This window comes from Rana temporaria, chromosome 9 (assembly GCF_905171775.1).
Source record: "Rana temporaria chromosome 9, aRanTem1.1, whole genome shotgun sequence".
NCBI classification, from domain to species: Eukaryota; Metazoa; Chordata; class Amphibia; order Anura; family Ranidae; genus Rana; species Rana temporaria.
In genome coordinates, this window is record NC_053497.1 from 169,675,053 (window position 1) to 169,747,141 (window position 72,089).

At 47.0% G+C, this 72,089-nt stretch overlaps 1 protein-coding gene across 2 annotated transcripts; it reads left to right on the plus strand.

Moving 5' to 3' along the window:
* Positions 1 to 22,630: 22,630 nt before the first annotated feature.
* On the plus strand, positions 22,631 to 44,775 carry ZBTB9 (zinc finger and BTB domain containing 9). Of its 2 annotated transcripts, none has more exons than XM_040324986.1 (2): positions 22,631 to 22,991; positions 42,800 to 44,775. In XM_040324986.1, the coding sequence occupies exon 2, from the start codon at positions 42,809 to 42,811 to the stop codon at positions 44,015 to 44,017; it is 1,209 nt and encodes a 402-aa protein (XP_040180920.1). In that variant the 5' UTR covers positions 22,631 to 22,991; positions 42,800 to 42,808; the 3' UTR covers positions 44,018 to 44,775. The 2 variants fall into 2 exon arrangements, with proteins under 2 accessions (XP_040180920.1, XP_040180919.1); XM_040324985.1 differs by having other exon boundaries at positions 22,632 to 22,965.
* The last annotated feature ends 27,314 nt before the right edge of the window (positions 44,776 to 72,089 follow it).

Consider the following 72,089-nt stretch of genomic DNA (forward strand, 5'->3'; position numbering starts at 1 on the left):
CATGCTCCAGTTATCGGCGGAAAACGTCAATGACGCCGACGTGTGTGTCATTGACGTAAAGTCGTATTCAAGAACGACTTAGTAAAACGACGTACCCGACGGGAAAAGACGACGCGGACCCGACGCCATACTTAACATGGCGTACGTGGGACTGGCGTAAGGTTACCCCTCATATAGCAGGGGTAACCTTACGCTCACGCAAACGACGTAAGCGACGGTTACGCGACGCGATTTCGTTCGGGAATCGGCGTATCAGGCTCATTTGCATAAACAAATGAGACCTGAACGTAAACGCCACCTAGCGGCCAGCGGCGAATTACATTTAAGATCCGACAGTGTAAGTGACTTACACATGTCGGATCCTAGCCTAAATCCCGCGTATCTTGTTTTGTGAATACAAAACAATGATACGCCGGCAGGAAATTCGATTTACGCCGGTGTATCAGTAGATACACCGGCGTAACTTGTTTGAGAATATGGCCCCCTGTGTGGAAGCAGTGGCCTCTGCAGAGGTCCAACATGTCCTCTACTGAGTCAGAACTATAGCGGATTGGACAGCTTGAGCTCTGACATCATAGAGGCCGCCTGACCTCGGCAGGGAGGGCTGCTAAATCCGCTGCTGACAAGGCCTGTGCTTGCAGTCACACTGGAAAAAATATCTTGTTCTTGTTCAGTTACGGCTTATTCACATTGTCATCAGTCGAGCCCTGATGAAGAGGGCGCTCTTAGACGGCTGAAACATGTTGGCTACTCTTTGGATTATCTCCCTGACTTTTATTGGAATAAAGTAGTATCTGGACCTCTTCTCAGTGGTGTGGCGCTTCAATTTCCATTTTTGTTACAGAAACAAAGATCCAAAGCTGATCTCTCCTGCATATGGATAACCTGGGTGGCCCGGCCGTCTCCAAGTAGAAATCAGCCCCACTCCAGCTAGCTCTTCTTGCAGTCATTTTAATAAGCAGTTAATAGAGTGCCTATAGTGATGTCTCCTACCAAAAATCAACCTTTCTTGACGTTCTTCGCCACTCTCGGCTTGCTCACAGCCAGGGGTGGTTAAACGCATCAAGGAAGGTTGGGTTTAGGGTGACCATGTGTCCCGGGCGCATTTTTCAGGTCTGTCCCGGGCACCTTCATTCCAGGACAATACAGTGTCCCGGAATAAAACTGACACAGCCACCCCCCGGGCCAATCTGATGACCCCAAAAAAGGCCGTCACATCACCGCTTTACTCACTGACAGTACTTGTCCTGGCCGGAAATGCCTGGAGGAGCACAGTCCCCGCCCCCTGCCTGTGATTGGAGAAATCATAAATCCCGCCTCTTGTGTCCGATCACTGTGCTGTGATTCGTTACACCACAAAATGATTTTTTGGAAGGGGGGTGTCCCTGAATGGTAGTTTGGAAATGTGGTCACCCTAGTTGGGTTTGGGTTGAAGACATCACTGCATGCACTCTACATACTGATTATTAAAGTGACTGCAAGAAGAGCTAATTGGAGTGTGGCTGTTTTTTTCTATTTTTTTTACATTACTCTGCAGAGAGACCACTGCTTCTAACCCGAAAGCAATGGTCCTTATCTGTAGAATACTGGCATTAGACAGGCTTTTGTACTCAAGCTGTGGCTGCTTTAAAAAACAAAACAAATTATAAGCACACCTTTTTTTTTTAATGCACCTAAAATGTATTTAGCTGATTTGAATAGTAAGGTTAGTTGTGTTTTAAGTGCAGGCACCTTTTGATGTGTTTTTGTACTTGTTTTTCTCTTCAAATATTCCCTCTGTGCCTGGGAAGGATAAAGATTTCATAACCACCATGTGTCAGGTCAGCCATAAGCCTTTTTTCCCTGTCACCTTATGCCACGTACACACGGTTGGGCTTTCCAACGGGAAAAGCTCAGTCGGAATTTCTAATGGAAAAATAGAGAACCTGCTCTCTACCCAAGTCCGTCGGAAAATCCGACAGGAGAAGTCCAATGTGGCATACACATATCCGACCAAAAGCTCCCATCTGACTTTTTCTGTTGGGAATTCTGACCGTGTGTACGCGGCATAACATCAAAACCTGTACTGACCCATGAAGTTCTGACATTGGACAGTTCAATGGCAGGATGGAGCTTAGCGCTGATTGGAAGATCAAAGACTTACTTAAAACCTTGAATCCAAGTTCCTCTCCAGGAACCCAGGACTGGATTTAAGGATAAACATTTTACCATTAAATTTTGTTTACATACTTTGCGTTTACTTTAAGGGCCAACTCCAGAATCAAAAATGATGTTGCTGGCCAGCTGAATCACATGTTGCCATCTTATATTATTTGGGAAGTCTATTGGTAAGTTGCCTGTACCAGAGTTCCCATTGTCACCCAATAGCCAAGGCAAATGATAGTGCCAAGTTCCCCTGGTGGATTCTCCAATCAACAAATACCTGGGCAATACCGATGTGAGAAAGTGACACTTTATTTATGGCCTTGTGAGTGGGGTGAAGATACAACTGCAGCAGAGAACTTTTGCCTTTGGAGTCCCCCGGAGATATTATAAACATTGTGTGATTTAACCCAATGGAGACCATCCAATACAAAGTTGAGTTGGCCTTTAAAGAGGAACTTTGTTAAAGGGTTTCTAAAGTTGTCAATGTCAACTAGCGAAAGAGTAGTCATTTTTTTCATTTTTAAACTTTGATTTTTAAAGGGGAAAAAGTTCTGCACCTTAAATTGGGGAAACATCCTGTTTTTTTTTTTTTACCATGCTTTGGGCTGTTCAAGACGACTCTGGCTACCTACCAACCACAAAGCAAGAATTTTATTTTCTAAAACAATGGAGAAAAAAAAAAACTTCCCTTGCTTGTTGAGCATTGCCGAATGCTGAAAACTTTAAAACAACAGGACTCAATAGAGGCTAACCTGTTGAGAGTCAAGAGGGCTAGCTACAGAGATTGCCAACGCTTTAGACATGGGCCATCACCAGTTGGCCCTTCAGAATCCTCAGCATTGGTAAACAACATTAATAACATTTATAACCCTGAGAACATAAATCTAGGGTTGGTGCTGCCAACAAATCCAGCTTGTTTAAGGCCTAGAGTCTAATCTGGCAAATCTTTACTTTTTCCAGTGGAAAGATACCCATGGGAAATAGGGTTTGCCAGGTTGGAGTAGATGAACGCTAGTCAGTGAAACCCATCAAAATTCTATGGCAGGGAAGTCTATGGAATGGTGACCCAAAATAGAAGCTATAAACTTGGTGGCTAGTTTCTTGGAAAGGTTGCTGGTTTCTTGGAATGGGGGGGAGTTTGAATGAATCTGCCATTGTATTAATAGGTAAATATATTTATATAGAAGATTACAGATCCTTTTTAACAACAATAAATCATACGGGCTTTTGAATTTATTTGCTGCTTGTTGTGTAGATTATTTATACCCCAAGAATTCCTCAATATTTGCCCAATAATTGACAGTTTACTAGCACTAAAGCACTAAATGTTAATATCAGTGGCCCTCAATGTGTTTTCTAAACTGTGATGGCAACCGGTGTCCCTGTCCACCTAAATCCGGGTCCCTTTGATGAGATCTGCAGCCAGTCAAAATTCCTGTCCTTCTTGTACTCCGCCGATCAGTATAAGAGGGATGCACAACACACACACACACTGCAGACAGGAGGATACAACATATTATCTAAAGGTGACTAAGCCTAACTTATTTTTTGGGTGTATACTTTTTAAAACAATAAATAAAAAGTTAAATATGTAAATGAATTGTGAACTTGTTATTAAGCTCTTTCGTGCTGATGAGAGACCCGATGCCCGGATTCAACAGCAGAGATGGCCAGATCAGCGTGGCTACACTCAGGGAACTGGGACCAGATTGTGTATGTATTAAGAGATGTATTTACAGTAAAACAAAATCCATCCAAACACCAGCACATAGTGACAGAGTACCTGACTAATAACTGATAAACAATTAGGCCCAGATTCACAAAGCACTTGCGCCGACGTATCTCAAGATACGCCGCGTAAGTGCAAATGTGCGCCGTCGTATCTGTGCGCCGGACCCACTAACCAAGATGCGCCTAAAAATAGGCTTCACCCCGCCAACGTAACTTGCCTACGCCGGTGTAGCGTGGGCACATATTTAGGCTGGACGCATGTGGCGCTCCCATTGATTTTCTATTCAAATATGCAAATGAGCGAAATACGGCGATTCACGAACGTACGTGCGCCCGACGCAGGCTAAGCGATGTGCGCGTAAGTTGTACGTCTGGCGTAAAGTTGTGCCGTCGTATCTGTGCGCCGGACCCACTAACCAAGATGCGCCTAAAAATAGGCTTCACCCCGCCGACGTAACTTGCCTACGCCGGCGTAGCGTGGGCGTATATTTAGGCTGGACGCATGTGGCGCTCCCATTGATTTTCTATTCAAATATACAAATGAGGGAAATACGGCGATTCACGAACGTACGTGCGCCCGACAGCAGGCTACGCGATGTGCGCGTAAGTTGTACGTCCGGCGTAAAGTTGAGCCCCATAAAGGAGGTGTAACCCAGCAGCAGACATGCCAAGGTCTGCACCAGGGAACACAAGCCGGCATATTTTACGGAGATAACGTTGGACGTGTGTGTGGCTGGGTGTAGGTTACGTTCACGCCGTAGGCATTGATCCGGCGTAGTTTAGGCAGTTGTTTCGATGTGGTTGTGAGCATGTGCAGAGGGATGCGTCCCGGCGCATGCACACTTCATGATACGTATCTGTCTGGCGCTCGGCCCATCATTTGCATGGGGTCACACCTCATTTGCATGGCTCACGCCCACTTCCACCTACGCCGACTTACGCCTTCGAAACCCAGCGCAGTTTTGGCAGCACTGGCTTTGTGAATTCCATGCTTGCCTCTCTGCGTCGGCGTAGCGTATATTATTTGCGCTACGGTGGCGTAATGTGAATCTGGGCCAAACTGTATACAAAATAGGGAATACAAAAAGCAGGGGAAATTGAGGAGGTACAGAGAGCAGATGGGAAGTGGGAACCAAAACTGGGATCAAGGGAGAGCAGGTACAGGGCAGCAGGATACAGGTACAACCAACAGGACAGGAATAGGATAACAAGCAAAACAGTAGAGTGAGATGCACGTAGTAGGTTAGGGCCTAAATACCCTTCCATTAGCCAGCATCAGGTGAAGACTGATTACTGCTGGGAGACACCCGCTGGTGGACACTGAAATTACAACCCTCCACCCAGGAAACCACAGTGCCATCAGCAGGCGATCCAGGTCCTGACACTTGATGTCAAAGGTAGTGCAGCCATACACAATAACCCAAGACAGCAGTTAAATGGCAGGCATCATAAGGTGCCACAAAAAAAGCACTTTTTCAGGAACCCCACCCTACATCACTCCTTGATGTCAATATTCCAAGTACCGACTGGGCATGATACCCTGCCCTCCCACATTATAAGCCTGGGGAGAGGTCGCTCAAGACACCTAATCAAGCCTTGGGGGAAGCAGTGAGAGCTGTAGTGACTGGGGAGCTGACCAATACAGGTATTCATTATTATTTGGGCTGCCATCCATACCAGTATAAGACGGTCAACCAAGGTGTGGAGTCTCTAAATGACCAAATAGATATAGCTGTTCAATATCCAGTGATCATGCAAAGGTCACCATCACTCCAAGAAAGTATGCTTTAAGTGACCTTTGCCATATCAGTCCCCATCTAGAAACATGTACAGGGCTTAGAGATCTATTACAGACAATTTATTTGTGTTACATGTGGCATCCCTAATGATGGCTTCAGGTTTACTGTGCTAGGAGTTTAATGTTTGCTGATCTACTAACAGAGCGCATTTGTGTATTATGGGTTCTCAAGGGTGCAGTATTTCTTAGAACAACACTTGGACTAATTAGGTGATGACATTTCCACTCAGCACTCACCTTGGGTAAGTTTACCTACTCATATGCAAAACAAAAGCAGGTATGGACATGATATAAAGATTACAAAAAATCTTGAAATGTATAACCTAAAACTAAAAGGGATTGCTTCTTTTAAAATAATTGGAACATTGCTTAAAAGCCCAACTACAGGCTTCATTTGACGCCTAGCCCTGCCCCCAAAGGCTCCTCTAGTTTGTACAATACGTTTTTATTTTGTTTTAATAAACATTTTTCAAATGTTTTCTAGCTGGTCACTAGGGATGAGCCGAACACCGCCTCCCCCCCCCCCGGTTCGGTTCGCATGAGAACCGTCGAATGGACCGAACGTTCGCGCGAACATTAGAACCCCATTGAAGTCTATGGGACTCGAACGTTCGAAATCACAACTGCTAATTTTAAAGGCTAATATGCAAGTTATTGTCCTAAAAAGAGTTTTGGGACCCGGGTCCTGCCCCAGGAAACATGCATCAATGCAAAAAAATATATAAAAATTGCCATTTTTTCAGGAGCAGTGATTTTAATGATTTTTAAGTGAAAAAAAAGTGAAATATTCCTTTAAATATCGTACTTGCTGGGTGTCTATAGTATGCCTGTGAAGTGGCACGTGTTTAGAACTGTCCCTGCACAAAATGACATTTCTATAGGAAAAAAGTCATTTAAACTGCTTGCGGCTTTAATGTAATGTCGGGTCCCAGCAATATGGATGAAAATCATTGAGGCCCTTTGGGTCTTGTATGGATATTAAGGGGAACACTGCACCCAACTTAAAAAAAGGAAAGGTGTTTTCTTGTGAAAAAAAAAAGGCCCCCAGGAGACAGGGACTGTAGGTTTGTTGTTAAGTAGAATCAGTTTGTAATTTTGAAATGGTACATTTTTAAAGTGTAGCTCCAGCCCAAAAAAATCCATTTTTAAGCTTTTTGGAAAACATAGGGAAGGGTTATCACCCCTGTGACATTTGTATTGCTGTCTGTGCATCTGTTGATATGATTTCACCTCACTTTCTGTCCCAATGACAAATGTGTTTTTGAAAATTTGTGGTTTTTAGTGAAACAAGGATTGGTGATAAAGCAGCAGTGGAGAGGAGACACCTCTTACAGGAGATAATTTTCCTTCCTAGGGGTAGAATTCCTCTCACTTCCTGTTGTCTCCTTCCGTTTGCAAGTAGGAGTCGTTTGTAAGTTGGATATTTGAAAGTGGGGCCTGCCGTATATACTGTGCAGAAATTTGGGCCTTAGATGTTGGTGTTGCCACAACACTGTAAGCCCTCACAGTTAGTCTTGGTGGGCGCTGGAACGCCCTGCTGTGAACTATTATATCAAACATTTTAATTACATGCCATTGTTGAACAGTGGTAGAAAAATTGGGCCTTTGGTGGTGGTGGCGGTGCTGGTGTCACAACACTGTCAGTCCTCACAGTTACGCTTGGTGGGCACAGTAATGGGCCCTGCTGTTAAATATTAGATCAAGAATTGTAATTACATGCCCCTGTTAAACAGGGGCAGAAAAATTGGGCTTTTGTTGGTGGTGGTGGGGGTGCTGGTGCCACAACACTGTAAGTCCTCACAGTTACTCTTGGTGGGCGCTGGAACGGGCCCTGCTGTGAAATATTAGATCAAGAATTGTAATTCACATGCCCCTGTTAAACAGGGGCAGACAAATTGGGCCTCTGGTGCTGGTGCTACAACACAGCAACCCCTCACAGATACTCTAGTTGGAGCGCAGGAATGAACCCTGCTGCAAAGTATTGCATCAAAAATTGTAATTACACGCCCCTGTTAAACAGGGGCAGAAAAATTGGGCCTTAGCCACTGGTGGCGGTGCCCAGAACCAAAAATGTTCTTACAAGCTATCAGCATGATCATTGAGGAGGAAGATGATGGTCACTCGGCATAACAGGATAGTCACTCAGCATCAGCATAGGCAGTCTTGAAGGGATCTGACATTTCAAAAAAAAATATTCGGTTACATCAGCATCAGGTGCTTGGTAGCTGGTGGTGATCCAAGACTGATTCATTTTTATGAAGGTCAGTCGATCGACCAAGTCGGTGGACAGGCGCACCCTGTGATCGGTTACAAAGCCTCCAGCAGCACTGAATGTGGATGCAGGACAGGCCAGTAGCTCAATTGCGTACTGTGCAAGCTCTGGCCAGTAATCCAGAGGATTTTCAATGGGAAAGGTGTCCAAGTCTGATCTTGCCCCCAGGTATTCTCGCACCATGAAAAACAGATGCTAGCGATGGTTACTGGAATCGGTCATACCTTGGGGCTGCGGACTAAAAAATTGTCTGAACGCATCGGTCAGGCGCCCACCTTCTCCACCACTCCTTCTTTGACTGACCGAAGCCTCAGCAACACGTTGTCCAGGACCATGATTTTGTAACCTCCCAGTATCTGGGAACGCGTTGCACAGAACTTTCTGCAAGGCCTCCTGAAGATATTTCATCCTCTGTGACGGCAAGATAAGATCCTCAACCTTACCCTTGTAACGTGCATCAAGGAGGGTTGCCAGCCAGTAATGATCCCTCTCCTTGATACCACGAATACCAGGATCCTTCTGCAGGCTTTGCAGGATCAGGGAGGCCATGCAGCGTAGGTTTGCCTAGGCATTAGGTGTGGAGTCCTCTGGGTCACTGAGGACAACATGATCCACAGCCACCTCCTCCCAGCCACGTACAAGTCCATGGGTTTCTTGGGACTGTAATTGATCCCTTGAAGTCTGCTGCTGATGATGAGTGCCAGGCTCCACCTCCATGCTGACACAATCCTCCTCCTCCTCGTCCTCTTCCTGTGTGATAGGCGGGCAAGCAGGAACACCGTCTGGATAAAGGGGGGCCTTGAGAGGTAAGGAAGTCCTCTTCTTCCTCCCTCTGTTCTGCCTCAAGGGCCCTGTCCATTATTCCACGCAGAGTGTGCTCCAACAGGTGGATAAGAGGGACAGTGTCACTAAGGCATGCACTGTCACTGCTCACCATCCTCGTGGCCTGGCGTGGGGAAAAAAAACAAGCTCCCCTGACCCTGTCCTGGTGCCATATTGGCACAGATATTAATTGATGGTCCTCTGCTGCGTGTGCAGCATGGCCAACGTAGAGTTCCACCTGGTGGGCATGTCACAGATTAGGCGGTTCTTGGGCAGGTTGTATTCCTTTTGGAGGTCAGCCAGCTGAGCACTGGCATTATGACCGTAGGAAATGCACACAGTTTCCTTGCCTGCATATTACCGCTGACTCATGGTCCAGCATTTCATCTGTATTTGCATCGTGCGATTTCCCCCAACCAAAAACACGTTGTGGTTTCAGATGTGTGGGGTGCCATTTGGAATGAATTGCAGCCCCTCAAGTCAGCAAAAGAAGCAGTGCGGTTTGGCTGTGGGTGGTTGCAGGTTCGAAAACAGGTGCCATTTACACCACATAAGGGTGAACCTATGAGGTACTATTCCTTTCACTGACACCAATTATGGGGCACTATTCCTCCCACTGACACCAATGATGGGACACTATTCCTCCCACTGACACCAAAGACGGGACACTATTCCTCCCACTGGCACCAATGATGGGTGCTATTCCTCCCACTGACACCAATGATGGGACACTATTCCTCCCACTGACACCAATGATGGGCCACTATTCTTCCCACTGACACCAATGATGGGCGCTATTCCTCCCACTGACACCAATGATGGGGCACTATTCCTCCCACTGACACCAATGACGGGACACTATTCCTCCCACTGGCACCAATGATGGGACACTATTCCTCCCACTGACACCAATGATGGGACACTATTCCTCCCACTGACACTAATGATGAGACACTATTCCTCCCACTGACACCAATGATGGGACCCTATTCCTCCCACTGACACCAATTATGGGCACTATTCCTCCCACTGACACCAATGATGGGACACTATTCCTCCCACTGACACCAATGATGGGACACTATTCCTCCCACTGACACCAATGATGGGACACTATTCCTCCCACTGACACCAATGATGGGTTACTATTCCTCCCACTGACACCAATGATGGGACCCTATTCCTCCCACTGACACCAATTATGGGCACTATTCCTCCCACTGACACCAATGATGGGACACTATTCCTCCCACTGACACCAATGATGGGACACTATTCCTCCCACTGACACCAATGATGGGACACTATTCCTCCCACTGACACCAATGATGGGTTACTATTCCTCCCACTGACACCAATGATGGGTTACTATTCCTCCCGCTGACACCAATGATGGGGCACTATTACCTCAACTGACACCAATGATGGGGAACTATTCCTCCCACTGACACCAATGATGGGGCACTATTCCTCCCACTGACACCAATGATGGGGAACTATTCCTCCCACTGACACCAATGATGGGGCACTATTCCCTCAACTGACACCAACGATGGGTTTCCATTCCTTCCACTGACACCAATGATGGGGCAATATTCCCTCAACTGACACCAATGATAGGTTACTATTCCTCCCACTATCACCAATGACTGCTCATTATTCCTCTCACTGACACCAACGGCCCCCCCCCCCCCCCCCCCCTAAAGTCTGAAACACATTAAACGGGCCCTTTAGAAAGTTTGGAGACCCCTGATTTAGGTCAACAGAAAAAAACCCAAAGAAATCCCAAACTTGAGCACATCAGAGTCCTGCTTACATCAACGTCCCCTTTACATTAGAGTAGCAGTCAGAGTTCCCCCATGCCCTTACATCAAGGTCCCCCTTACATTGGAATCCCCATCAGAGCCCCCCTTTACTACAGTCAGTCTTTACATCAGGGACCCCTTCAGAGCCCCCTTTACATCAGAGTCCTCCTTTACCTAGAGTCCCAATTGCTGACCCCATTGAAGCCTTCCTGTACATCAGGGTCCCCATTAGAGTCCCTAATTACATCAGAGGGCTGTATAAGATGTCTTGTGGATCGTAGTTTGGAGACTCCCCCCCCCACCCCGCTCTAGACAGACATAACTGTCTGGGACAAGACAGTTCCATCCTGGAAGATAGATTGTTGTGTAGAGCTGCAGCAGTTGCCGGTGTGAGATCCGCGCTCCAATCTGTCCTTCATGCACCGCCAACTGTAAAATCCTGACAGATGTTCAAATTCTTCTCCATTCTGTCCACAGCCCAGAAATAATGTCTTGGCTGCCATTTGACATCAATGTGAAATTCAGCCGTTAGATTGAGACGGTCCAACAGTTGGGCTAAGCTGGGGATTCAAGTGTGGAGATCTCACCCTCGCAGCTGCGAGTCGCCAGGTCATTCACTGCAGAAGCTTCTACCAGAATCTGAAATATCAATTTTCTGAGGACTGACTCCTTAAGATAAATCATACTTGGATGACATTTGCTAATGCATGGTATAAGGATTGAATGTTACAGAAAATAACTTTTTTTATATTTAACTCCTCGTGCGTCTTAGGCTCCATTCACACCTAGGCAACAAAACGCCCGACACGCTGGAGGGGCGAATTTCCATTGCTGTCTATGAGATGGTTCACATCTCACGCCGAACGCCGTACGCCTGCCGCCTGAAAACAAGTCCCGGACCCTTTTTTTCAGGCGGCATTGGCGTTCGGCCATAGACAGCAATGGAAATGATTTGTTAAAAAGAAAAAAAAAAGTAAACAATTTGCGGCAAAATACGCCGCGTACGCGTTACGGTGTAAATGCAGCCTCAGTGCTGCTCATCTCCTCCAGCTTCTCTACTGCTACTTCTTCTCTACATGCAGGCACTCCAGTGACAGCTTCATATGATTCCTTTAACCACTTAAAACCCGGACCAAAATGCAGCTAAAGGACCTGGCCCCTTTTTGCGATTCGGGCACTGCGTCGATTTAACTGACAATTGCGCGGTCGTGCGACGTGGCTCCCAAACAAAATGGGCGTCCTTTTTTTCCCACAAATAGAGCTTTCTTTTGGTGGTATTTGATCACCTCTGCGGTTTTTATTTTTTGCGCTATAAAAATAGAGTGACAATTTAAAAAACAAATGCAATATTTTTTACTTTTTGCTATAATAAATATCCCCCAAAAATATATAAAAAAAATATTTTCTTTCTCAGTTTAGGCCGATACGTATTCTTCTACATATTTTTGGTAAAAAAAATCACAGTAAGCGTTTATCGGTTGCTTTGCGCAAAATTTATAGCGTTTACAAAATAGGGGATAGTTTTATTGCATTTTTATTATTTTTTTTTTTTTTTACTACTAATGGCGGCGATCAGCGATTTTTTTCGTGACTGCAACATTATGGCGGACACTTCGGACAATTTTGACACATTTTTGGGACCATTGTCATTTTTACAGCAAAAAAATGCATTTAAATTGCATTGTTTATTGTGAAAATGACAATTGCAGTTTAGGAGTTAACCACAGGGGGGCGCTAATGGGGTTATGTGTGACCTGAAGTGTGTTTACAACTGTAGGGGGGTGTGGCTGTAGGTGTGACATCATCGGTTGTGTCCCCCTATAAAAGGGATGACACGACCGATGCAGCCGCCACAGTGAAGAACGGGGAAGCCGCGTTTACACACGGCTCTCCCCGTTTTTCAGCTCCGGGGACCGATCACGGGACTCCAGCGGCGATCGGGTCCGCGGTCCCGGAGCCCGCGACCCACAGCTGGGTACTAGTACAGGACGTACCTGTACGTGGATGTGCCCAGCCGTGACATTCTGCCGACGTATATGTGCAGGAGGTGGTCCTTAAGTGGTTAAATGTGGATCCACCAAAGGGTTGCCAAGCCCGGTATGAATATGGAAAAAACAAATGCCCCCCAAGGTGAGTATTTGGGATTTTACAGGCAACAAGAAAAGGAGTATGAACAAAGAATACATTGATTAATATTTATTAGTAGATAATGTATAAAAATTGATCAGGTGCAAACATCACCAGTAATAAGTATTATGAAAACAACAAGGTACGCAGTAAATTGGTTGTGCGTATTCAGCCCGACGCGTTTCAGGACAACTGTAGGGTCCCTTCATCAGGAGCGGTCAAGGCAGGATAAGACTACCGTACATTCAGAAACAAAAAACATAATAGACAAGAGTACATACCGTATTTATCGGGGTATTGCGCACTCCGGCGTATAGCGCGCAATTCCTGTAAAAAAAAGATTACAGTACTTAGTTTTGGTGTCTTGCACGACGCGTCCATCGGCGGCCTTGTCGGATCCGGTGTCCGTCTGTGGCTTCGGTGGTGTCGTCCTCGTCGGGTCCGTGTCATTCTGCGGTTTCCTCCCCGCTCGATCCCCGCTTCCCACGCTGAGTTTGAACTACTGCTCCGGCATATACCGAGCGCAGTACACTCGTGTATAGTCGGGCAGGATCGGCTCTTCTCGCGCTCACATCCTGTACGTCCAGGACGTGAGCGTGTGAGGAGCCGAGCCTGCCCGACTATACACGAGTGCACTGCGCTCGGTATATGCCGGCGCAGTATTCAAACTCGGCGCGGGTATCGGCTTATATCGCGCACCCACGATTTTGCCCTGAATTTCAGGGCAAAAAAGTGCGCGGTATACGCTGATAAATACGGTATATACAAATACAAATATGTTCATGTTATTATTAGGCCCCTTTCACACCGGGGCGGGAGGTGCGCTGGCAGTCTAGCGCTGCTATTTTTAGGAATTGCGGCGGTATTTGGCCGCTAGCAGTGCGGTTTTAACCCCCTGCTAGCAGCTGAAAAGGGGTTATTACCGCCGGCAAAGCGCCTCCACTCATTGTGGCCTGCGACCGGTTACCAAGTCGCTTAAGTGGCCCTCGCTCTTCAAAATGTTGGGCACCCCTGCTATCCACCATGGAAAGACTAAGCACACAAGGTCGTTATACTGCATCAGCAAGATCTCTCCCAGGCAAAAGAGCAAAGCAGACTGGGGTTTCCAGATGTGCTCTTCAAGCTCTTTTGAAGAAGCACAAAGAAATGGGCAACACCGAGGACCGTAGACGCAGTGGTCGGCCAAGAAAACAATGCAGCAGGTGAAAGACACATCATGCTTACTTCTGTTTGACATCAGAAGATGTCCACCAGGGCCATCGGCACAGAACTGGCGGAAACAAGTGTGACTCGGGTCCACCCATCTACTGTCCAGAGAAGTCTTGCCAGAATTGGTCTTCATTCAAGAATTTCAGTCAAAAAGTCAATCCATCAATGTGCAAACAAGGCTAAGCAACTCAATTATGCACGAAAACATAGGAACTGGTGTCCAGAAAATTGGTAACAGGTGCTCTGGACGGATGAATCAAATTGTGAAATATCTGGCTATAGCAGGAGGCAATTTGTTAATGAAGGGCTGGAGAGCAATACAATTAGGGTTGTCCCGATATTACTTTTTTAGGACCGATACTTTTTTTCATGTCCTCACCGATACCGAATACCGATACTTTTTTTTAAATGCAGCCATGTGTCCCCAAATGCAGCCTTGTCCCTAAATTCAGCATTGTCCCTAAATTCAGCCATGTCCCTAATGCAGCCATGTCCCTAAATTCAGCATTGTCCCTAAATTCAGCCATGTCCCTAATGCAGCCATGTCCCTAAATTCAGCCATGTCCCTAATGCAGCCATGTCCCTAATGCGGCCTTGTCCCTAAATTCAGCTTTGTCCCTAAATTCAGCCATGTCCCTAATGCAGCCATGTCCCTAATGCAGCCATGTCCCTAATGCGGCCTTGTCCCTAAATTCAGCCATGTCCCTAAATGCAGCCTTGTCCCTAAATGCAGCCTTGTCCCTAAATTCAGCCATGTCCCTAAATGCAGCCATGTCCCTAATGCAGCCATGTCCCTAAATTCAGCCTTATCCCTAAATTCAGCCATGTCCCAAAATGCAGCCATGTCCCTAATGCAGCCATGTCCCTAAATGCAGCCTTGTCCCTAAATTCAGCCTTGTCCCTAAATTCAGTTATGTCCCTAATGCAGCCATGTCCCTAAATTGCAGCCATGTCCCTAAATTCAGCCCTGTGCATAATGCAGCTTTGTCCCTAGATGCAGCCTTGTGTCCCCTAAAAGCAAGCCAAGTCCCCCCCCCCCCCCCCGCCGCTGCCGACATCTAGTTGATTTGCGCTCGGGGAATATAACAGCTTTCATTTGAATAGCTGTGTGTTCCCTGCCGCACCTCGTCATATATAGACACTCCCCTTTGCCCGGGCACTTTGATAGACAGATCACCCGTCCAATCCTGGGACGGGTGATCTGTCTATCAAAGTTTCCAGGCAAGGGGGAGTGTCTATACATGACGAGGCGCAGCTGGGAACACACAGCTATTGAAATGAAAGCTGTTTCAGTATGCAAATTAGGTAGATACGCGAATTCCCGAACGTACGCCCGGCCGACGCAGTAAAGTTACGCCGTTTACGCTAGGCTTTTCCCGGCGTATAGTTACCCCTGCTATTTGGTGGGTTAAGTGCGGCGTACCAATGTTAAGTATGGCCGTTGTTCCCGCGTCGAAATTTGAAAAAGTCACGTCGTTTGCGTAAGTCGTCCGTGAATGGGGCTGGATGTCATTTACGTTCACGTCGAAACCAATGACGTCCTTGCGGCGTACTTTGGAGCAATGCACACTGGGAAATTCCGCGGACCGCACATGTGCCGTTCGGGAAAAATGTCAATCACGTCGGGTCACAGTACATTTACATAAAACACGCCCCCCTGATCCAAATTTGAATTAGGCGGGCTTACGCCGGCCGATTTACGCTACGCCACCGCAACTTACGGAGCAAGTGCTTTGAGAATACAGCACTTGCCCGTCGTAAATCGGATACGTTACGCCGCCGCAGAGATATCTGAGAATCTGGCCCAGTATACTGTATAGACTGCTCAAAAAAATTAAAGGAACACCGAAAACATATCAGATCTCAAAGGGCAAAAATCTCATGCTGGATATCTATACTGATATGGACGGGGTACTGGGTTAGGATCTATACTGGTATGGACTGGGTGATGTGTTGGGATCTATACTGGTATGGACTGGGTACTGGGTTAGGATCTATACTGGTATGGACTGGGTGATGTGTTGGGATCTATACTGGTATTGACTGGGTGATGTGTTGGGATCTATACTGGTATGGACTGGGTACTGGGTTAGGATCTATACTGGTATGGACTGGGTGATGTGTTGGGATCTATACTGGTATGGACTAGGTACTGGGTTAGGATCTATACTGGTATGGACTGGGTGATGTGTTGGGATCTATACTGGTATGGACTGGGTGATGTGTTAGGATTGAGAGGATGCCACATCATTTGATGGAAATGAAAACTATCCACCTACAGAGGGCTGAATTCAAAGACACCCCGAAAATCAAAGTGAAAAAATTATGCAGCAAGCTCGTCCATTTTGCTGAAATTTCATTACAACAACTCAGAATGGTCCTCAGTGGTTTGTACGGCCCCCAAGTGCTTGAATGCATGCCTGACAACATCAGGGCATTGCTCCTAATGAGACGACGGATGGTGTCCTGGGGTATTTCCTCCCAGATCTGGACCAGAGCATCACTGATCTCCTGAACAGACTGAGGTGCAACCTGGCGGCACCGGATGGACCGAAACATAATGTCCCAGAGGTGATCTTTTGGATTTAGGTCAGGTAAGTATGGGGTCCATTCAATGGTATCAATTTCTTCATCCTCCAGGAGCTGGCTGCATGCTCTCGCCACATGAGGCCAGGCATTGTCGTGCACCAGGAGGAGCCCAGGACCCACTGCACCAGTGTAGGGTCTGACAATGGGTCCAAGGATTTCATCCCGATACCTAATGGCAGTCAGGGTGCCATTGTGTAGCCTGTAGAGTTCTGTGCATCCCTCCATTGATATGCCTCCCCAGACCATCACTTACCCACTGCCAAACCGGTCATGACGAACGATGTTACAGGCAGCATAAAGTTCTCCGCGGCTTCTCCAGACCTTTTCACGTCTGTCACATATCCTCGGGGGGAACCTGCTCTCATCTGTGAAAAGCATGAGGCACCAGTGGCGGACCTGCCAATTCTGGTGTTCAATGGAAAATGGCAATCGAGCTCCACAGTGTCCGGCAGTGAGCACAGAGCACACTAGAGGATGTCGGGCCCCCAGGCCACCCCCATGAAGTCTGTTTCTGATTGTTTGGTCAGAGACATTCACACCAGTGACCTGCTGAAGGTCATGTTGTAGGGCTCTGGCAGTACTCCTCCTGTTCCTCCTTGCACAAAGGAGCAGATACCGGTCCTGCTGATAAGTTAAGGACCTTCTACGGCCCTGTCCAGCTCTCCTAGAGTAACTGCCTGTCTCCTGGAATCTCCTCCATGCTCTTGAGACTGTGCTGGGAGACACGGCAAACCTTCTGGCAAAGACACGTATTGATGTGCCGTCCAGGAGGAGTTGGACTCCCTGTGCAAACTTTATAGGGTCCAAGTATCGCCAAATGATACCAGTAGTGACACTGACCCTAGACAAATGCAAAACTAGTGACAAACAGTCAGAAAAGATGAGTAGGGGAAAAAATGTCAGACACCCCCACCTGAAAAACCATTCCTGTTTTGGAGGTCGTCTCATTGTTGCCCATCTAGTGCACCTGTTGTTAATTTCAATTAAAAACAAAGCAGTTGAAACTGATTAACAACCCCCTCTGTATACAACCCTCCCCCTCTGTATACACCCCTCCCCCCTCTGTATACACTCCTCCCCCTCTGTATACACCCCTCCCCCTCTGCTACTGACCAGATCAACATCTCAGGAGTTCTGATACAAAAGTGTTCCTTTAATTTTTTTGAGGAGTGTATATATATATGTAGCACTACCCCCGGAGGAGCTGCTGGTTTGTTTTGGGTGGCATGTTACCTCGTGTTCCTCCGCCGTCTAGGGGTATTTGGTAAAAGTTGTAGAAAAGGAATGTCCAAAAGGTGTCTTTTCTGTGCTCTTTATTACCCAGCCGGGTAAAAACAATAAAACTTGGTGAAGAATAGAGGTTTAGCGAAAGTGGAGATAACAGATTCATGAGTGAGCAATAGGGAAACAGTCCTGCTTCCAACGATACTTTATTTTTCACCACTCCAGCCTGAGTGGGTATAGCGCACCTGAACAGGCCTCTCTCACAAGCCTGGCAACCAGAATGTCACCTGAACTTGGGAAAAGAAGTCTCTGCCACAGACCCTCCCAATGGTTGCAGGAAATAATAGTCCAGAGTCCTCTTGACTAGACTTGGCACCTGGATCTCCTTCAGGTAGTTTTAAATTAGGGTACCGACTGACAGGTGACCAACATCCAGCCTCTCAGTGTCCGGTTCCTCTGGTCCCCGATGGATGGTCAGGCCCCTATTGGAACACCAGCCTCTCTTGGTACTCCTCGGGCAGACTCTCCACCGTACGGCATCCTCCAACAGGAGAGACAGCCCAGGACCTCCTTAAGTGGGACCCAGTCGATTACTGAGTCCCCAAGCGGCAGATCAATTGCTCCAGGCCAACGTGGTCCCGAAGCCAGGATCTCTGTGTTGCACGTGCACCCCGGCCCAGAAGGCCATTTGCCGGGGCGGTGTGGAGTGGCTACCCTAAAGGTGGATGCCACACGAGGAGAAGACCCAGGCAAATGGTGTCTGCCCCATAAATACCCTCTCCCAGCATGCACAGTGAGGGAAACTTCTCCAGGCTGCTGGGGAAAAAAAATCCAGACCTTGACTCCACTGCTGCCACCTGCTGACCTGGGGGGGAACTGCACCCCAGGAACAGCATGAGCCCACAGCACAGCCAAGCTGGGACAGAAGCTCCAAATTTGAACTAATTGACAATGGTCAGAGTTACCTAAAGGCATAGGCGTGTGCAAGGGGTGTGCCAGGTGTGCCTGGGCACACCCTAATCCTGGGATTGGCAACCTGTCAATTGTGGGCAGGTGACAGGCAAACCGCAATCCTTCCTTGCCGACCCTCAGAACCTGCACAGGAGAGGTGGCAGGGGGTGGAATTTAGTGGAACTGATCTGTATTTTCCTTGTGCAGCAGCTGAAAGTAGGCTTCTCCTTCTCCTTCCTTTTTGTCAACATTCAACTGCTACATGAGGAAAATATAGTGGATCCGTACTAATATATGCCACCCCTCCTTTCCCTGTTACTCTTCCTTCTGTTGAGCGGGTCCCCCATGTGCCCCAGGGTCCCCTTTCATCCCATTGTTTCAGGATAGAGAGCGGTGAAGAGGCCGGTAAGTATTTTAAAGGGGAGTTCCAGCCATTTGTATGTTTATTAAAAGTCAGCAGCAACAAAAAGTGTAGCTGCTGGCTTTTAATAAACAGACACTTACCTGCTCCAGCGCTCCAGCGACGCGCCGGCCGGGGCTCCGCTCCTCTCCCCCCCTCCCCGGCCGGCGTCTTCATTTTCAGTGTGGGAACCCGGCCGTGACAGCTTTCGGCTTCACGGCCGGGCACCCACTGCGCATGCGCGAGCGGCGCGTCACTGCGCATGCGCGCGTGGCCCGGCGCCGCGCCGTGTAATTGGCCAGGAGATCGCCTAGGACCTGTGACGTGTCCTAGGCGATCACCTACAGCAGCCACTTCCTGAAGGCGATTAAGCTTAGTCGCCTACAGGAAGGAGGAAGTGGGACAGGAAGTCCCACTCGTGCTGAAGCCCCCACTCCCCCCCCCAAAAAAATTACATGCCAAATGTGGCATGTAAGGGGGAGAGGAGTGGGTTAAGAGGAAGTTCCAAATTTGGGTGGAACTCCTCTTTAAATGTATATGTGTTGGAGCTTTGGGGTGCACACCCTAATGCAATAAGCTGTGCACACCTATGCCTAAAGGGGTTGTAAAGGTAAAATTTGTTTCCCTAAATAGCTTCCTTTATCATAGTGCAGGCCTCCTTCACTTACCTCATCCTTCCATTTTGCTTTTAAATGTCCTTATTTCTTCTGATAAATCCTCACTTCCTGTTTTTCTGTCTAACTCCACACAGTAATGCAAGGCTTTCTCCCTGGTGTGAAGAAAGCTTCTTGAGGGGGGAGGGGGCGAGCAGGAGTGTCAGGACACCCACTAACACACAGTTCCTTTCTCTATCTGCAAAATAGAGAGTGTCCTGACACTCCTGCTCGTCCCCTCCCCCCTCAATAGGCTTTCTCCACACCAGGGAGAAAGCCTTGCATTACGGTGTGTAGTTACAGACAGAAGAACAGGAAGTGAGGATTTCTCAGAAGAAATGAGGACATTTAAAAGCAAAATGGAAGGATGAGGTAAGTGAAGGAGGACTGCACTAAGGTAAAGGAAGCTATTTAGGGAAAAACATTTTAACCTTTACAACCCCTTTAACTCTCTGACCCCCTCAAAATTTCAATAGCACCGGTTCTGAAAAGTAACCAGGCGCTACATATATATTTATATATATATATATATATATATATATATATATACACACACACAATATATACATTCTCACTTCAGCCAAACATACAAAAACAATTGTTAGAGAACTACAAACAACCAAAAGAGGACAATAACTCAGCCAGTTATAAAATGCTGTAGAAAAAGTAAGATGGTTTTCAGCTAAACATCATGATGTAAAATGAGGATGAAAAAGACATTTAAGTTGAAAAGGGGAGAGTTACAGAAAAAAAAAAAAGCAACCCAAAAAGTAAAAAAAAAAAAAAAAAAACAACAACCCTTCTCTCCCCCAAAAAGTATGTTTATTGATTAGTCCCTCTATGCTGGTGACACCCCTCATGGGTGGGCCATAACACCCTACATTCATAGTAATCTGACTTCCTACTGACACTGGGCAGAAGACTGAGGGCATCTTGTGGTAAAGAAGAGGAACTGCAGGTGTAGATTGGCACCTGGACAGTATTTTGCTTGCACAACAGGTAAAAATGGGACTTATTGCCATTGTTTTTAACAGAAAAGGAAACTCTTTGAGGGGGGGGGGGCAGCTTCAAGCTAAGGGTGAATGTTGCAGCAGGACTGCTTTTTTTTTTAAACTATTTAAAAAAAAAACCTGAGGACAATAAAAAACAACCTGGAGTTGGGCTTTAATGTGTAGCTTTTTAGCTGCCGATTTGTCTCTGGTTTTGTGCTCTGCAGTCTCCGGAATTCTGCACTCCCCATTCTCCAGGTCACTTTCTGTGATTGAGCCTAGGTTCACACTGCTGCGAATTCAAAATCGCGGTAAAATGCGTAAATCGCGGCCCGAAATCGCAAAAAGTAGTACAGGAACTACTTTTTGAAATCGCAGATGCGGCGTCGCACTGATTAGGACAGTGCCATTGCCGACAATTGCCGCCGATTTGAGATGCGATTTGACTTGTCAAATCGCATCTCAAATCGTTCCAAATCGTACCCAGTGTGAACCAGGGCTTATTGTCCTGGGATGGTGTCCTAGTGTGCCTTGGTGGCCCATGGTGATAATTGTCACTCTAGTGATATCCTAGGGTTAAGTGGTGGTTGTCCCTCTACTGAAATCCCAATGTTAGGTGATTGTTGTCCTTCTAGTGATGTCCCAGGGTTAGGTGGCGGTTGTCCCTCTAGTGATGTCCCAGGGTTAGGTGACAGTTGTCCTTCTAGTAATGTCCCAGGGTTAGGTGCCGGTTGTCCTTCTAGTAATGTCCCAGGGTTAGGTGCCGGTTGTCCTTCTAGTAATGTCCCAGGGTTAGGTGCCGGTTGTCGCTCTAGTGATGTCCCAGGGTTAGGTGACAGTTGTCCTTCTAGTAATGTCCCAGGGTTAGGTGACGGTTGTCCTTCTAGTAATGTCCCAGGGTTAGGTGCCGGTTGTCCTTCTAGTAATGTCCCAGGGTTAGGTGCCGGTTGTCCTTCTAGTAATGTCCCAGGGTTAGGTGCCGGTTGTCCTTCTAGTAATGTCCCAGGGTTAGGTGCCGGTTGTCCTTCTAGTAATGTCCCAGGGTTAGGTGCCGGTTGTCCTTCTAGTAATGTCCCAGGGTTAGGTGCCGGTTGTCCTTCTAGTAATGTCCCAGGGTTAGGTGCCGGTTGTCGCTCTAGTGATGTCCCAGGGTTAGGTGACAGTTGTCCTTCTAGTAATGTCCCAGGGTTAGGTGCCGGTTGTCCTTCTAGTAATGTCCCAGGGTTAGGTGCCGGTTGTCCTTCTAGTAATGTCCCAGGGTTAGGTGCCGGTTGTCGCTCTAGTGATGTCCCAGGGTTAGGTGACAGTTGTCCTTCTAGTAATGTCCCAGGGTTAGGTGACGGTTGTCCTTCTAGTAATGTCCCAGGGTTAGGTGCCGGTTGTCCTTCTAGTAATGTCCCAGGGTTAGGTGCCGGTTGTCCTTCTAGTAATGTCCCAGGGTTAGGTGCCGGTTGTCCTTCTAGTAATGTCCCAGGGTTAGGTGCCGGTTGTCCTTCTAGTAATGTCCCAGGGTTAGGTGCCGGTTGTCCTTCTAGTAATGTCCCAGGGTTAGGTGCCGGTTGTCCTTCTAGTAATGTCCCAGGGTTAGGTGCCGGTTGTCGCTCTAGTGATGTCCCAGGGTTAGGTGATAATTTTCACTCTAGTGATGTCCCAGGGTTAAATAGTGGTTGTCCCTCTATTGAAATCCAATTGTTGGGTGATGGTTGTCGCTCCGTTGAGAACCCAGGGTTAGGTGAATATTGATCCTGTAGTGGTTATCCAGGGTTAGGTGATGGTTGTCCCATTAGTGTGTCCCAGGGTTAGTTGACAGTTGCCTTCTAGTGGTATTCCAGGGTTACGTTATGTTTGTCCCCCTAGTGATAAATGACTGTTATCCTTGTAGTGGTTTTCCAGGGTAACGTTGTCCCTCCATGGTGAACCCAATGTTGCATAAACTGTGTCCCCTTAGTGGTCTCCCAGGGTTATGTGATGGTTGTCCCTGTAGTAGTCTCCCAGGGCTAGGTGAGGGTTGTCCTGGCAGTGATCTACGAGGGTTAGATGATAGTTGTCCCTGTAGTGATTTCCCAGGGTTGGGTTATGGGTTTTCCCCTGTAGTGGTCTCCCAGGGTTAGGTGATGGTTGTCCTGGCATTTATCTCCCAGGGTTAGGTGATAGTTGTCCCTCCGGTGGTGTCGCAGGGTCAGGTGACGGTTGGGAGGGGCGTGGTCTCGGGCTGTGTGAAGAGGAGGAGGAGGCCTGTGCTGTGCGGAGGTGAGGAGTGATCGGGAATATACAATGTAACTCTTCATCTACCCACCCTATACATTGTATATGTGTGATATCCGGGGGGAGGGGAGCGCACCGTGTGCAGGTCATGTGTATCAGATGGGTGGAGGCGACACATTGTGTCCTGGATTGTGTAGTGTGTATATTGTGTGTGATAGACACAGCCCCCTCCACCCCGCTCTGGGGGTTTAGTGCTTTCCATACAATACTACAGAGACACACCATACAATACATGGACACACAATACAATACATGGACACACCATACAATACATGGACACACAGACACACCATATAATACATGGACACACAGACACACCATACAATACATGGACACACAGACACACCATACAATACATGGACACACAGACACACCATACAATACACGGACACACAATACATGGACACACAGACACACTATACAATACATGGACACACAATACATGGACACACAGACACACCATACAATACATGGACACACAATACATGGACACACAGACACACTATACAATACATGGACACACAATACATGGACACACAGACACACCATACAATACATGGACACACAATACATGGACACACAGACACACTATACAATACATGGACACACAGACACACCATACAATACATGGACACACAGACACACCATACAATACATGGACACACAGACACACCATACAATACATGGACACACAGACACACCATACAATACACGGACACACAATACATGGACACACAGACACACTATACAATACATGGACACACAATACATGGACACACAGACACACCATACAATACATGGACACACAGACACACTATACAATACATGGACACACAGACACACCATACAATACATGGACACACAGACACACCATACAATACATGGACACACAGACACACCATACAATACATGGACACACAGACACACCATACAATACATGGACACACAATACAATACATGGACACACCATACAGTACATGGACACACAGACACACCATACAATACATGGACAAAGACATACCATACAGTACATGGACACACAAACACATAAAATAGGATACATGGACACACAGACACACTATACAATACATGGACACACAATACATGGACACACAGACACACCATACAATACATGGACACACAGACACGCCATACAATACATGGACACACAGACACACCATACAATACATGGACACACAGACACACCATACAATACATGGACACACAATACATGGACACACAGACACACTATACAATACATGGACACACAATACATGGACACACAGACACACCATACACTACATGGACACACCATACACTACATGGACACACCATACACTACATGGACACACCATACACTACATGGACACACCATACACTACATGGACACACCATACACTACATGGACACACAATACAATACATGGACACACCATACAGTACATGGACACACAGACACACCATACAGTACATGGACACACAGACACACCATACAGTACATGGACACACAGACACACCATACAGTACATGGACACACAGACACACCATACAATACATGGACACACAGACACACCATACAATACATGGACACACCATACAATACATGGACACCCAGACACACCATACAATACATGGACAAAGACATACCATACAGTACATGGACACACAGACACACCATACAATACATGGACACACAGACACACCATACAATACATGGACACACAATACATGGACACACAGACACACCATACAATACATGGACACACCATACAGTACATGGACACACAGACACACCATACAGTACATGGACACACAGACACACCATACAATACATGGACACACCATACAATACATGGACACCCAGACACACCATACAATACATGGACAAAGACATACCATACAGTACATGGACACACAGACACACCATACAATACATGGACACACAGACACACCATACAATACATGGACACACAGACACACCATACAATACATGGACACACCATACAGTACATGGACACACAGACACACTATACAATACATGGACACACAGACACACCATACAGTACATGGACACACAGACACACCATACAGTACATGGACACACAGACACACCATACAATACATGGACACACAGACACACCATACAATACATGGACACACCATACAATACATGGACACCCAGACACACCATACAATACATGGACAAAGACATACCATACAGTACATGGACACACAGACACACCATACAATACATGGACACACAGACACACCATACAATACATGGACACACAATACATGGACACACAGACACACCATACAATACATGGACACACCATACAATACATGGACACACCATACAATACATGGACACCCAGACACACCATACAATACATGGACACAGACACACCATACAATACATGGACACACAGACACACCATACAATACATGGACACACAATACATGGACACACAGACACACCATACAATACATGGACACACCATACAATACATGGACACACAATACAATACATGGACACACCATACAATACATGGACACCCAGACACACCATACAATACATGGACAAAGACATACCATACAGTACATGGACACACAAACACACCATACAATACATGGACAAAGACATACCATACAGTACATGGACACACAAACACATAAAATAGGATACATGGACACACAGACACACAATAAATGTACACACCAGATGATGTACACACAGACACACCATATAAAACATGGACATACAATACGATACATGGATACACAGACACACAATAAATGGACAGACACACGATAAATGGACACACAGACACAATATGATACATGGACACACAGACACACAATACGATTCATGTACACAACCATATGATTCATGTACACACAGACACACCATATGAAACATGGACATACACTATGATACATGGCTACACAATACGATACATGTACACACAGACACACCATATGAAACATGGACATACACTATGATACATGGCTACACAATACGATACATGTACACACAGACACACCATATGAAACATGGACATACACTATGATACATGGCTACACAATACGATACATGTACACACAGACACACCATATGATGCACGTACACACCATACGATACACATACACAGAAATACCATATGATACACCTAATAAATGGACACACCATATGATGTACACACAGACACATACGATATTATACACATACACACACACCATATGAAACATGGACACACAATACGATTCATGTACACACAGACACGCAAAACATGGACACACACACACCGTATGATACATGGAGACACAATACAATGCACGTACACAGAGACGCACAATAAATGGACACGCCATATGATAAATGTACACATACAGATGTGTGTGTACATGTATTGTGTGTCTCTGCTCCTGTGTGGCCCTCCCCCGGAGGTGATGTCATGTGGGGGGGGGGGGGTTTCTCCTTGTGTAGTTTTGTTGTTCTCATTGCTCTCCCCTTCCCCTCTCTATAGTACAACACAAGTGTGTGCAGTGCGGTGACATCACCGGTCAGGCAATCCATAGTCACCAGATCTCTGGTTGTCATGATGGCTGCACTCTGAGACAAATAGTCTTGTGTGTATGTGTGTGGTCAGATTGTGGGTGCCCCATAGATTGTGTGATTGGTGTATGGCGGGGGAGGGGATTTGTCCTCACACAATATATGGCTGTATGTGTATGCACACAATTCCTCGTTTTATAATCTGTGCCAAACCCCCAACCATATACTGCAAGTCTCACTAAAGGCCAACTTTGTATTTTGGATAGAGCAAGGGACGGTTATAACCCCTGTCAGACGTTGACGTGTGTCCCCATTGGGGAGCTTTTCCCTTCACTTCCTGTCCCATACCCAAAACAGGAAGTGAGAGGAAATCCCTACAAAGCGGTTGTCACTGTAACTAGTGTCCCCCCTGGAAGATTTCCCCTCTACTCCTGTTCTGGGGACAACCCAAAATGTGGAACTTTCAGTGATCACAGGACACACATAGAGGGTGAGTCTCCCTAACGGGGGGACAGAGGGCAATAAAAACCTGGCAGGGGTCTGACCCCTCTCCACTATCCAACACACACACACAAAAAAAGGTTTGCGTTTTAGTTTTATTATAATCCAGGGTTTGACAAATTTGCTTGGAATCTAGGAGCCAGCTAAAAAAGTTAGAAGCCAGAAAACGCACTCCGTCCCGATGAGCTTGCGCGCAGAAGCGAACACATACGTGAGCAGCGCCCGCATATGTAAACGGTGTTCAAACCACACATGCGAGGTATCGCCGCGATTGGTAGAGCGAGAGCAATAATTCTAGGCCTAGACCTCCTCTGTAACTCAAAACATGCAACCTGTAGATTTTTTTAAACGTCGCCTATGAAGATTTTAAAGGGTAAAAGTTTGTCGCCATCCCACGAGCGGACGTAATTTATGAAGCGTGACATGTTGGGTATGAATTTACTCGGCGTAACATTATCTTTCATAATATTAAAAAAAATGGGGATAACTTTACTGTTGTCTTATTTTTTAATTAAAAAAAGTGTAATTTTTTCCCAAAAAAGTGCGCTTGGAAGACCGCTGCGCAAATACGGCGTGACAGAAAGTATTGCAACGATCGCCATTTTATTCTCTAGGGTGTTAGGATAAAAAAATATATATAATGTTTGGGGGTTCTAATTAGAGGGAAGATGATGGCAGTGAAAAATTGTGAAAAATTACATTAGAATTGCTGTTTAACTTGTAATGCTTAACTTGTAATACCAACGGCCACCACCAGATGGCGCCAGCTCACCTTCCAAGCCAAGTCGCCAGGACACTATTTCTAGTCGCCCTGGCGACCGGGATTTGTCAAGCCCTGTTATAACCTGTTCACCACTTGCCGTCTGCCCAACAGTAATTTTAACTGCTTGCTTGCTATGAACATGTATGTTGCTCTTGCGCACTGGAGCGCCCCCCTGTGGTGGGATCTGTGGCGCTCAGTATGGGGCCGTTGTGAGCTGTGCGATGGTATGACACCTAGTAAGCAGCAGTCGTGAACGGAATCTAAGCATGATATCATTGTTTACCATTGTGTGTGATCTGTGATTGGCCACCAGTCATCACATGGTGCCTGGACTAAGCACAGCACCCTGTACCATGTGATTGCTGTGGCCAATCGCAGCATCACAATAGTAAAAATTGAGCCATCAATGGAAGTCATTCATGACCGTTCCAACGATTGCTGTTACAGTGAAGCAATCACAGCCCGCCTCCTGTATAAAAGGAGGCTTCCTGGTAGTTGGCAATTGTTGAATAATACAATGTAACCATTTATTGTTACATTGTACTTATTTCATTCCTATATAAATTAACCTTTTGTCACCCTTAGGACGGCCTCAGGTTTCAGTGGTTATACCGGGATGATGTCCGCACCTACATCCTGGTATTTATCTTTTCAGCCGGCGGTTCCCTTTCAGGCAGTAGTGATCCGAGTGGCTAATTAGCCGCTTGACCACTTCTGCAGGTGAGGGAAGGAGGTCCCGCCCCCTCCCATGGGGCTGCCCTATACAGAGAGGAACTGACGTTTCGCCTCTTTGTTTAGGGAAAGCAGCCGATCAGACCGATCTGTGTCTGATCGGCTGCATGGGAGGCTAGAGGAGAGATTTGGGGTCTAATAGACCCCAGATCTCTCCATAAAGAGGACCTGTCACGACCCGTGCCGTCACATGGGATGTTGTTCATCCCTTGTGATAGCAATAAAGTTAACAAAAAAAAAGTGTAAAAAAAAAATAAAAGTTTGTAGAACATAAATAATAATAATAAAAAAGAAGTTCCAAGCGCCCGTCCCACCGTGTGAACGCATACATTTCTCCCGCACACATATGTGATCTCACCACACATGGGAGGTATTTTGTTACCAAAGTCTGAGCGAGAGCAATAATTCTAGCGCTAAACCTCCTGTCTAACTCTGAACTGGTAACCTGTAAAGACGTTTAAAGCGCCGCATAGGGAGGATTTTAAGCACTGTAGTTTGCCGCCATTCCACGGGCAGACGCAATTTTAAAGCGTGACATGTTAGGTATCTATTTACTCGGCGTAACATCATCTGTCATGTTATAAAAAAATTGGGCTAACTTTACTGTTTTTTTTTCATTAATTAATTAACCACAGACCCAGACCAAAATGCAGGTAAAAGACCAGGCCCCTTTTTGCGATTCGGCACTGCGTCGCTTTAACTGACAATTGCGCGGTCGTGCGACGTGGCTCCCGAACAAAATTGGGGTCCTTTTTTCTCCCACAAATAGAGCTTTCTTTTGGTGGTATTTGATCACATCTGCGTGTTTTTTTTTTTGCGCTATAAACAAAAATAGAGCGACAATTTTGCTATAATAAATATCCCCCCAAAAACATATACATTTTGTTTCCCCTCAGTTTAGGCCGATACGTATTCTTCTACCTATTTTTGGTTGGTTTGCGCAAAATTTATAGCGTTTACAAAATATGGGATAGTTTTATTGCATTTTTTTTTAATTTTTTTACTACTAATGGCGGCGATCAGCGATTTTTTTTTTTTCGTGACTGCGACATTATGGCGGACACTTCGGACAATTGACACATTTTTGGGACCATTTAAAATGCATTGTTTACTATGTAAATGACATTTGCATTTTGGTAGTTAACCACAAGGGGTCGCTGAAGGGGTTACGTGTGACCTCATCTGTGTTTACAACTGTAGGGGGGCGGGGCTGTAGGTGTGACGTCATTGATTGTGCGTCCCTATATTAGGGAACACACGATCAATGACAGCGCCACAGTGAAGAACGGGGATCTATGGATCCTGAAAACTGCCATCCCATGCCACCCAAATGTGAAAGTCTGAGGGCCTTCACACTGGGGCGGTGCGCTTGCGGGACGTTAGGAAAAGTCCTGCAGGCAGCATCTTTAGGGGAGTTTTGGTGCGATGTATACAGCGTTCCCAAAACACCCCTGCCCATTGCAATGAATGGACTGCGCTTCTGAAGGGCCTGAAATACGATTTGGAATCGCCGCAGCACAGGCATTTTTTTAACCCCTTCTTCGGCCGATAGTGGGGGTTAAAAGCGCCCTGCTAGCGGCCGAAAAGCGCTAACGCACGGGGCGTCCCCAGTGTGAAAGGGGTCTGAGTGTACCATTACCAAGCTCCATGTTTTAACCCCCTCTATTCCGGCACGTTTCTTTATTTTCAAAGAATTGTGGCAAAAGAAGAGATCAAAAAGGAGTTATTGTTGGGGTGTTTGTACTGTTCTGGCATTTTTAATTTAACTGAGAGTAATGGAAACCATTATAAAAGAATAAAAAATGGGTATTTCTTTTACATTATTTTTATAGTAAAAAAAAAAAAAGTTAACTATTTGCAGTCCAGGCCTTAACTGCCACTTTTTATTCACATGTAACAATCAGTATTTTTTGCTAAAAAATTACTTTGAACCCCCAAACATTATTATTATTATTATTATTAATAAATTTTTTCTTAAAGCAGAGGCCCAATAGAATAAAATGGCGGTCATTGCAATATTTTATGTCACATTCTATTTGTGCAGTGGTCTTTCAAAACGCAATGTTTGGGGAAAAATACACTTTAAAATGTTTAATGCAGAACAATACATAACACAATTCATTCTCTCTCTCTCTCTCTCTCTCTCTCTCTCTCTCTCTCTCTCTCTCTCTCTCTCTCTCTCTCTCTCTCTCTCTCTCTCTCTCCTGTGTGTCTGTCTTCTCTGTCTGTCTTCTCTGTCTGTCTCTCTCTCTCTCTCTTTGTCCTGTCTCTCTCTCTGTCCTGTCTGTGTGTGTCTCTCTCTCTATGTCCTGTCTGTGTGTGTGTGTGTGTGTGTGTGTGTGTGTGTCTCTCTCTCTCCCTCTGTCTCTCTCTCTCTGTCATGTCTCTGTCTCTCTCTCTCTCTCTCTCTGTCATGTCTCTCTGTCTTGTCTCTCTCTGTCATGTCTCCCTCTCTCTCTCTCTCTGTCATGTCTCTGTCTCTCTCTCTCTCTCTCTCTGTCATGTCTCTGTCTCTCTCTCTCTCTCTGTCATGTCTCTCTCTGTCTTGTCTCTCTCTGTCATGTCTCCCTCTCTCATGTCTCCCTCTCTCTCTCTGTCATGTCTCTCTCTCTCTCTGTCCTGTCTCTCTGTCTTTTCTCTCTCTCTCTCTCTCTCTGTCTGTCCTCTCTCTGTCCTGTCTCTCTATCTCTCTCTCTCTGTCCGTTCTCTCTCTCTCTCTCTGTCCTCTCTCTCTCTGTCCCCTGTCCTCTCTCTCTGTCCTGTCTCTCTCTCTCTCGCTGTCCTCTCTCTCTCTCTCTCTCTCTCTCTCGCTGTCCTGTCTCTCTCTCTCTCTCTCTCTCTCTCGCTGTCCTGTCTCTCTCTCTCTCTCTCTCTCGCTGTCCTGTCTCTCTCTCTCGCTGTCCTGTCTCTCTCTCTCGCTGTCCTGTCTCTCTCTCTCGCTGTCCTGTCTCTCGCTGTCCTGTCTCTCTCTCTCGCTGTCCTGTCTCTCTCTCTCTCGCTGTCCTGTCTCTCTCTCTCTCGCTGTCCTGTCTCTCTCTCTCTCGCTGTCCTGTCTCTCTCTCTCGCTGTCCTGTCTCTCTCTCTCTCGCTGTCCTGTCTCTCTCTCTCTCGCTGTCCTGTCTCTCTCTCTCTCGCTGTCCTGTCTCTCTCTCTCTCGCTGTCCTGTCTCTCTCTCTCGCTGTCCTGTCTCTCTCTCTCGCTGTCCTGTCTCTCTCTCTCGCTGTCCTGTCTCTCTCTCTCTCGCTGTCCTGTCTCTCTCTCTCTCGCTGTCCTGTCTCTCTCTCTCTCTCGCTGTCCTGTCTCTCTCTCTCTCTCGCTGTCCTGTCTCTCTCTCTCTCTCGCTGTCCTGTCTCTCTCTCTCTCGCTGTCCTGTCTCTCTCTCTCGCTGTCCTGTCTCTCTCTCTCTCGCTGTCCTGTCTCTCTCTCTCTCGCTGTCCTGTCTCTCTCTCTCTCTCGCTGTCCTGTCTCTCTCTCTCTCTCGCTGTCCTGTCTCTCTCTCTCTCGCTGTCCTGTCTCTCTCTCTCTCGCTGTCCTGTCTCTCTCTCTCTCGCTGTCCTGTCTCTCTCTCTCTCGCTGTCCTGTCTCTCTCTCTCGCTGTCCTGTCTCTCTCTCTCTCGCTGTCCTGTCTCTCTCTCTCTCGCTGTCCTGTCTCTCTCTCTCTCTCTCGCTGTCCTGTCTCTCTCTCTCTCTCTCGCTGTCCTGTCTCTCTCTCTCTCTGTCCTGTGTCACGCTCCCTCTCTTTCCCCCTCTCTCTCCCTCTGTATTTCCTGTTTCTCTCTCTGTATGTCTCTCTGTCCGTCTGTTCTCTCTGTGTCTCTCTCTTTCTCTCTCGTGTCTTCCCCCCCCCCCCCCCCCCCCATAGCCTGCTAGAAATCGCACTGGAATCAGTCTTTTGAACACCTATGTGTTTTCTATTAGACTATAATAAAATGAAAATCGCAGCACGCCAAACACCCCATGCACCAGGGCTTAAGGCACTTTTTAAACAATTGTTAACTTTTTTTGACTGTTGATGGGGGGGGGGGAGAATGGAGGGTCCAGGAGTTCAGCTTTATAAAGTTGGAGTCCTCGACTTTCTATATCACATGAATGTCTTGTAGAGGTTTATGAGACGCCATTCACAATACAAAACACAGTACATCCATTATCGGCGCGCACAATCCTCCCTCCGAAATTCCTACAAACTGTAACAGAGGAGACTATAGATAAGCAACTCGCAGTCTGACCCAGACACAGCTGTGCAGTTTGTCGCAGTTCTTTGTCACAGAAAAACATAATTCTTTGGTAAAAAACATTCATTTCAGTGCAGCCTTCTGACATCACTGCGCTGTATTGTCGCACTGTATAGAAACCCCCACGTGCTGCTCTGATTTGTGCGTTTAACATTTTCGCTGCCAATTCGGACTTTTGTGTTTTTTGCACACTTGTTTAAAAATATAATTTTAGGCCTAAAGATTACCTAAACTCCCCCAAACATATGTTTTCTGAAAGCAGTGACTCTAGAGCAGGCATGTCCAAAGTCCGGCCCGTGGGCCAATCGCAGCCCGCGTTACGGTTTCGGACGTCCCGCCTGGTCACTTTGTCATTTTTATCTTTTGTGGCCCCCAACGAATCCCCGAGCACCGGGGGGGCACAAAAGAAATACATGCTGGCTGCCGGGGAGCAGGCGGGACGAGCGCCGTGCATACAGGAGTATTTCCTGTTTACACAGCGACCTCTGTAAAAGAAAGTCCCGTCTCCTGTGCTGCCATTGGAAGACTGTTCTGTCCATCACAGGAGGCGGGACTTTCTATTAAAGAGGCCCCCGATAAAACAGGAGTTTCTCCTGTATGTAATCTGTTGGCGCTCGTCCCGCCCGCTCCTTATCCCCTCCAATGCTGCAGATGGCCATGAATCGGGGCTGCAATGGTGAGTCTGCATTCATGGCAAGGGGATTGCTGCATTCATGGCAAGGGGATTGCTGCATTTATGGCAATGCCCCGGGGTTCTGCAATCATGGCAACGGGGGTGCTGCATTTATGATACTTGTGAGTAGGGGTGCAATGGATCACAGTTGATCCGTGATCTGAACGGGTCACCCCCTTCGGATCGGCACACACTGTGATCTGCGGATTGCCGCGGCTCCGGAGCTAGGCCGAAGCCGCGGCCTTTCCTAATGTTATGGCCGCGGCCTTTCCTAATGTTATGGCCGCGGCCTTTCCTAATGTTATGGCCGCGGCCTTTCCTAATGTTATGGCCGCGGCCTTTCCTAATGTTATGGCCGCGGCCTTTCCTAATGTTATGGCCGCAGCTTCGGCCTAGCTCCGGAGCCACGGCCATAACATTAGGAAACGCCGTGGCTTCGGCCTAGCTCCGGAGCCGCAGCCATAACATTAGGAAAGGCCGTGGCTTCGGCCTAGCTCCAGAGCCGCGGCCATTTTGGTACACCCGGCGGCGGCCCTCCTCTGTTTACACTCACAGAGGAGGAGGAGCCCGCACTCGTGGGACACACTGCTACACACATCGGGAGTCCCACTACTGGGGGTGTCCGTCTGCACCGAGAGGGGGGGGGGTCCGTCTGCACCGAGAGAGGGGGGGGGTCTGTCTGTACCGAGAAGGGGGGGGGCTGTCTGCACCGAGAGAGGGGGGGGGTCTGTCTGCACCGAGAGGGGGGGGGGGGGGTCTGTCTGCACCGAGAGAGAGGGGGGGGTCTGTTTGCACCGAGAGAGAGGGGGGGGGGGTCTGTTTGCACCGAGAGAGAGGGGGGTCTGTCTGCACCGAGAGAGGGGGGGTCTGTCTGTACCGAGAAGAGGGGGGGGGTCTGTCTGCACTGAGAGAGGGGGGGTCCGTCTGCACCGAGAGAGGAGGGGGGGTCCGTCTGCACCGAGAAGGGGGGGTCTGTCTGCACCGAGAAGGGGGTGGAGAAGTGGATATTAGAGTGGGGGGGGGGATGTGGATATTACAGTGGGGGAGAATTTATTTTTATTTTTTTGCTGATCCGAAAAATGATCCGATCCGTGACTCCTGATCCGAGGAACGATCCGAACCGTGAGTTTTTTGATCTGTTGCACCCCTACTTGTGAGGCTGCATTGATGGGCAGTGACCCTTATTTTGCTTCACAGTTCTTTATTTAAAATGTAAGATTTTTAATGTGTGTGTGTGTGTGTGTGTGTGTGTGTGTGTGTGTGTGTGTGTGTGTGTGTGTGTGTGTGTGTGTGTGTGGCCCATTCGATTCATGTGTGGGAAATGTTCACGCGATGCCGCGTGTCAGGCATTGGGCCGCCCATTCACTTCAAAGGGCTGCCCTATGCATGTCTGTCGCCCAAAATAAGCTTCTGCTTCTTTTCAGACGACGAGCTTCACATTTGCTGCGATTGAAGCAGGAAAATCGCTGCAAAATTGCACTGCCTTTGGGGTGCCATTTAGAATGAATGGCACTAAAATGCCCATTGGACCAATGGCCACTTGATTTGGAATCGCTGGCAGCATCTTGGTGATTCCGCCCACACTTCCAAAGTGTGAATGGGACCTAAAATGTTCCCGCTGCCGCTTTGACATATAAAATACATTTTACTGGTTCTCTCTGTGATGAGCACATTCACCCCCTTCCTGCCCAGGCCAGTTTTCAGCTTTTAGTCTCTGTCGCACTTTGACAATTGCGCAGTCATGCAACACTGTAGCCATATGACATTTTTAGCATTTTATTTTGAGACAAATAGAGATATCTTTTGGTGGAATTAAGGCTTACATGTAGGTGCAAGAAATATCTCCTTAAAGGGGTGTTCCAGTCATTTTTAATGTTTATTAAAAGCCAGCAGCTACAAAAAGTGTAGCTGCTGGCTTTTAATAAACATACACTCACCTGCTCCACGTTCCAGCGACGCGCCAGCCGGGGCTCTGCTCCTCTCCCCCCCCCTCTCTGGCCGACGTCTTCATTGTAAGTGTGGGCACCCGGCCGTGACAGCTTTCGGCTTTACGGCTGGGCACCCACTGCGCATACGCGAGCGGCGCTGCGCCATCCGATTGGACAGGCGATCGCCTGGGACCTGTCACGTGTCCCAGGCGATCGCCTACAGGCAGGGGCTGCCAAAAGGCGATCTGACTATTCGCCTTAGCAGCCCCTCGGAGGAAGTGGGACAGGAAGTCCCACTCCTCCTGAAGCCCCCACTCGCCCCCCCCCCCCTCGCATACTAGCTCATTATCAAATACCTTATTAGATTAAAGCCTCCTTAACGGCGCCCGCACACCACTGAGACGGCTGACATCTTCCCCGGTGCTGAGGAAAAGATGATCCGCACTCCAGTCGTTGCTCTTAAACATTTGTAGTATTTATTAACAAGCCGCAGTGGACAAACGCAAATAGGAATGGTCTTCCCCTGTGCTTCTTCCAGGTTCGCGGGATGCGGCGCTGTGATGTCACTCGTGGGAGCTGCCAGCCACAGCACGGGTGGCCATTTCTTCATAGCGCATGCGCCCATGACACCGGCGGCGGCGTATATAGTAAATATCTTCTAAACCAGGGTTCGACAAACCTTGGGTGCCAGGTCGCAATTGCGACTAGAATTAGCAACCTGGCGTGGCACAGCTGAGGTATGCTGTGTCTCTGCGCGATCGCGGCGGGCCGGCCGTCAATTGAGGACGAGGCTTTCTGCAGGCCTATGCTTCCTTGGCGCCATCTTGTGGTAGCCGTTAATATGACAAGAAGAAAACCAGCAATGCTAATGGGGCTTCCTGACAGTTTTACTGCCCGCCCATCTCCTTCCCAAAGTGGAGAAGAGAAGGACGTTTTTGCAGCCGTCATCTGGCGCCTTTTGCCTAATGGTGAGTGTGGGGTGGCTGGTTTAAATGGCTATATATATTTATATATATATATTTTTGTAATGGCTTTTATTTTTATTTAATTATTTTAAGTAATTAAAAATTTTCTAGCAAAAATGTTTTACTTAGAACCCCCAAACATTATATATTTTCTAACACCCTATAGAATAAAATGCCGGTCATTGTAATACTTTCTGTCACACTATATTTGTGCAGCGATCTTAGCGCACTTTTTATGGAAAAAAAAAAAATATATATATATATATATATATATATTTTTTTTTTATATATTGTGAAAGATAATGTTTCGCCGAGTAAATTGATACCCAACATGTCATGCTTCAAAATTGCGTCCGCTCTTGGAATGGAGACAAACTTTTACCCTTTAACCACTTGCTTACTGGGCACATATACCCCCCCTCCTGCCCAGGTGAAATTTCAGCTTCCGGCACTGCGTCGCTTTAACTGACAATTGCGCGGTTGTGCGACGTGGTTCCCAAACAAAATTGGCGTCTTTTTTCCCCCACAAATAGAGCTTTCTTTTGGTGGTATTTGATCACCTCTGCGGTTTTTATTTTTTGCGCTATAAACAAAAAAGTGCGACAATTTTGAAAAAAAATACAGTATTTTTTACTTGTTGCTATAATAAATAGCCCAATTTTTTTTTTTTTAAATAAAACATTTTTTTTTTCTCAGTTAAGGCCGATATGTATTCTTCTACATATTTTTGGTAAAAAAAAAAATCGCAATAAGCGACTGGTTTGCGCAAAAGTTATAATGCCTACAAAATAGGGGACAGAATTATTATTATTATTTTTTTTTTTTACTAGTAATGGCGGCGATCTGCGATTTTTATTGCGACTGCGACATTATGGTGGACACATCAGACACTTTTGACACATTTTTGGCACCATTCACATTTATACTGAGATCAGTGCTATAAATATGCACTAATTACAGTATAAATGTGACTGGCATTGAAGGGGTTAACACTAGGGGGTGAGGAAGGGGTTAAATGTATTCCCTGGGTGTGTTCTAACTGTGGGGGAGGGGACTGACTGGGGAGGTGACCGATGCTGTGTCCCTATATACAAGGGACACAGATTGGTCTCCTCTCTCCCTGACAGGACGCTGTCTCTGTGAGAGCCGGCAATGAGAGATGATCTCATATGTTTACATTTGAGATCATCTCTCATTGGCTGCACAGATTGCATAGCAAACGGCCGCTCCGATTGGCCGTTCACTACGATCTGGGATTGGCTGTGTCCAAGGGACACGGACAGCACAGAATTTCTCCGCTGCGCGCTCGGGAGCGAGCAAAGGGGAGGACGTCAATTGACGTCGTCCTGGATTTTCAGGTCCGCGCTGAAGCCGTCTTTCGGCTATATCGCGGGCCTCAAGTAGTTAAAATCTCCATAGGCAATGTTTAAAAAATTCTACAGGTTGCATGTTTTGAGTTACAGAGGAGGTCTAGAGCTAGAATTATTGCTCTCGCTCTACCAATCGCGGCGATACCTCACATGTGGTTTGAACACCGCTTTCATATGCGGGCGCTACTCACGTATGCGTTTGCTTCTGCGCGTGAGCTCGGCGGGTTGGGGCACGTTCCTGGCTCCTAACTTTTTTTAGCTGGCTCCTAGATTCCAAGCAAATTTGTCAAGCCCTGCCTTATTATAGACTCTCCTGTAGGTAAAATTAAAAAGGAAGACTTTACTTCCTCTTTAAGTAAACCGTAGAAGTGCACACAAGCACAATATAATTGACTTTATTGCCTAAAATTTCAAAGACGAGACTGAGTAAATAGTTACAACAGATAAGCCAAGCCTTGAAAAATGTGTTAAATTCTTTTTATTGCCCATAGGCAATGCTTTAGAAATCTTTCCAGCTCATCAGTTTAGAGTTAACTATTAACATGGGGCTGGATTCAAGAAGCAAATTGCGCCTGTGTAACCATAGTTACCATAGTTACACAGCGCAATTGCTTACTTGCCCCGGCGTAACGAATGCTCCTGATTCAGGAACCTCGTTACGCCGACTGCAGCCTAAGATGTGCGCGGCATAAGGCTCTTATGCCGTCATATTTTAGGCTGCATTCTTGCGATGGCCACTAGGTGGCTTACCGTTGTGCTTAGCGTATAGTATGCAAATTGCATACTAACGCCGATTCACAACGTTGCGCGAGCCCTGCGTACGCAGTTTACGTAGTTTCCGTACGGCGGTTTTCGCGTAAGGCTGCCCCTTAGCAGGGGCAGCCAATGTTACGTATACCCGTCGTTCCCGCGTCGCGAAATTTCAAATTTACGTAGTTTGCGTAAGTGATTCGTGAATGGCGCTGGACGCCATTCACGTTCACTTTGAAGCAAATGACGTCCTTGCGACGTCATTTGCCGCAATGCACGTCGGGAAAGTTTCCCGACGGAGCATGCGCTCTACGATCGGCGCGGGAATGCGCCTAATTTAAATGATTCCCGCCCCCTACGGGATCATTTAAATTGCGCGCGCTTACACCGGGCATTTTGCCGGCGCGCCCACGCAATTTACGGAGCTACTGCTCCGTGAATCAAGGGCAGCGCAGTAAATTTGCGGGGGCGCAGGGCAAAAACGTTGCCCTGCGCCTCCGTAAAAAAAGCGCAAATCTACCTGAATCCAGCCCAATGACTCTTCTTACTATGATGTGTGCGGTGATGCCTAATATGTGTGACCCAATCATGGTGCCATATCACAGAAGGAAGCATAGGCCTGCAGAAAGCCGCAAAGCCTCATCCTCAATTACCGATCACGCGGAGACACAGCATACCCCAGCTGTGCCACGCCAGGTTGCTAATTCTAGTCGCAACTACGAAGGTCCTACGCGCATGGATGTGTGTATGCATGGAGAAGCGGGGTGCTTTTAACTTTTTTTTATTTGTTTAAATAAAAATGTTCACTGTTTTACTACCACAAAGGGTCTGATAACCCCCCCCCCCGTGATATATTTTAAGACAGGTCCTCTTTATGGGGACATCAGTGGTCTAATTTAGTATTTAAAGGAGAAGTATAGCCAAAGCTTGTTTGGCTGTACTTCCCCTGTGGATCACAAGAGTGCAGTTTGTTTTGCTGAAGCTCGCTGTCGACTGACATCACAGAGCCAGTCCAGGCTCTGGAAGGATCATGACCATATGGTCGGGATCCACCCACATGCATGGACCGGTGGCTGAGAGCTGGTCGCTCCCGCCCCCTTCCACCGACCTGTGTTCCAGTGAGTGCAGGGGGGCAGAGCAGAGAGCCAGTGACTGACAGTCACCGGCTCTCTGCTCAGGAAGCTCTGAGAACCGAGCGATCGGCGATGCTTGATCGCTCTGTTCTCAGTGTTAGAGCCAGCGGGGGGACAGATCTATCTAGGTAAGTATGATTTAATAAACAAAACAAGCCCATACTTTTTTTTAACACAGAGCATTGCTCAGGGTTAAATGTAAAAACTGTTACCCCTAAGTAATGCTTGGAATTATGGGCCAGATTCACAGCGGAGATACGACGGAGTATCTCTCAGAGTATCTATGCGACTGGTTCATAGAATCAGTTACGCATAGATAGCCCTAAGATCCGACAGGTGTAATTGTTTTACACTGTCGGATCTTAGGATGCAGTACCGCGGCCGCCGCTGGGGGGAGTTCGCGTCGTAAACCAGCGTCGGGTATGCAAATTAGGAGTTACGGCGATCCACGACAGTTTTCCGCGTTCGCTACGTCGCTGCTAGTCTAGTTTCCCGTCGCAAAGTCAGTCGTCGTTTTGGGTGCCCTAACTTTACTCAGCACACGTATGTGCTGTTTAAAGTATGGCCGTCGTTCCCGCGTCGAAATTTCAAAATTCACGTCGTTTGCGTAAGACGTCCGGGAATACGGAAGTACGCTACGCACGTCGCCGTTCGAAAAAATGACATCAGTTCGCGCAAAGCACGGCGGGAATTTCGAAACGGAGCATGCGCAGTAGGTCCGGCGCGGGAGCGCACCTAATTTAAATGGCACACGCCCCTTTAAATTACGCGGGCTTACGCCGGAGGCCACCAGCGTAGGTTTTCATTGCAAGTGCTTTGTGAATCAGGCACTTGCGATGAAAACTTGCGGTGGTGTAACGTATCTACGATACGTTACGCCGCCGCTAGTCTACGTGAATCTGGCCCTAACAGTTTTTGCATAAAAGTCTGAATGTAAATAAAGGGGGTAAGCAGCTTGTCGGTGAAAAGCTGTTTTTTGGATTGTCGGCACTGCATTTGCTGAGAAGGACACATTACATGAGAGCAGGGCATGTTCGGTGGGAGCAGGGCACATTATGGGGCACACAGCAGGGTACATTACATAGGGCACATTGCAGTACCGGTTTGCAGAGCATGGCAGGAAAGCAATTGCGAACAGTTCTTTTGTGTTGCGCTGTTTCCTGACGGCCCCTCCTCCCCTCCTGTCCATCCCAGGTAATGTCTTGTACAAGCACATGGGATGGACAGAAGAAAAGGCCGACAGGGAACAGTGCCCAAGGGCTAACCATATCCCAGCCACTTCCCTGCCTAGCTCTGTATGTGTTTGGTAGAGGGGATGTGATCTACCCCAGTTGAGAAACCCTGCACTAGTAGGTTTTGAAAAGAACATTCATACAAACCTAAGGAAATAATTCCGGACGGCCGCACTTCCAAAAATCCTTTTGTTGAAGCCTCATATGACAAGTGGTTGACAGATGGTGCAGGGGACAAAAAGGTAGTCGCATTTCGCGCAAATGTTAACGCTTAGTCATTACCTCTACAAACAATTGTATGAAATCGTATTCTATTACCAAAAGTGGAAGCTCCGCTTGTTTGCACACTTCTCCTCTCCACTGCTACATTTGCAACTTGGCAAGGTACCCGCACCCACTTCTGGGTAGGGAGAGGGTTGGGGTTAGGGTTTCCCATTGAAGAATATGGCTAGGACTCAGGAATTGGAACAGGTACCTCCCCCAGAGGTCAAAGGTCAGAGGGCGGGTTCCTAGAGGTCAAAGATTACAGGGTGTTGATGGGGGTGGCTGACCCACCCCCACCAAAGTGTACCGCCTACCCCAACTAAGTCGGGGAATAAACAAGTCGGGGTAAGCGTCTTGCCTTCTGGGACCTGTGTGACCAGCGCAGCTCACACATGTGCAGTAGGAAACTGGCAGTGAAGCCTGAAGGTTTCACTGTCTGTTCCCTTAGTAAAGATACCAGCACCTACCCCCGAAGCCGATTGAATAATTGTCTCGTGGTGCTGACATTGCTGGATCCCTGGACAGGTAAGTGTTTGTAGCTGCTGACTTTGAGTTTTTTTGCCCAGACTGGAGCTCCTCTTTTTTAAATGTCCTTCAAAAGCACTTCAAAATGTAATTATTTGCATTTAACATTCGATTTGGGAATGAATGAACTTCCCCTAAGGAAAAACCATGTACACTGTTAGAAATTGTTTAATTCGAGAAAACTTTTTTTACCCTGTTCCTTCAAATTCGCTCATTACTGTGGTTGAAAAGGAACGTCCATTTGATCCCACTAACGATTAGAAAATCTTACGAACAGTTTTAAAATGAAATGTTACCAGTGTATGTCCAGCTTAAAGCGGGGGTTCACCCTAAAAAAAAATTCTAACATTACATTAAGCTCCATTCCGACATTGACTGTACGCTGATCTTTTTTTTTTTTTTTGCCGTACATACCGTTATATCTTTATTCCCCCCCCGGCTTCCGGGTAGTGAATCCCGCGGGAGTCGGCGTTCCTATGCACAGGCTAAGTGATTGACGTATGACATAAGCTTCCCCCCGGCGCATACGGCCGCGTCACGAGTTGCCGAAAGAAGCCGAACGTCGGTGTGCAGGCGCCGTATAGAGCCGACTCGCAGACCGGCTTCTTTCGGCAACTCGTGACACGGCCGTATGCGGCGGGGGGAAGCTTATGTCATACGTCAATCACTTAGCCTGTGCATAGGAACACCCACTCCCGCGGGATTCACTATACGGAAGCCGGGGGGGAAAATAAAGATATAACGGTATGTACGGCCAAAAAAAATATATATCAGCGTACAGTCAATGTCGGAATGGAGCTTAATGTAATGTTAGAATTTTTTTTTAGGGTGAACCCCCGCTTTAAGTCTGTGAATGGCTTGGATGTTCTGTCTGGATGCAGCTGTTACAGAAGCCACAAGTTCAAAGGTTCCAAGTGGAACTGGCTGAGCTTTTATGGCTCCTCACAAAGAGTAGGAATTGGCGAGTTCCCTAAGCTTGCTTCAGTTTTTCTTGCTTTTGATTGCATAAAACACCACTGTCCCATTGCGATATTGTCTTTTCTGTGCCCGGGCAGATGCCCAGGTACCTTCCAGCTAAATCATTGCCTTGCTATTTATTTTTATACGTTTTGAAGTAGTTGCGCAGATGTTAGACTTTGCCACATACTTTATGGTTTGAGCGTTCCACTCTCATTGTCTGATGTTCTTCTTCTTAGGTGGTCACCATGCCTGGCAGTGAGAGCATCCAAATGGACTTTCCCCACTACAGCTCTGTGCTTCTAGACACCCTAAACAAGCAGCGGCTGGAGGGGAGATTCTGTGATCTGTCCATCCATGTCCAAGACCGCATATTCCGAGCTCACAAGACGGTCCTGGCTGCCTCTTCCCCATACTTTCATGACAAGCTGCTGTTGAATGACACCAACCGTTTGGTTCTTCCAACTGTTATCCAACCTGATGCATTTGGGAACCTGCTGCAGCTTATCTACTCTGGGAGTCTGTCCCTTGAAATGGAGGCCTTGCCATCTCATCTCTTGGTGGCCAGTGGTCTTCAGATGTGGCAAGTGGTAGATCGATGTTGTGAACTTCTTAAGGAGAGGCAAGTGTGTACTCCAGTTTGGTCGAGCCGAGCCAGTGAAAGTCAGTCGCCCAGCAGCAGTTTTCAACCTCCGCGAGAGGACAAGCAACCCACGGTGGTCACGGTGAACTCAGATGACGAAGATGTGATCAAAGTACGGGTTTCTGAGGAAGAGGAAGACGAGGAAGAAGAGATGAAAAGTGCAAGTTGCTCGTATGCCCTTCCTTCATCATCGTCCTCTCTTGGAAACCCCAATGTTATCTTTCTCAAGCAGGAGCACACCGATGACGATGGCAGCTTTCTGAAAGCTTTTCAGATGACAGAGGTGAAGCAGGAAATGGACACAGTGAAATCGGAGTACCCTTCAGAGCTGAGCTTTGTGGTACCTCTTCCGTCCCCACCTACATCTTCTGACATCTCTCTTTGTCTTCCAAACAAGTTATACGCGGAAGCTGAATCTCACTCCTTCTCTATCTCTAAGCCGCTGGACCTGCACGGTAACGAGATTGTCGCACCCGCCCTTCAGGCCCAGACTATTCATGCCCCCATTAAATTTATAGCTGCCCCAGATGGGAAAAAATTTGGCTGCCTGTGTGGGAAACGCTTCGCCGTGAAGCCCAAACGGGATCGCCACATCATGCTGACCTTTAGCCTGCGCCCGTTCGGCTGCTCCGTCTGTAACAAAAAGTTCAAACTCAAGCACCACCTCACGGAGCACATGAAGACCCACGGGAGCAACCTTTACTCATGCGAAGATTGTGGTCGCAAATTCCGCGTAGAGACCTGCTACCAGAAGCATAAGGAAGTTTGCAAGGGACAGAGGTGGGCGGGAGCTTGCTGGACCTATAACCTATAATTAACCATGCTTTTTTTTCTTCACCCCCCACCCCCTTTAATTTTTATAATTTTTTTTTTATCCAGAACCCTGTGGACGGAATTATAAAAATGAGGCCTTCCGATAGAAATATTGACACTAGCTTATTGTTTTCAGGAGCCTTCTGAAAAAGATCGTTTTCGCCGTACCAGGAACTGTAGACTTAGGACAGTACTTTTGTAGCCTCCGGTACTGCTTGTAGAGCATCTTTGTAGAGCTGAAAATACATTCATAGTAGGGTGAATGCCTTTTAAAGAAAAAAAAAAAAAAACCCTGGTCTCATTGTCTGTTTTAATGTGGTATATTGTGCTCAAGATCAGATGGGACCGGCCGACAGTCGTAACATTGTTTTATTTTAGGCGCGATGACGATAATACTATATCCCTAATAACGCAAAAGGAAAAATACCTTTTTTTTTCCCCCCATTTATAAAGAATATGGCAATTGTATCATCTGTGACCAACGCTGCCTGTTTTAAGAAGACTTGACAAAACCTTAATCCCTGCTGTGATGTGTTGAAAAAGGTTGGATTGTCATTTAGAGTACAGCAACTGAACGGTGAGAAATGTAACTTGGGTTTAATGGTAAAGGTGGTGGCATAGGACAGCTCTGTATACAACCATAGACTTGTAGGCTTCATGCACATGTTTATTTTCCCAACTAAAAGTGTGTGTTAGAACACCCACATACATTACAATCAAACTTGCGTTGCCTTTAAAAAAAAATAAGGGGTCTATTTATAAAAAAAAAAGAAATGCAGCCAATACAAATAATCACTGGAATTTGCTTGTATTTATTTCCTTTGTCAATTTTTTCTAGTGGCCATAATACTGTGTTTTTCTGATTGTGGTGCTTCAGGAAATAACAGCATTATGGCCACTAGATGGCGGTAAAGATCATAGAAAAAAGAACACAAGCATACCGTCACTTTACGTACACTCGCAAGTATAGACATACCTGCAAGTATGTAAAGTGCCTCGCAAGTACGGACACATTGGCATTTATGGGTAGTCTTGGTCAGCTTGACATGGTACTGCTCCCGGGTTTTAACATTGGCGTCTACTGGAAATCTCGGTCAGCTTGACATGGCACTGCTCTCGAACCATGAGTTACAGGGACACCAAACTTGGGGAACACTGAGAGAGGACCCAGGACTACAACATATCTGATCTTGGGGGATGGCCAGCTTTACTAGGTAATCTACCATGTCATAGTCCTCGGTCCCCTTAACATGCTCCCCAAGTAAATTTGACCAAGATTCCCCATAGACGCCAATGTTAAAAACTGGGAGCAGTACCATATCAAGCTGACCAAGATTTCCCATAGACGTCCATGTTAAATGTTAAAAACCGAAAGCCGTACCATGTCAAGCTGACCAAGATTTCCCATAAAGGCCAATGTTAAAAACCGGGAGCAGTACCACATCAATTTGACCAAGATTTCCCATAGACGCAAATGTTAAAACCGGGCGAAGTACCATGTCAAGCTGACCAAGATTTCCCATAGATGCCAATGTTAAATGTTAAAAACCAGGAGCAGTACCATGTCAATTTGACCAAGATGTCCCATAGAAGTCAATGTTTAAAAATCGAAAGCAGTACCATGTCAAGCTGACCAAGGTTTCCCATAGACGCCAATGTTAAATGTTAAAAACCAGGAGCAGTACCATGTCAATTTGACCAAGATTTCCCATAGACGCCAATGTTAAAAACCTAAAGCAGTACCATGTCAAGCTGACCAATATTTCCCATAAAGGCCAATGTTAAAAAAAAAAAACGAAAGCAGTACCATGTCAAGCTGACCAAGGTTTCCCATAGACGCCAATGTTAAAAACCGGGCGCAGTACCATGTCAAGCTGACCAATATTTCCCATGAAGGCCAATGTTAAAAAAAACAAAAAAACTAAAGCAGTACCAAGATTTCCCATAGACGCCAATGTTAAAAACCAGGAGCAGTAGTACCATGTCAAGCTGTCTAAGATTTCCCATAGAGCTAGTGTATTTGCATGCATTGAGAAGTGAAAAAATGATTGCTTAACTTACGTTTTCATTTAACCTAAATGCTCTTGTCACATTTGTGTACTTAAAAGTGGGATATGCCTGTAACAGATATTATGGCGATTATCCTTGGCAACTCTGCGAATGCTTGAGGCATTCTCACAGGGATTTCTTTTTTTTTTTTCATAAATAAGACCCCAATGTGTAAAGTCCTTCCCAATCAAAAGCAATATCAGTTGGATGAAAGGATTTTATTTTTTTTCTATTTATTTTTTTGTGGCAGTGTGCTTGTAGGCTCTTTTGCAAAACGTGAAAATATTGTGCGCACTACATATTTTTTTAAATTGTGAACAGGTGCTTAGTAAAGCCCCATACACACGATAGGGATTCCCGATATAAAAAGTCAGATGGGAGCTTTTGGAATTCCGACCATGTGTATGCTCCATCGGACTTTTTCTGTCGGGAATTCCGAAAGAAATAGATTGAGAGCTGGTTCTCAATTTTCCTGTCGGAATTTCCGACGGACTTCCCGATCGTGTATACGGGGCTTAAGGGCTCATTCACATGTGCTCAGAGGCCTGTACAGCTTGCCAGAGCAGCATGCTGGCAGTCTGTGTTTGTCAATGGAGATGCAGCGGCTGTACAGAAGCACATCCAAATTTGAGAGGCTAGCAAGGATGGGGGTACAGCCTCGAACGCAGACAGTGTGCACACTGTACAGTACCCTGTGCCGGTGTGAATAAGCCCTTATTGATTTTTTTGAAGCAAACAAAAAGAAAAGAGGCCAATGTTTTTATCTGAACTAATTCATGATTGTAATGTGTGTGAGGTCATGAGGTTTTGGCAATAATCAAACGTGTTTTTGTGATTCCTTGGAATCTGGGGAAGGTTGTCTCACCTTGTCAGAGGTGAGTGGGATTGTTGGGGTGCAAGTTGGGATAGCTTGTTGTCATTTAAAGAGGGTGTTCACCAAGGGGTGCAGATACTGATGATGAGACTACTGAGGCTCCATGGTAGAGCTGGGGCAGGTCTGCAATATGTTTGCACACCGTAAAACCTTCTTCCTAACTTGTCATGCACTTTTGAGTATAAAACATTCAGATCTGTTTTGTAAGGTTGTGGGTCCAATGCACACATCGGTGCGATGGTCAGTATTCCCCCGTAGCACTGAGCTGCATAAACCTAAACGGGAATGTTTTCTGCCATTTGTAGTCACATTTCTTTATTGATTTTATGCGCATGCATAAACGCCACCACTAGTCATTCTGAATTCAGTACGAAAAGGCTAAAGGCTGGGATCATTTGGCGCCGCTGCCTACTCTTTGTTTATGTTTACATCTCCCCCGAATGTGTCATTCACTAGGCAGCTGCGCAGGCGAGTATTGACCTCGGCCTTCGGTAATTTTGCATTCTGGGTCACTGCTGCTGCCTGCACTGTTTATGTTTACATCTTCTCCTAAATGGGCCATACACTAAGCAGCGGTGCAGGCTAAAATGACCTCAGCCTTGAATAACTATAATTGCAGGTCATTCTGGGCCGCTGCTTACAATGTATTTATGTTGGCATCTCTGTCTGAATAAGTCATTCACTAGACCAGGGATGTGCAATTGGTCGACCTCCAGCTGTTGCAGAACTACAAGTCCCATGAGGCTTAGCAAGACTCTGGCAGCCACAAGCATGACACCAAGAGGTAGAAGCATGATGGGACGTGTAGTTTTGCAACATCTGGAGGTCCGCTAATTGCATATCCCTGCACTAGACATTGGTGCAGGTGCAAACAACTTTACTCTTTGGTCATCTTCAATAACTGAAGGTTCATGTCATTCTTGGCCGCTGCCCACACTGTGTTTATGTTGGTATGTCCTCCTGAATGAGTGATTTGCTAGACAAGTGTTTCTCAACTCCAGTCCTCAAGGTGCCCCAATAGGTCATGTTTTCAGGCTTTCCATTATTTTGCACAGTTGATTTGATCAGTTTCACAGCCGTTTCATCTGAGGGAAATCCCGAAAACATGGCCTGTTGGGGCACCTTGAGGACTGGAGTTGAGAAACCCTGCGCTAGACATTGGTGCAGGCACCAATGACTTCGGCCTTTGATCATTTTGAATAACTGGAGGCGCAGGTCATTCTAGACTGCCGCCGCTGCTTACCTTTTGTTTGTGTTGACATCAATGCCCCCTGTTGAATAAGGCTCGCCCGGTACTGCACGTGCGCAGTACGGAGCCGCCGAAATCCTCGAAACATCGGAATTAACAAATAGCTGTAGACGGCGCCTGCGCACAATAGCCGGCATTGTGCCACACGCTCCCAATGCTAGTGCAAGTCTGCCAGGGGCGGATTTCTTCATGATGGGCGTGGATGTCTACAGAAGGGGGCGTATTTTGTAATGATGGGCAGTGCAGTTAAGAGGGGGGGCGGAATTTTTAATGGAGCTCAAACACCGCTCCTAAACAAATATATTTCTGCTATTCTTTTCAATGTTTATGGGCGGGTTTGCAGGGCCTATTTAGCTAGGTAACACAAGCAATAGCACTGCCCATCATTACAAAATACGCCCCCTTCTGTAGGCATCCACTCCTCACACACCCCCTTCATGAAGAAATACGCCCCTTGCAGACTTGCACTAGCATCGGGCGCGTGTGGCACAATGTCGGCTATTGTACGCAGGCGCCGTCTACAGCTGTTCGTTAATTTCCAATGTTTGGAGGCTTTCGACGGCTCAGTATTGCGCAAGCGATGCGCAGTATCAGGCGGGCATTATTCGACAGGGGGCATTTCTTGACAGGACACTGGCACAATTGACCTCGGCCTTTGTTCATTTTGAGTTACTGGAGGCGCAGGTCATTCTAGGCTGCTGCCGCCGCTGCTTACTTTTGTTTATATTGACATCTCTCCCCGGCCTTGAATCTGTCATTTGCTAGACCGAATGACCCCAGCCTTCGGTCATGACTGCCTTGTAGTCCTTCTGTGCCACAGCTGCTGCCTAGTACGTCACTCATTCAGGGCTAGGGGAAGATGTCTACATAAACAGTGGCGCATACGGACATACACTGTAAATGTATAGCAGTACGGACCACATTGGGCCATTTTTTTTCTATATCCTAAAACTGAAGGTGTCAGTGTGCCCCAAACAAATCAAACCCGGGCGGATAGTCATCAGACTCCAGATCACAGAGTTTTCATCTGGTTTTTTTTTTCTTCTGTTTTGCCTGAGATTCAGACACAACAATGGAAAACTGTTCTATGTGAGGTGCTTAAAGTGGAAGTAAACCCTTCCAAATGTTTTCAGCCAAGGAAGCTGCCATCTTGGCCTCTGTTTAATCTCCAACACCCATGATTGCTACACATGTGATCATTTATGGCACCAGTCATTGGATGGTTTGAGTTTGGTTGAGAGCACAACCAATGTGACAGCTACATTCCCGGCATGCTGGGAATGTAACTTTTTTTTTTTTAAACAGGAAAATCGATTGGGTTTACTTCCGCTTTAACAGTGTCGGTCAGCAAAAAGATTTCCAAGATTGCAAGGATAACTTGCCAAACATTTGTGGTAGTGTTGAATTGTAAGTCTGTTAACTTGCTGCACATTCTCACTGGTAAGTTGTAGACTTGCAGAGCACTTGAAGCACAAGTTCTAGGTGACCCTTTTTAGCAAATTTGTGTGGCAAATCTCTAGCAAGAGCAAAGTTGCAGTGGTGAGTCTACAGCAAGAGCTCTGCAAGTCTACAGCATGAAAATTCAGCCACAGTGCCCCCTGTGGTGGGATGACTATTGTACAACATAACTGAACCAGAACTTGCAGAATGTTTGCAAAGGAAGTTGATCTGGAGTCATGCAATGTGGACTGCAATTGTGCAACAAACTTGTGAAGCCTGGCAAGTCTAGCAACAGCTTAGCAAGTAATTTTCAAACTTGCTTGCTATCTGGGTACACTACAGAAAAATAGCAACCGATCACACACATGCGACGCCAACTCGCTGTGATCAAAACTAAACCTGGTAATATGGCTTCAGCTCCGATCTACACCCGCTGGAGAGGTCCCTTAGGCGCATTTGCCTTTTAGTGAGCGTAACCGTTGTGGCCTCAATGATAAAGCCCACTAGGGGTTGACGTGCGGTTCAGGGGCCTCTCCGGGTGACCAAAACTTAACCCGGTAAGATGGCTTCAGCTCTTGTCTACACCTGCTGGAGAGGTCCCTCAGATGTGTTTTGCCTCCTAGTGAGCGTAACCGTTGTGGCATCAATGATTAAGCCCACTAGGGGTTGACGTGCGGCTGAGGGGCCTCTCCGGGTGATCAAAACTTAACCCGGTAAGATGGCTTCAGCTCTTGTCTACACCTGCTGGAGAGGTCCCTCAGATGCGTTTTGCCTCCTAGTGAGCGTAACCGTTGTGGCCTCAATGATTAAAGCCCACTAGGGGTTGAAGTGCGGCTGAGGGGCCTCTCCGGGTGACCAAAACTTAACCCGGTAAGAGGGCTTCAGCTCTTGGTCTACACCCACTGGAGAGGTCCCTCAGATGTGTTTGGCCTTCTAGTGAGCGTAACCATTGTGGCCTCAATGATTAAGCCCACTAGTGGGCGAAACGCGGCTGAGAGGCCTCTCCTGCAGATGGAGAGCAGAGCTGAAGCCATCTTACATTACCTGGCTTGGTTTTGGTCACAGTGATTTGGTGTCCTGTGTTCCATCGGTTGCCATTCTTCTGAAGCATATTGTAGCCTAACCAACCGGCTGTTTTATACAATCTGCACCAGTTCATTGCAAGTCATGTTGGCTGGGTCAGTGATGGGAGCATTCGAGAATTGTCTACAAACCAAGAGATTGCATTGCAGGAAAGTCCCGTCACTCAGAATGCCCACAGGCAGCCTAGTAGGTGCTTCAGCGTTGTTGCTGGACCCTGTGATCGGATATATCCCATAATGCCTTTGGCTGTTGGAGTCTTGCAATGGGTCATGGGGCTTGTAGTTTCAAAAACAGCTGGAAAGCCGAGGTTGCCTTCCTCTGTTCGCTAATGCAAAAGTGTTTCTTAATCTTTTTTTAGGTCACAGCACCCTTTTAAAAATATGCAAAATCTCGAGGCACCCCAGTCTGAAATGGGGTCCCTCCGTCATATCACAATCGCCCCTTTTACATCAGAGTCCCCTGCCTTCCTTCCTTTCACATCAAAGACCTCAGTCCCCCCCCCCCTTCCACATCAATGATCAAAATGTTTTTTAAAGCACCCCCTTCCCCCTGTGCTTACGTGCAAACGCACGTAGGTCGCGCATGTATATGTAAGCAGCAATCGCGCAACATATGTGAGGTATCGTCACGAACATCAGAGTAAAAGCAATAAAGCAATAATTCCATCACAAGACATCCTGTAGTAACCTGTAAAGGCTTTTAAACATCGCCTATGGAGATTTTTAGGTACTGTAGTTTTTCGCTACGCAATTTTAAAGTTGGACATGTTGGGTATCTATACTCGGCCTAGCACCTTTTATATTGCACAAAAAAAAATAGGGTGTTGTATTTCAGTGGAACCTTGGATTACAAGCATAATCCGTTCCAGGAGAATGCTTGTAATCCAAAGCACTTGCATATCAAAGCGAGTTTCCCCATAGAAGTCAATGAAAACTAAAATAATTTGTTCCACATTGACTTCTATGGCGTGCAATACCGCATCTGGCCAGAGGTGGGGGGGCGCCAGAGAGAGACTGAAATACTCGGAGACCGTTCGGCTGCATTCGGAAAGTGTTTCTGAATGGCTCCAGCACCCCAGCACATCAGGCCAAATGCGGTACTGCACACCACAGAGGCTTGAATCGTTTTGCGAGACAACACTCAACCGAGTAAGGATTTAAAAAAAAAAAAAAAAATTGCTTGTATTGCGAAACGCTCGTTAACCGCGTTACTCACTATCCAAGGTTCCACTGTATTAGTGTATGCCCTAATTTATTAAATTGTATTTTTTTTCAGAAAATTCGCATTTCATAAACGGCTGCGCAAATATTGTGCAACATGAACATTGTTACAACCATTTTATTCCCCAGGACCTCTGCTTAAAAAAATATATAATGTTAGGGGGTTTCAAGTTATTGGCAAAAAAAATGCTAAATTTTACACCTATGACAGAAATGTCAGAATTGGCCTGGAGTGGAGGAGTTTTTTCTTCTTCTTTATCTTATCTTGGCTGCTGTGCTGTCCTCAAAAAACGTGGGGATCTATATACACTGTATTACCAAAAGTATTGGGACACCTGCCTTTACACGCACATGAACTTTATTGGCATCCCAGTCTTAGTCTTTAGGGTTCAATATTTAGTTGGTCCCGCCCTTTGCAGCTATAACAACTCTTCTGGGAAGGCTGTCCACAAGGTTTAGGAGGGTGTCTATGGGAATGTTTTATCATTTTTCCAGAAGTGAATTTGTGAGGTCAGGTACTGATGTGAGACGAGAAGGCCTGGCTGGCAGTCTCCACTAATTCATTCCAAAGGTGTTTTATCGGGTGGAGGTCAGTCAAGTTCCTCCACCCCAAACTTGCTCAAAAGTATTGGGCCACCCCTGCAAATCATTTAGTGGAGGGGGATTGTGGGTGTGGGGTTGTTTTCGAGGGGTTGAGCTTGGCCCCTAATACGTCGGCATACCAAGACATTTTGGACAATTACGCGTTTCGTCAACCAAGCGTCAAAACTATCCCCACTGACGTAAGCATCTCAAGAGACTTTAGACAGGGAAGGGGACTTCATTTTCCCCCAGGTGAGAAAGACATAAGTGTGGGGTCGGATCCCTTAAAGATATTTATGAGAAATATATTTGGGGAGTTTATTAATGGGGGGGGGGGATTGTTGTGCGAATGTGTCAATCATTTGCACAGGCACAATGACTTTTCATCATAATTTACCTAAACGGAACTAAACTCTCTCCATCAACATGAACTATTTTTAATCTTTATGCTGCTATGATTAGTAAATAGAAAGGAAGGTTTATTATATAATTCCTGGTTTTAATTTTTTTTTTTTTTTAACATTTCTTTAGTTAATTACTGGTTTCTGGCCTAAAGGTGTCTTCATGGGCATTTTTTTTTCATCTGGAGGCAGACGAGGGGCTTTTTGAGCTAAGCATGCCCTCCTGCCTGTATGCCATACGACGCATACTAGTGAATTATGCAATTTGCCTTACAGGTTTTATTTCATCTAATTGCCTTTTTTTATCTTTTTTTTTTTTTTTTTTGCTAGTAGTGGTTTGCTACTGCTTTTAATGATTTTGTTTCCTAGGATTGTCAGCACCATCTAGTGGAATTAATTTGATTTATTTATATATATATTATACCAAATTTTTGCTACTAGATTGTGCTGATGATCCTCAAAAATAAACGCATTTGTAGCATTTTTAATCTTTTATACATAAGCCCCCTTAACGTCCAAGAAGGTGAAGATCCACTTTAGGGCTCATGCACACTGCAGCTCAAAAAAAAAAAAAAAAGCTTTTACCGATATTTAAGCTTTTATTTCAGCTTGAAGAAGCTTTGTGCTTTTTTTTTTGTGCTCTTGCGCATATTTTTATTGAGCTTTTATGAGTATAAGTGTTTTTTTTTTCACAATCCCTCCTAGATAATATTTTCTTAAAGCGGGAGTTCACCCGAAAACATTTTTTAACATTAGATTGGGCCTAATTACGGGAAGCAGAATCGGGTGTTTTGATTAAAATCAATGCAGTACTTACCTTTTTTGAGATAGATGTTCTCCGCCGCTTCCGGGTATGGGCTGCGGGACTGGGCGTTCCTATTTGATCGACAGCCTTCCGACGGTCGCATACAGCGCGTCACGAGTTGCCGAACGTCGGCACGGCGCCTGCGCACAGACGTTCGGCTACTTTCGGAAACTGGTGACGCGCTGTATGCGACGGTCGGAAGGCTTGTCAATCAAATAGGAACGCCCAGTCCCGCAGCCCATACCCGGAAGCGGCGGGAGAACATCTATCTCAAAAAAGGTAAGTACTGCATTGATTTTAATCAAAACACCCGATTCTGCTTGCCGTAATTAGGCCCAATCTATTGTTAAAAGTAGATTTTTTTGGGTGAACCTCCACTTTAACCACTGTATAAGGCTGGGTTCACACCGCAGCAGGGGTCCAGTGCGTCCCCATTCACCGTTTTTCAGGTCTGATTTCAGCCAGAATTTTTGGCTGAATTCAGACCTGAAACGGACCAGAAGACACACGGGACCCTAGTAAAATTTGTTAAATGGCTCTATAGAGAGCTGGTCACAATCTCCTGACATGCAAATTGGAAGTGGAGAAAATCCGCAATAGTGTTAACAAAACAAAAAGCTGGAACCCAACGTGTTTTGCACGTTTTCAAGCTTTTTTGAGCTCTTTGGGGCACTAGTTCCTCTGAAAAACGCCATTTTTTTTTCTTTGCCCTGTAGGATCATATGCCTGAAAAAGCCATATAGCTAGGTTCAGAAAGAGTTAGGCCGGCGTATCAGTAGATACGCCGACCTAACTCAGAATCTGCGCCGACCTAAGTTTAGGTGTATTCTCAAACTGAGATACACTTAAACCTATCTAGGGTGCAATATTTAGGCTGGCCGCTAGGTGGCGCTTCCATTGCGTTCGGCCTAGAATATGTAAATGATTAGATGCGCCTATTCACGAACGTACGTGCGCCCGTCGCAGTAAAGATACGCCGTTTACGTAAGGCATTTTCAGACGTAAAGTTATTCCATCAAATAGCTGGACTAGTAATGTTAAGTATGGCCGCGTCGAAATTTGAAAATTTTACGTCGTTTGCGTAAGTCGTCCGTGAATAGGGCTGGACGTAATTTACGTCCACGTCCAAACCAATACGTCCTTGCGGCGTATTTTGCCGCAATGCACACTGGGATATGTACACGGACAGCGCATGCGCCGTTCGTAAAAAACGTCAATCACGTCGGGTCACCGTTAATCTACATAAAACACGCCCCCCACATTCTCATTTGAATTCGGCGCGTTTACGCCGGCCTATTCACGCTACGCCGCCGTAACTTAGCAGGCAAGTACTTTGTGAATACAGTACTTGCCTAGCTAACTTACGGCGACGTAGTGTAAATACGATACGCTACGCCGACCTACCTGAATCTAGCTAATGGTGTGCATGGACATACAGTGGAACCTCGGTTTACGAGTAACGCGGTTAACAAGCATTTTAAAAAAACGAGCAACTTTTTGTGTTGTCTAGCAAAACGAGCAGAATTCAAGCTAATGGGGTGTGAAGTACCGCATTTGGGCCTGAGGTGCGAGGGCGCCGGACCCGTCGGAAATACTCAGTTCCCGGGTGTTTCCAAACCTTTCTGAGGTCCCGGATCTTGTCTGAGGCTCTCCGGCGCCCCCCCCCCTCTGGCCACATGCGGTATTGCATGCCATTGAAGTCAATGCGGAACAAATTATTTTCGTTTCCATTGACTTCTATGGAGAAACTCACCTTGATATGCAAGTGTTTTGGATTACGAGAATTCTCCTGGAACGGATTATGCTCGTAATCCGAGGTTATACTGTATTGGCAAACATCGAGGGGAGTTTCTAGGCAGAAAAAAAAGCTCAGGAGCCTCTTCTTTGAGCGGCAGTGTGTATGATCCCTAGCATTCGGTTTGTATTTCTCAGCTATAGTTGATGCTTTTATTTCCATGGACACCGGCCAACCCCCACATTTCATTTTAGTTTATTATTTTATTATTCAGTTTATTTTATTAAATTTTTTAGTCATTGGTAGCTTTTTGGCACCGTCGGGGAAAAGGGGTTGATTTCTTGACCTAGGAGCCGACAGAAGCATTTTGTAGCTTTGTTGGTTTCCTGTGATGTCTATTTGTGAAAACCGGCACAAAATTTGGCGCTTGCACTTTTTGCGCCGGTATCCGAATCTTCCACAATTTTGGAATCGGAGAATCTGTCGGCCACTGAATCACAAACAAGGAGACTTCTGCATGTTGCATTGATGTCTGTTCATAAATCCTCTAGTTTGTAGGGCATTAATAGTCTGAATAGTGAGCCGAGATGGCTGTTCTGACGAGGAAAGCATGACGGGCGTACGGTTGACTTTTAAAGGGCGTGTCATGTTACGGGGGAACTTTACCTTTACAGCTTGTTGCTAAGAAAATGTTTGCTTGTGCCGGATTCCCTTTGAAGTTTTAATGTGCACCAGAAACGTCCGTGGTTTCATTCACGGTTTTTAGAAGGTTAATGATTATCTCGTTTGACCGCCTTGCCTGTTCCTGTCACAACACTAATGGGTTAACGTTTTACTACAGCCGAGGAACGGAGGGCTGAATATCTTCTGTTCAATACTGTTGGCCTTTAAAAAACCCATCCACTTGTTATCCTGTAATCACAAGCTGTATGTAATATATAATTGTCTCTAGTACTGGTGTCTGAAATAAAACATGAAAAACAGGCCTGTGTGTAATTTAATGTGCGGGGGGGGGTAAAAATAAAAAGCCTCCGAATGACCAGCTGATGTGCCTTCTGGCTGGCGGGTTCCTAAACATGAACGCTTGGCTCGTCTGAGCATAAACGCCGATCAGCCATAACACGATGGCAACTGACGAGTGAATAACATTGATTATCTTGTTGCGACAGCACCTGATTGTAATGGTAGACCAATGGTCTCCAAACTGTTGGCCGAATGTGGCCCTTTGCTTGACTTTATCCGACCCTCGGGGGACTATTCTTCTCACAGATGTAATGCCTCATACACACAACCAAGTTTTCTGGCGGGAAAACTGCGAGGAGAGCTTTTGGCTGGGAATCCCGGCCGTGTGTATGCTCCCTCGCAGTTTTACCGATGGGAAAACTGCCAAACCCGTCGGCAAAAAAAGAGAACCGGCCCTCTTTTTTTTCCCGTCGGGATTCCTGACGGACTTTTTCCCGTTGGAAATCCCGAGCGTGTGTACGGGGCATCAGGCAGTTTTGCTCCCACTGATACCAACATTGAGGCACCATTCTTTCTACTGACACCAACAGTCTGGCATAATTCCTATCACTTACAATATTGGGGTACTACCCCTCCCATTAATGGGGGACCATTCCTTCCACTAACAACAATGGGGAGCTACTCCTCCCACTGACACCAATAATGAGGGACTATGCCTTCCACTTTTTCACTGACCTCAATGATGGGGCACTGTTCCTCCTATTATTACCAATGATGGAGCACTATTGTACTCACTGACACCAATGATGAGGGACCATTCCTTCCACTGACAACAACGACGGGGCACTATTCCTCCCATTTTAGCCAATGATGGAGTAGTTATCCTCCCATTATTACCAATGATGGGGCATTAATGCACTCACTGACACCAAGGATGAGGGACCATTCCTTCCACTGACAACGATGGGGCACTTATTCCTCCCATTTTAGCCAACGGTGGTGTAGTTATCCTCCCATTATTACCAATGATGGGGCACTTACTGACACCAATGATAAGGCACCATTCCTTCCACTGACAACGATGGGGCAACATTACTCCCATTATTACCAATGATGGGGTAGTTATCCTCCCATCATTACCAATGATGAGGGACCATTCCTTCCACTCTTCACTGACACCAATGATGAGGGACCATTCCTTGCACTCTTCACTGACATCAACGTTGGGGCACTATCCCTGCCACTATTACCAATGATGGAGCACTATTGCGCTCACTGACACCAATGATGAGGGACCATTCCTTCCACTGACAACAACGATGGGGCACCATTTCTCCCACTTTTACCAATAATGGGGTAGTTATCCCCCATTATTACCAAAGATGGGGCACTATTGCACTTACTGACACCAATGACGAGGGACCATTCCTTCCACTGACATCAACGTTGGGCCACTAATCCTCCCACTATTACCAATGATGGGGTAGTATTTCTCCTATTATTACCAATAATGGGGCACTATTGCACTCGCTGACACCAATGATGAGGAACCATTCATTCCACTAACCCTAATGATGGGGCGCTATTCCTCCTCCTACTAACAGGCATTCCAATTGTTTTACTCCCAATCATTACCAAACCTGAGACATGTTTACTCTCACTGATGCCGGGGATTTTCCTACTCCCACTGGCCACAGTCGTCCCCCCCCCCCCCACAAAAGTCTAAAGGACAGTAAACTGGTCCTTTGTTTCTAGGCCCCTGGGTTGGACGAGCATCCCCAAAACTGCAGCTATAGTGGGATGTTCTTGGTTTGCAGTGGTCGGGAACCAACCAAAAGTGGTCTAAGGAAGAAAAACCAGCAAACCAGTGACAAGGCCATGGGCGGCCAATGGCTCGTTGATGGGGAGAGAAGGCTGGCCCATGTGGTCCGATCCGATAGAAGAGCAACTGTCTCAAATTTCTGAACAAGCTAATGCTGTTTTAATAAATGTTAAAACACGCAGAGCATCCAAGTTCATTGTGTATGGGGCTCTGTAGCCTCAGGGTGTCCATGCTGACCCGTGTCCACAGCCAAAAGCGCCTACAATGGGCACGTGAGCCTCAGAACTGGACCACGGAGCAATGGAGGAAGGTGGCCTCGTCTGATGAATTCAAGAATGATTTGAGGAACCCGAGAATGAGTTTGACGTGTTGGCCTCCAAATTCTCCTATTCAGAGCATCAGGAATAAAGGGTGCCAAGGAATCCCACCCCTCACATGTAAGGTAAGCTCCTTACCAGAGACACTGATACCACTTAGAGACCACGAGGTGCCATGCTGTCCTACAGCACGATGTACAGACACACCACTCCATCTAGGTATGATCCTGTGTAGATGTGCTCGGCACAGAGGAATTAAAAGCAAGAAAGGGCCACCAATGTTTTTCATCCAGTGACAACACGGACACAAGAACATTTGTCCTTCTAGTGAAACCACCAATGCAGGAACTTTTTTTTCTTTCGGTCACACCAAGGATGCTGGGACATTCTTTTTTCCAGTGACACCACAGCTGCATTTCTACCTAAGATCCGGTTCACCCATAGTCCAGTGACCTGTGTTTTAAAAGCTAGTCTTGCCTCGGGTGCAAAATAGTCTAGCACTGGGCTGGATTCAAGTAGAATTGCGCTTTTTTTTACGGAGGCGCAGGGCAACGTTTTTGCCCTGCGCCCCCGCAAATTTACTGCGCTGCCCTTGATTCACGGAGCAGTAGCGTGGGCGCGCCGGCAAAATGCCCGGCGTAAGCGCGCGCAATTTAAATGATCCCGTAGGGGGCGGGAATCATTTTAAATTAAGCGCGTTCCCGCGCCGATCGTAGAGCGCATGCTCCGTCGGGAAACTTTCCCGACGTGCATTGCGGCAAATGACGTCCCAAGGACGTCATTTGCTTCAAAGTGAACGTGAATGGCGTCCAGCGCCATTCACGAATCACTTACGCAAACTACGTAAATTTCTAATTTCGCGACGCGGGAACGATGGGTATACGTAACATTGGCTGCCCCTGAAACTACGTAAATTGCGTACGCAGGGCTCGCGCAACGTTGTGAATCGGCGTTAGTATGCAATTTGCATACTATACGCTGAGCACAACGGGAACGCCACCTAGCGGCCATCGCAAGAATGCAGCCTAAGATATGCGGGCATAAGAGCCTTATGCCGCGCATATCTTAGGCTGAAAGTCGGCGTAACGAGGTTCCTGAATCAGGAGCATTCGTTACGCCGGGGCAAGTAAGCAATTGCGCTGTGTAACTTATGGTTACACAGGCGCAATTGCTTCTTGAATCCAGGCCACTGGGTATAAATACAAATCTTTTGGCAGATTCACCACTTGCCGACCAGCCGCCATTATACAGGAAGCAGGTTGGCTCGTCCCCACGAATCGCCGTAACTGTACGGTGGCTCCTTTAAGAGCCATAGCGAGCTCCCAAAGGAGCAGACGTACAGTTACATGGCGCGCACGCTGCGCGGCGGGGAACCCGATGTGCGTGGCCAGCGGCCGCGATATCCAACGGCCACCTGCGATCGCACTAGAGGCAGAATGGGGATTTGTGGATGTAAACACACAAATTCCCGTTCTAACAGGAGAGGAGAGACAGATCGTCTGTTCCTAGTAATTAAGAACAACGATCGGTCTCCTCCTCCATTCAGTTTCACCCCCCACAGTTAGAAACACGTGAGGGAACACATTTAACCCCTTGATCGTCACCTAGTGTTAACCTCTTTCCTGCCAGTTTCCTTTTCACAGTAAATAGTTCATGTTGATTGAGAGCGTTTAGTTCCAATTAGGCAAATTCTGATGAAAAGTCATTGTGCCTGTGCAAACGATTGACACATTCGCACAGCAATTTTTTTTCTCTCATTTATAAATTCCCCAAATGTATTTTTCATAAATATCTTTACAGGGGTCTGACCCCGCACTTATGTCTTTCTCACCTGGGTGAGAATGACGTGCCCTTCCCTGTCTAAAGCCTCCTGGGATGCTTACGTCACTGGGGACGGTTTTGACGCCGCTAGATTGACGAAACGCGAAGGACTGGACTTTTGGATATGCAAAGTCATCCCAGGGCATTTTTATAGCACTGATCACTGTATAAATGTTAACGGTGGGTTGTTTTGAGGAGGGGGGGGGAGAATGGGGAGTAAAGGGTAAAGGAGTTGAATAGGAAGTAGCTGGATATTTAAACAATGGGGAAAAAATAAGAAATAGAGGGTGAAGGGAAGTTATACTAAGGAGGAGATGGAACTTAATTAAGAGTTATTGGAAGAATCAGGTAAAACAAGTAAATTGATAATTTTGGTGTTTTGTACTTCTTTCTGCATTTTTTTTTTGTTTTTTCTATCCCAATGGGTAAAAGGCAATATAGTCCCTAACTGATTATGAGGTAACCAGATGGACAATGGGTTAGAAATAAGGAATGTATTTATGTTGCTTAGTTGGACCAGGTGACCTGAAGTGTGCCATGGCACTGTAATCTGGGATTATTTATCTCCTTGATATTGTTTACACTGTTTATGTACTATGTTATACTTTTGGAAAACTTGAATAAAAAGAAATACCGTATTTATCGGCGTATACCGCGCACTTTTTTGCCTGAAATTCAGTGCAAACTCGTGGGTGCGCAATATACGCCGATACCCGCTTCCCGCGCCGAGTTTGAATTACTGCGCCGGCATATACCGAGCGCAGTACACTCGTGTATAGTCGGGCAGGCTCGGCTCCTCTCGCGGTCACGTCCTGGACGTACAGGACGTGACCGCGAGAGGAGCCGAGCCTGCCCGACTATACACGAGTGTACTGCGCTCGGTATATGCCGGTGCAGTTATTCAAACTCGGCGTGGGGATCGAGCGGGGAGGACACCGCAGAAGGACGCCGGACCCGACGAGGAGGACACCACCGAAGCCGCAGACGGACGCCGGACCCGACGAGGCCGCCACGCAAGACACCAAAACTGTAAGTACTAAAATCTTTTTTTTACAGGAATGCGGGTCCACTTTAGGGGTGCGCGCTTTACGCCGGAGCGCGCAATACCCCGATAAATAAGGTATATATAAATGTCAATGGTCCCAAAAATGTGTCAAAAGTGTCCGCGATGTCGCAGTCCAACTAAAAATCGCAGATCGTTGCCATTACTAGTAAAAAAAATAATGCCATAAATCTATTTTAGACGCTATAACTTTTGCGCAAACCAATCAAAATACGCTAATTGCTTTTTTTTTAACCAAAAATATGTAGAAGAATACCTATTGGCCTAAACTGATGAAAACTTATTTTTTATATATATTTATTATAGCAACAAATATTGGTTTGTTTTTTCAAAATTGTCGGTCTTTTCTTGTCTAAAAACGCAAAAAATAAAAACGCAGAGGTGATCAAATACACCAAAAGAAAGCTCTGTTTGTGGGAAAAAAAGGATGTCAATTTTGTTTGGCTGCAACGCCACACGACCGCGCAATTGTGAGTTAAAGTAACGCCGTGCCGAATCGCAAAAAATGGCCTGGTCATTTAAGGGGGAAATCTTCCAGGGGTTGAAGTGGTTAAACAGCTCCCATATATGTATGTATTTAGCCGTTTGCATGCTGTTTAACTTTAAAATCCTAAGGACCTTCTGCCACGGATGTTGTCTATGGTCTCTATTCGCCCCATAATGTTATGTTGAGGAGCCTTGCTTAATAAAGCAGACATGCTGCATTTTAACACAATAAACAACACCTCGCTGCAGTGCATAGGGTTAAATTATTTGTCGTTTTATGAAAATGTCACAATGTTAATAAAGTTTTAGGTCAATAAATGTAAAAAAAAATTTAAAAGGGAGACCTGGTTTGGCATTGTAATAGCGCATTGCACGGCTCTTCACGGCGTGCGCTGGTGAGAACGAGCCTTCAAGTCACTTTACAGAGTTGGTGGGAAATATTTTCTTCTAATGCAAGAACTGCAGCTACAGCAGAGAAATCACCCTGTGAGAATATTATGAAGGAGATAATACTGGCCTGGATTCAAGAAGCAATTGCGTCTGCGTAACCATAGTTACGCAGCGCAATTGCTTACTTGCGCCGGCGTTACGAATGCTCCTGATTCAGGAACCTTGTTACGCCGACGGCAGCCTAAGATATGACTGGCATAAGGCTCTTGAAACTGAATGGAGGAGGAGACCGATCGTTGTTCTTAATTACTAGGAACAGACGATCTGTCTCTCCTCTCCTGTTAGAACGGGAATTTGTGTGTTTACATCCACAAATCCCCATTCTGCCTCTAGTGCGATCGCAGGTGGCCGTTGGATATCGCGGCCGCTGGCCACGCACATCGGGTTCCCCGCCGCGCAGCGTGCGCGCCATGTAACTGTACGTCTGCTCCTTTGGGAGCTCGCTATGGCTCTTAAAGGAGCCACCGTACAGTTACGGCGATTCGTGGGGACGAGCCAACCTGCTTCCTGTATAATGGCGGCTGGTCGGCAAGTGGTGAATCTGCCAAAAGATTTGTATTTATACCCAGTGGCCTGGATTCAAGAAGCAATTGCGCCTGTGTAACCATAAGTTACACAGCGCAATTGCTTACTTGCCCCGGCGTAACGAATGCTCCTGATTCAGGAACCTCGTTACGCCGACTTTCAGCCTAAGATATGCGCGGCATAAGGCTCTTATGCCCGCATATCTTAGGCTGCATTCTTGCGATGGCCGCTAGGTGGCGTTCCCGTTGTGCTCAGCGTATAGTATGCAAATTGCATACTAACGCCGATTCACAACCCTACGCGAGCCCTGCGTACGCAGTTTACGTTGTTTGCGTACGTCGGGTTTCGCGTAAGGCTGCTCCTGCTAATAGCAGGGGCAACCAATGTTACGTATACCCGTCGTTCCCGCATCGCGAAGTTTAAATTTTACGTCGTTTGCGTAAGTGAATCGTGAATGGCGCTGGGCGCCATTCACGTTCACTTTGAAGCAAATGACGTCCTTGCGACGTCATTTGCCGCAATGCACGTCGGGAAAGTTTCCCGACGGAGCATGCGCACTACGCTCGGCACGGGAACGCGCCTAATTTAAATGATCCACGCCCCCTACGGGATCATTTAAATTGCGCTCGCTTACGCCGGGCATTTTGCCGGCGCGCCCACGCAATTTACGGAGCTACGGCTCCGTGAATCGTGCGTAGCGCAGAAAATTTACGGAGGCGCAGAGGCAAAACGGTGCGCTGCGCCTCCGTAAAAAAAGGGGCAAATGTTACTGAATCTACCCCACTGCCGGCATGTTCTAAATCCTGCAATTTCCCCAACTGTCATCCTTTAGTGAGTCATGGACCCAGAATTCATATGCTTGGCAGTTCCAACTTCCCCCATAACATTCCCCTTTATTTCATTTGGATAGCAAAGAACAAGTTTGGAGCAGTTGCCTATGTGATCCCTTTTTTACAGGCATCTGCTGCCATTTATGAAGCCTGGCATGCCACTGTCCGCCTACGTCCCTGATGTCACTGAAAGTGAATGTCTGAGGGTGTTGGTGTGTGTAAGAAGTCCAACCACACACCTATACTCTTCCTCCTCTGAAGGTAATTGGAGCTGATCTCAGATCCAAAGTTGCAGGAATTGGGACTGATCAAAGGTACTGGAACTGTGACTGAGGTGTGAAGGTGCTGGAATTGGGACTGATCTGAGGTGTGAATTAGAGCTGATCTGAGAGCTGTAGGTGCAGAAATTGGAGTGATCGGAGGCGTGATAGTGCATGCACTAGAGCTAATTTAACGTACGAAGGTTCAGGAATAAGGGCTCATCCAATGTCTCAATTTGCATAAATTGGCTGATCTAAGGTTTCAAGGTGCACATATTTGGACTAATCAAAGGCTTGAAGGCGCAAGCAATTGAGACTGATCTGAGGTGTGAAGGCAGAGGAGTAGGGACTGATCCTGATGTCCGAGAATGCAGGAATTAGGGTTGATCTGAGGTCTGAAGTTAATGAAATTGGGTCTGTTTTGAGGTGTTAAGGTGCAGGAATTGAGGTGGTATGAATTGTGAGGGTGCAGGAATTTGGATGATCTTAGAACTGAAGGCGCAGGAATTAGGGCTTGTCTGAATTTGCATGAATTGGGGTGGATCTAAGGTCTTGAGGTGCATGTACCGTATTTATCGGTGTATACCGCGCACTTTTTTGCCCTGAAAATCAGGGCAAAATCGTGGGTGCGCGGTATACGCCGATACCTGCTTTCCCGCGCCGAGTTTGAATACTGCGCCGACATATACCGAGCGCAGTACACTCGGGTATAGTCGGGCAGTCTCGGCTCCTTCCACGCTCACGTCCTGGACGTACAGGACGTCAGCGCGAGAGTTGCCGAGCATTGCCGACAATACACGAGTGTACTGCGCTCTGTATATGTCGGCGCAGTAATTAAACTCGGCGCGGGAAACGAGCGGGGAGGACGCGAGGACGCCGCAGAAGGATGCCGGACCCGACGAAGAGGACACCCGAAGCCGCAGACGGACACCGGACCCGACGAAGAGGACACCCGAAGCCGCAGAAGGACGCCGGACCCGACGAAGAGGACACCCGAAGCCGCAGACGGACGCCGGACCCGACGAAGAGGAGACCCGAAGCCACAGACGGACGCCGCGCAAGACACCAAAACTGTAAGTACAAAAAAAACTTTTTTCCCACAGGATTCGGGGCAACTTTAGGGGTGCGCGCTATACCACGATAAATACGGTATTTAGACTGATCATGAACCTTTGCTATGTTTTAGGGTACATCTAGAAACGGTATATGTTCCTAAGTAGTACCCCAAAAATGTTACTCCTTGTCCTGAATTCCTCCTAAATAAAAAAAATTATATATATATATTAGAGCTCTGCCTGGTACAATAATGTTTTAAATATTGTAAGCGATATTATTGGGTGTGTTTTGACCTACATAAATGTAACACTGCTGTAATGGAATGGCCCGTGACACCCGGAGACTGTTGAAGGATGGGGGGTACTCCTGTGCCAGCTGCACTAATGACTCTTGGGTCTAGGGTCATCCTATGTTCATTAGGGGCATAGGATGACTGAGAACTGATATCTCGGATTACATGAGATGAGACATTAATGATAATTCATGTATTGCAGAATCTTGGAATATTACAGGTTGCTTATTCTGACCCCCAGCAGGTCAATAAGAATGTCTCATAGACTGTTGAGATGCTAATTAAGGCTGCCTATTGTGGGATGTTTAAGTGTCTTGCTGTGATTGCATTGTGCTAATTAGGTCTGCTTCTACAGACCATGTCATTGTGTATGCTAATGACACTGTTTTGTGTGAGAAGTCTATTGAGGATAGATATGTGTTTGCAGTCTGAACGGTCAGATGTCTGACTTCTCAGGTATAGTGAATTAGCATGTCAATTATGTTTAGTAAAGGAATGTGTTTTGTGTAACAGGTGGGGATCACTTATCGCAGAGCCAGACCGTCTGGATAATGACTAGTAATTAGACCATCTGAATGTGTATTGAAGCCCCCATTGTCTGATGTTGGGGGTGGAGAGTTTCATTGTCCCTGTAACATGCTTTTTGGTTGTGAACTGTCTCGTTATTCTGGGAAATGGAATGGGTCCTGTCGGCTGGATTGTCGGATAAGCTGTCGTGGGTTGGTGGAATGGAAAATCGTAAATGGTGGTTGTGAAGGACTTTTTACCTATATGCTTCAGGTTAATCCTCCCTGCTTGTTTAAGGCTGTTAATGGTATTTACCCTTCTGCAGCCAGTCCTGTTTCAAATGTTAATTGTTCTAGCCCTGTGTTTACTGGTTACTGTGATTAGATAAGTGGCTCATGTTAATTATGCTGATTGCTTCATTGTGGTAATTATCTCTCTATATGCGGAGCCGAACCGGCTAGATACTGATTAGTTCAAAGAAATATCTTTATTTCAAGGGAGCTGTATTGAAGACCCCCCACTGTGTAAGGGGGGGCAGAGATTTGTCATTGTAACAGTTGTAACCACATATAAGCTCTGGTTTCTTACCATTAAAACTCTGTTATACCAGCATTAAGCCTTGGCTCATGTATGGATGCTTCTGTGATTTATTTTATGGGAAGAAGGGACGGTTTGACGGGGATATCATACCAATACCGTCACAGTGGTGACTGTTACAACTGCCCCTTAGGGGACTGCTTGGAATTGCCTGCTCATCTGCACTGTGTACAGGACACAGGGGGTGGGTACTGGACGGGTGCTATACGGCACCACTGTTTGGACTATGGTCCATTTAAATAGAGGTAGAAGGTTCAGGGGGTCACCCAAAAGTGGGTGAAAAGTTCCAGGCAGGCGCTAATTCAGAGAGGACTGGCTTGCAGTCTTCTCTATCTTAATAAAGTAGTTTGGGGCCTGGAATTTTGGAGGCTCCAAAGTGTTATTTGGGTGGGATGGAGCCTCCACTCCTAAACCCTGGAAGCCAGCGCACAAGGGGTTAAAATCTCACAGACAACCACCCATTAAAGCAGGAAGTGATGCTGGAGGGAGTGAGTGAGTTGGGAGAGTGCACCTGTGAGGACAAGATGGAAATCTGCTAGCTGTTCAGAGAGGACTTCTGAGTAGTTTGGAAGTGAAGCTGTGTCTGCAGGGAAGGTCTGGAGGACTTCTTACTAAAAACGTATGTGCCTTTCTTTTGGTTGTTTTCTGAAGAAAGACTTTTTCCTAACTTATGCTGGAAAGAAGCAAGACTTTTGTTGTGACGTTTTGGATGCTGAAGAAAAGCTTTATTTTGTTTTGTTTGGTCACCAATAAAGACCCTTTGCTTTACTAACACGGTTTTACGCACTTGTCTCGCGGAGCTTAAGGACCCCCAAAGTTCACAACTGGTGTCGAATGCGGGCAAAGTGCATTTGCAGGCGCAAAAACCGTTTAAAACTGACATTTAAAGAGACCGTATACTTATGGCATGTCTTGGGTGAAGTCTGCCCAGGCGTTACAAACAGCAGACAAAGGCATGGAGGAGGTCGTTAAGGCTTTGGCACAAGCCACTGTGACCCAGCAGCAAGCCACTGTGGCCCAACAGCAAGCGTCAGCAGAGTCAAACCGTCGCCATGAGGAAGCGATGGCTCAGCAGCAGCAGGCCCTGGCACAGGCTATAGCTGCGCAGCAGGAAAATACACGGCTGCTATCCGCCCAGTTTACGGCCCAGCAGGAGTCCACTCAAGCACAGGTGGCTGCCTTGCAGGAGGCCGTACAGCAGCTGGCTCAGGGACAAGCGCAAGCGGTCGTTACCGTTAGCAACCCAGTGTCTGTTAGAGCCAGCCATTTCTTGCAGAAACTAACACCCAGCGATGACGTAGAAGCCTTTCTTACCACCTTTGAAAGGATAGCAGAGAGAGAAGCGTGGCCCCGGGACCAATGGGCCGGCATTATATCGCCTTTTCTCACTGGTGACCCGCAAAAGGCCTATTTTGATCTCCCAGCTGAGCACATCAAAGACTATGAACGTCTAAAAGCTGAAATCCTGGCCCGCCTGGGAGTGACCACAGCTGTCCGGGCTCAGAGGGTGCATCGCTGGCGGTACAAATCGGACCAACCACCCAGGTCCCAAATGCATGAACTAATTCAGTTAGTTAAAAAATGGCTGCAGCCAGAAAAGTTGTCAGGTCCACAAATGGTGGAACGAGTGGTAATGGACCGGTACCTACGGTCCCTACAAGATGACCTACAGCGCTGGGTAAGCCATGGAAACCCTACTAATGCTGACCAGCTGGTCGAGCTGGTTGAACGGTACACCGTGGTGGAGGACCTGCTTGGGCCTACCAAGCGTCGAGAACCCACGCCAAGGACACCCAGACCAGTCACCAACCTGAGGAGAGAAGCCTTGCCAGATGTTGGCGTCCGCAGGTTTACACCATCTGCCCTAGAACCACGGAGGTCGGTTCCTGTACCAAAGATGGGAGACATACAATGTTGGCGATGTCGGTCCTGGGGGCATACCCGGGCACAATGCCCACTGCAGGAGGAGCCTATGGAGTGCGGAACTGGTCGGAGAAGCTCCTTCTATGTGCGAAGTGTGTGTACCACTCATCTTGACCTGGCTGCAGGACGGTTTGAGTGCGAAGTGTGGGTGAACCACCTTCCTGCCAGGGCTCTACTGGACTCCGGCAGCATGGTCACACTCGTACATGCCAGGGTGCTTGGGAGGATAGGCCCAGTAACTAAGACTCTACGGGTAGTATGTATCCATGGGGACACCAAGGAGTACCCCTTGGTCCCGGTAACTGTGTCCTATGGCCATACCTCGGTTACCCAGGAGGTTGGGGTGGTAAAAAGCTTGATACATGACATCATAGTGGGGCGGGACTGTCCACTATTTTTGGAACTATGGGACCAGGTACAGACGGGTCTGCCAGGAGAACTGGGGACACTGAGCTTGGAAGGGACAGAGTCTGGGGGATCCGGGCCTGAAACCTCCACAACACACCCCTCTAATGTGGAAATACCTGTTGGTGATAATGACGTTGCAGAGAATCTTAGTTCTAATAATAGTGGTCCTGTGTCAGGTCTCAAAACCAAGTTGAACTCTGAGGGGGGGGAAGTCTCCCCATTACAAGTCATGCTGGGGGAGGATGACGAGGAGCTCTCCCCGATTGAGGAGGGTGAGGGGGAAACATCCCCAAGGCCAGTGCATCCAGACCTGGATGTACCCAGGGGTGCGTTTGGCACCGCCCAGTTACAGGATCCTACCTTAGTGAACGCTCGAGAGCAGGTTTCTGTCATTGATGGGGTTTCACAAATACCAGGTGCAGATCAGAGGTTTCCTCATTTTGCGTTGAAGGGGGACCTAGTCTATCGTGTGGCTGAGAGCCGAGGGGAACCCATAGAGCAGTTGCTGGTCCCTCAACCCTATAGGCGGATGCTCCTTGATCTAGCCCACAACGACGCACTGGGAGGACACCTGGGGGCGGAGAAAACGGAGGCCAGGATAACCGATCGGTTTTACTGGCCAGGGGTGAAGGCTGAGGTTAAAAGATATTGTGAGTCTTGTCCTGTTTGCCAGATAACTGCCCCAGTGCCCCGCTATAGAAACCCCCTAGTACCCTTGCCAATTATTGAGGTCCCATTTGAGCGGATCGCTATGGATCTTGTGGGACCCCTGGTAAAGTCGGCAAGGGGGTACCAATACATATTGGTCATCCTAGACTACGCCACTAGATACCCAGAAGCAGTCCCATTGAGAAAAACGTCCTCTAAGGCCATTGCCCGGGAGTTATTTCAAATGTTCTCACGTACTGGGTTCCCCAAGGAAATACTAACGGATCAGGGCACCCCTTTTATGTCAAAGGTGATGGCGGACTTGTGCAGGCTGTTTCAGATTAAGCAGTTGCGGACGTCCGTCTATCACCCGCAGACCGATGGCCTAGTTGAGAGGTTTAACAAAACTCTAAAGTCCATGTTAAAAAGAGTGGTCCAGAAAGACGGGAAAGATTGGGACATGTTACTTCCTGCCCTGTTGTTCGCTATCCGGGAGGTACCTCAGGCATCCACGGGTTTCTCGCCATTTGAGCTGGTGTACGGACGAAGGCCCCGGGGGTTGCTTGATCTGGTAAAGGAAACGTGGGAAAGTGAGTCCTCCCCGCACAAAACCGTGGTAGAGCATATTTCTCAAATGCGAGAAAGGGTGGCTAAAGTGATGCCGATGGTGAGAGAGCACATGCAGAAGGCTCAGGATGCCCAAAGAAGGGTATATAATCGGTCGGCTAAAGTGAGACAGTTACAAGTAGGAGACAGGGTAGCTGTCCTAATACCCACAGTGGAGAGCAAGTTCTTGGCCAAGTGGCAAGGTCCATTTGAAGTAGTAGAGAAAGTGGGTGAGGTAAACTATAAGGTACACCAACCAGGAAAAAGAAAACCCTACCAGATTTATCACATAAATTTGTTGAAGCTCTGGAGAGACAGAGAACCGGTGTCCGCGGTGGTGGCGGTACAGTTAGGGGACCATGTAGGGATCGACCTGGTGCAGGTTGCGGCTACCCTAACTAGGCCCCAAACCCAGCAAGTAAAAGAATTTCTGCAAAGGAATAGGGACATGTTTTCAGGGTTGCCAGGGCTCACCAACGTCATTGAGCATGACATTGTGACCGAGCCCAAGGTGAAAATCCGGCTTAAACCCTACCGTATCCCAGAAGCTCATAGAGTGTCAGTGTCTGGAGAGGTTAAAAGGATGCTCGAACTTGGGGTCATCGAAGAGTCGCAGAGCGAGTGGTCCAGTCCAATCGTGTTGGTGCCCAAACCCAATGGTACTCTCCGCTTCTGCAACGATTTTAGAAAACTCAACGAGGTCTCCAAGTTCGATGCATACCCCATGCCACGGGTAGATGAGCTGATTGAGAGATTGGGTCCTGCCAGGTACATCACCACGCTGGACCTCACAAAAGGTTACTGGCAGATTCCCCTGACCAAGGAGGCCAGAGAGAAAACAGCTTTCTCTACCCCGGAAGGTCACTTCCAGTATACAAGAATGCCGTTTGGTCTTCACTCCGCCCCCGCCACATTCCAAAGGGCCATGGACAAAACTTTACGTCCACACCTACGGTATGCCTCCGTTTACCTGGATGACATAGTCATTTTCAGCACGGACTGGGATTCCCATCTTCCCCGGGTACAGGCAGTGGTAGACTCCTTGAGAAGAGCGGGGTTCACCATCAATCCGGAGAAGTGTGCGGTTGGGGTGGAGGAAGCCAAGTACCTAGGATACATTGTAGGTAGAGGGTTAGTGAAGCCCCAAATGAGCAAGGTAGAGGCCATACAGGGCTGGCCCCGCCCCCTAACAAAGAAACAGGTCAGAGCGTTTTTAGGCCTAGTTGGGTACTATAGGAGGTTTGTCCCCAACTTCGCCACCATTGCGGCACCGCTAACTGACCTCACCAAAGGTCGAAAGTCGGTCATGATTAAATGGAATGCCGAGGCTGAAAAATCTTTTCAAATGCTTAAGACCGCACTCTGCCAGGATCCGGTGCTTGTGGCGCCAGATTTTTCTAAGGATTTTGTAGTGCAGACAGATGCCTCAAGTGAAGGGCTAGGAGCAGTTCTGTCTCAAGAAATCAACGGAGAGGAGCATCCAATCGTTTTTCTTAGTAGGAAACTGACGCCAGCCGAGAAAAACTATGCGGTGGTGGAGCGCGAATGTCTTGCCATCAAGTGGGCTTTGGACTCCCTGCGTTATTTTCTCCTAGGTAGGAAGTTTCGCCTTATATCAGACCATGCTCCTCTTACGTGGATGAGACAGAACAAACACACCAATGCCAGGGTAACAAGGTGGTTTCTGTCTCTGCAGGAGTTCAATTTCATGGTAGAGCACAGACCCGGGAGACAGCATCAGAATGCCGATGCCCTCTCCCGAGTCCATTGTATGGTGTCTACTGTTGCCTCCAACACCTCCGCGTTGAGGCAGAGGGGGGGGATATGTACAGGACACAGGGGGTGGGTACTGGACGGGTGCTATACGGCACCACTGTTTGGACTATGGTCCATTTAAATAGAGGTAGAAGGTTCAGGGGGTCACCCAAAAGTGGGTGAAAAGTTCCAGGCAGGCGCTAATTCAGAGAGGACTGGCTTGCAGTCTTCTCTATCTTAATAAAGTAGTTTGGGGCCTGGAATTTTGGAGGCTCCAAAGTGTTATTTGGGTGGGATGGAGCCTCC

Excerpts from the sequence above, each read along its gene's own strand:
- ZBTB9 (XM_040324986.1), top strand. The coding sequence starts at position 42,809 with ATGCCTGGCAGTGAGAGCATCCAAATGGACTTTCCCCACTACAGCTCT.